This window comes from Xenopus tropicalis, chromosome 3 (assembly GCF_000004195.4).
Source record: "Xenopus tropicalis strain Nigerian chromosome 3, UCB_Xtro_10.0, whole genome shotgun sequence".
Taxonomy (NCBI): Eukaryota; Metazoa; Chordata; class Amphibia; order Anura; family Pipidae; genus Xenopus; species Xenopus tropicalis.
The window spans coordinates 19,989,765-20,061,853 of NC_030679.2; the positions used below are offsets into that span (position 1 = coordinate 19,989,765).

The 72,089-nt window shown below is 38.9% G+C and overlaps 2 protein-coding genes across 2 annotated transcripts; both read left to right on the forward strand.

The window, feature by feature from the left end:
* Nucleotides 1-1,999: 1,999 nt before the first annotated feature.
* ctnna1 (catenin alpha 1) lies at nt 2,000-27,754 on the forward strand. Its single transcript, XM_002932302.5, has 18 exons — nt 2,000-2,224; nt 8,141-8,244; nt 9,223-9,418; nt 10,365-10,531; nt 12,050-12,169; nt 13,149-13,412; nt 13,701-13,904; nt 14,339-14,419; nt 15,428-15,580; nt 17,608-17,700; nt 18,466-18,622; nt 18,885-19,085; nt 19,998-20,149; nt 20,888-20,998; nt 22,466-22,647; nt 22,894-22,999; nt 23,854-23,988; nt 25,278-27,754. Exons 2-18 carry the CDS (start codon nt 8,143-8,145, stop codon nt 25,563-25,565), a joined length of 2,712 nt encoding a protein of 903 aa, XP_002932348.2. The 5' UTR covers nt 2,000-2,224; nt 8,141-8,142; the 3' UTR covers nt 25,566-27,754.
* Nucleotides 27,755-36,134: 8,380 nt separating this feature from the next.
* On the forward strand, nt 36,135-60,495 carry hspa9 (heat shock protein family A (Hsp70) member 9). The gene is made up of 17 exons (NM_001001229.2): nt 36,135-36,302; nt 38,077-38,135; nt 38,561-38,648; nt 39,616-39,797; nt 40,910-41,034; nt 43,398-43,471; nt 45,488-45,594; nt 46,776-46,938; nt 47,368-47,460; nt 51,081-51,290; nt 52,709-52,936; nt 53,924-54,028; nt 55,192-55,309; nt 55,922-56,016; nt 57,090-57,182; nt 58,718-58,858; nt 60,224-60,495. Exons 1-17 carry the CDS (start codon nt 36,240-36,242, stop codon nt 60,290-60,292), a joined length of 2,013 nt encoding a protein of 670 aa, NP_001001229.1. The 5' UTR covers nt 36,135-36,239; the 3' UTR covers nt 60,293-60,495.
* The last annotated feature ends 11,594 nt before the right edge of the window (nt 60,496-72,089 follow it).

The window sequence follows — 72,089 nt, forward strand, 5'->3', positions numbered from 1 at the left end:
TCTGAGGAATCATGTATGCAGTGGCGTAACTTGTAAGTGCCTGACTGCCTGTCCATATTACCACCCACTGTCTGTTTCCAGTGTAGGGCAAATTAAGCCACACCACTGCTTGTATGACTGTGCAAAAAATGTATTTACATAGAAATATATATGTATTTGGGTTTATGGTGTCTCACAGGAGTCACTATTGACATTACTACATATGGCCAGAAGTAGTGGTAAGCAGTCAAGCCTTGGTTGCTGGAGTACTGCAGGGGAAGAGTTTTTTGGGTCAGCTTAATTTCTCTTAATTTAGAGCAACATGTTCCTTGTAGCACTGTAGTAGCCACGCTATTCTGATAATACTGGAAATAACCCCCTTCCAGTAAGAGTTGGAGAGATTGATTTTCATACTGAATTATCTCTATTCAGGGCTGTAACTAGGGATAGGCAGGGAGGCACATCTAGGGCGCAATCACTTTTGGTATTGAAGGAAGTTGCACTTTTCCCAAATTTTTTTCCTATAAAATTTCAATGATAGCCTATCTCCCTCCCCTACTTCGTCCAAATTAGTTCTACAAGCAAAAAACAACCAGCATTGTAATATACAGTACAAACAGTAAGTCAGTGCCAATGATAATCATGTAGCAGTTCACACTGCTGCACCAGGTTCCCACCCTTTACCCTTTAAAAATTTTATAGTGACAGTCATTTAAGCACCAGTCTCAGATCTCCTCATCACTTGAACGATTAGCAAAATTTTTAACCTGGTGGAGCAGGGCAGACACTGTCAGCTATGTTGAGGCCGGCAGTAATACTCTATAATAGAATGCTGAGGGACAAATTAATGTCTGTTTTCTGGGCTGGTAAGATGAGGCAGAACCAGAGTGATGGTTCAGGTTTAATCAGGAGCAGCTCTAAGTGCGTGATTTAGTCTAACCCACTGGCAAGGGCTGTGGTGGGGGGTTGCAGCTCACCACCCTTGCCTAAGGCATCAAACCTCCTTGGGCCGGCTATGGCTGTATTGTCCCTGTGTTTAGCCTATGAATCAAGAGCTGCTGATCTATCACTGAATAGTGTCTGCAATCAGAGTTAAGTGCTACTTCTATGTTAATACTTGCAGACTATGTGGGCTGGGGGATTGAGATACATAGAAAAAGGAGACACCAAACAGGAAAGGAAAACAACATATAGAGAAAGAGAACAACATAAGCTTAGCAAAAGGTGGAAAATGGCACCTGTAAAATGGAGATAGGAAAGAACAAGAGCAGGATAAAGTAGGGAACAAATGGCAAAAGGATAGGAGAGAATTGCTCTTAGAGAAAGGTGAAAAGGTAAAATAAAGAAAAGTGGTGGAGGAAAGAAAGCAGTAAGATGCTATTGAGCTGACACAAAAAGATCAGGGAAGGAGAAGGGATATAAGAAGAGAAAGAAATATAAAGGATAAGAAAGAGAAAAAGACCGTAAAATACAGGATTGCACCAAAAAATAAACATGTAAAAAATAGAGGTGTCCCGAGAGAATTATAGGTAAGATTCTCCTTACAGATAACATACAATTAGAAATATTAAATACAAATATTTTATTCAAATATATGTTTTCCAGGCGTTAAAACTATACAGGTATAACAGTAGCCTTAAATGGAGAGGGAGGGGTGGAATCTGCGCACCAGTTGCCATATTGCCCTGGGTGCTACAATACTTAGTTCCAGCTGAAACTATGTATCACGTTTAGTGTCATTTTACACTTTGGTGATGCATTTACTACACTGCGCCTACATCCTGAATATCTAATGTGCACGCAATCCAGGTTTTCATGACTTTTCCTCCAGTGTCTCACATAGCATTCTCTGGGGGCGAAACTACAGACCAACGCCTTTCTATGCCTGCCCTACCTGATACCGGGGTGTGGCATGCTGGGATTGCCCATCCAGGCCCCTCCCTTTTTTCATACTTTTTTGCGTTTCTTTGAGAAATAGTTAACAACTTTTAGAAAAATTCACCTCGAATTACAATCTTATAGCGAACCAAAGATAATTGACACGAAATTACTTTCGGCTCTCTGTCCCGGGTCCACTGTGGAATGAACCCTCTGGGAGGGGCTCTCAGACAGGAACTGCTCGTCTCATCCTGTTTCCTCCTACACTTTACGGAATAGGATAAAGTGGAATTCGTGAGTAAAGAATAGGCTCCTGCCATTAGCCTGAGCCTCCGCCCAAGTCGTTGTTGTGTGAACACCGACGAAGGTGAGTTACAAAAGTATTGTTTTAGAAGTTTGAACCTCGAAAAAGATATAGTTTTGTTGAAACTTTATGGCGTATTTGTAATTAAAGTATTTCAAAAATGAATATGGTTCCAGCCGAAGACCAAGTGTCCCGGGCCGCTGATTTTTTTTTTTTTTTTGTAATAGAAATGGTTAATAATTATTGGTATATGGGACGTTATTGAAACAATTCTGGAATATTTTGATGCTAAAATGATTACACTTACACGCCGCTATAGAACATATTGGTTATAGTTATTTCAATTGGTTTGAGACACTATCCGGCTGTGTATAGGGAAAGCAGGTTAGTACAGGGGAGCGGGCGTTTCAGGACTGAGAACGAAACGTTGTTTAGTTTCGCTCTGCGTTTTGTATTGGCAAAGAGAAATAAATCCGTGTTTTCGGCTTACGGGCGGTTGGGGAATTTTGTTTTGGACTGCTGCCCCCAGCCTCCCCCTACAACATGGCTGAAGCTGATAAAGCTAGCTGGAAGGCAAAAGAATTCAGATGTTTTGTTCTATGAAGTATAAGACTGTTGTATCGGAACAGATACCATGTGTAAGTGTGTTTTTTGTTACTTTTTTTGCAGTATGAGTAGAACTGTAGCAGAGTGTAGATTTTGTTAGTTTGGATGCAAACCTTTGCAGTGACAATAGTTCTGAGTGACAGCGGATTCCCAGAGCTGCTTTCTGGCCATATAAGATAAAAGGAGCTGGGAATGTCCGTGCTGTTGATAAGCTTCAAAATGCAGAGATTGACCTTGGAAACTACTTTAAAGGGGTAGTATAGCGACCTATAAAAGTTTAAAACATAAGTTAAAGGGATAATTTTTTTTTCTTTTTTTTTTTTTTATAATTAAGAGATCAGTGGTGTATGTGTGTATATAAGAGCAAACGGAGCACACCCTTAAGAGAATCAAACGCCCTGGGTGCTGGTCACATCGGATCTTATCTCTCTCTCTCTCTCTCTCTCTCTCTCTCTCTCATTCATACATATATATATATATATATATATATATATATATATATATATATATATATATATATATATATATATATATATATATATATATATATATATATATATATAATATATGCTGAGGCACACACTTATAGGGATAACAACCTGGGTGCAAATCAGATAAACAATGTAAATATATGTGTGTGTATATAGCATTCAAGTCAGAAAACTATGGTTTTTGATATTAAGTTACAACTGAAGGTAAATTAAAACTATTTCATGTTTGGTTTTTGTGCGCTTAATAAGTTTACCAGTCACAGATAATTTCTTTATATAATTGACTTCTGCTTATCTCCTCACTGGTAATCTGGTGTATCTACCTCACAAGAACAAAACATGTATTTTCAATTACAAAGCCATAGATTTTTTTTTTTTTTTTTTTTCATGGCAAAAAGTATATCCAGCAGAAGCCCTATTCATTATCTCTTTTTGAACAAGCTCGTATGTTGCCCTTTTTAAGGCTGATGTGGCATGGAGAGATTTAGTCGCCTGCGATAGATCTCTAATTAGTCTCTCCAAAATGCCTTTCCACTGGTAACAGTACGAATCACTAGTGGAAAGGCCAACGCATTGCTTTGGTTTTCCGAAGATGCCTCCGGAGGCAACTTTGCACAACTTCGGAAAACCGAAACGATTTATAGGCCTTTCCACCAGCAATTCATATTGTTGCCGGTGGAAAGGCATTTTGGAGATATTTGCTACCTGTGGCAGCAGAGATCAGTGTCGGACTGGCCCACCAGGATACCAGAAAAACTCCCAGTGGGCCCAGGTGTAAGTGGGCCCTCTTGCTCCTAACCATTTGGCCTGTTTCATGCTCATTCCCTATTTCTGAATGGGAAGAAAGAGGAGAAATAGAGGGAAGAATAGATGCTAGCATGTAAATAAAAGAGACTGGGAAAATAAAGAGGTTGGGTAAAGAAAGGAGGAAAAATAGTTTGGAAAGCGGGTCTAAGCTTTTCTGATGGGCCCCTGGGGTCCCAGTCCGACACTGGCAGAGATCTATTGCGGGCTACTAAATCTCTCCACAGGACATCAGCCTAAAGGTGTCCATACACTAGTAGATTCGCTCAGTTGCCAATTGAGCGGATCTTCTCCCAATATGCTCACCTAAAGGTGGGCGATATTGCACTAATTCAGCAACTGCGTACATAGGCGCCGCCAGATCGGGGACTGCATCAAGGAGCCGATGCTGTCCCCAATGCGACGGAAAATCAAACCTGCCCGATCAAAATCTGCCCAATTTTAGGTCAGATCTTGGTCTGGTAGGCCTGTCAGGGGTGCCCATGCATGGGCCGAAAAGCTGCTAAATCGATCTGAAGGACCTAAATCAGCAGCTAAAATCTGCCTGTGTATGGCCACCTTTATACTGCAACATGTAACAGTAAGCACTAAGTTGGCCATACACTTTTTAAGATACACTTCTTTGGCAAGGTCACCAGCTGAGAGGATCTTTGCCCAATTTGGTCACCCCTGCACCCCAGCCAAACTAGGGAGTTCCAATTGCTGGCATAGGGGCAAACAAGCGGGCCTGTGTGAAACTATTACCATTCTGATGTTTCCTGGTATCTGCATAGTAGAATTGTTATGAACAGAAGTTACAGAATGACTTGGTATAGTTACTTGGACAATGACTTGGTGACAACCTTAATGTGAATGATAGAAGACCCTGTTGCAAAAATTTAAGTAAAAGTAGATCACTGGAAAATCTTACTTCAAATAATAAAAATATGCTTAAAGGAGACATATCCTATAAAAATTATGAATGTACCAGTGAATTATACTCCTCTAGATATAGAAGGAATGTGCTTAAAAATGCTGTGTTTCTGACTGATTTATTGAGAAATTCCACAAAAACCCCACTAGCCCCGCCCATCTATTCCACTTCCTGCTGGCTGAATTCTCTGGATGAGCTGGGGAGCCGGCGGCACTGTAGGATAGGAACCAATCAGCAGCTAGGCTGACCTGATAGGGAACTGAAGCTGGTCTTTGCTTGTGTGAGTGCAGGGCTGTGATTGGCTCTCCCCCTCCTACTGTGCTTCTGGCAGGGACCGCTAGGACACGCCCACTCCATTTCACACTGGACGGAGAAATGATAGGATCTATAGGGAGCTCCAATAAAGGGGCCATTGTTACAGATAGGATTAATGTTTAGCACAAAGGGAAACCAGCACCGTATATTATTCATAATTGCCTACAAAATTAGCATTTTTCCAATTTATCCAATACGTCTCCTTTAATGTGGGGCCTTATTTTTCAGTATAATTTTGCAAAAAGTTGTGTACATCCTGACCAGTCCTCTAAAGCAGTATTCAGTTGTAAGATGCGTAATGGCTGGCTAGAAGCTGACAAGCTGCAGACAATACAATTCCTATACAGTATGTTGACGCAATGTTGTCAAATCAACCCTTTTTAGATATTTGAGAGGCAAGACTGCGTTCATTTCTCCAAACACATTATATCTATTTAAATAGAGGGTGGCACTGGTTGTAAGAGTTTAAAAACAAAACCTGTTGTGCTTCAGGTTTGCAAGGACCACATAACCAAGTCTAGCACCTATGTAAAACCCCTAGGTATATTTTCTACATTGTTACAGTGCATAGATGAGAAGTTACGAGATTCCACCATTCCAAAGCATCATAAGGCAGATGTGGTTTGAGTAAACTGATGGCAAATTGAAGCTCAGCCCCTTTGAAAACCAGGTGCATGTTTGTTGGAATTGTATTGCCTGAGGTACGGAAAGATCTGATTGGTCAGAGGTCTAGTTCTGTGTACTGTTGTAGGTGGGGACATGTTTTGTGAACAAAAAGTAGTTGTTGGCCTCCTAGATAAAAGGAGGTACTAGAGAAGATGATTTGTTTGGTTATGAATAAAGAAAAAGTCAAAATACAATGACAGCTCAATGAAAAGGCTATTATTGCAAATACATACCATCAACATATCTCATTAAATTCTCATTTCTATGTAATCAAGAATGTGAATTCAAATTATATATAAAATGTTAGAAAATCGCTTACTTCCTCGAATATAAATTGCCAGTACCTAAACTGATGATACTTCAAATCGCTTATTGCTCCGAATTGCTATGAGACCCTTTTTCGAGTGATTTTACAAAGAAAGCATTGTCATTCAAATCTATTGGAATCGCTGAAAGTAAAACCCACTGAGCACAAAGTCGCTGTGATTTCCCCATTGCCCTGAATGTCATTTCTAATTGTGGGTGGGGAATATGACACCTGGATTTGTGGGAAATAGAATCGCTCAAATAGAATCGCTCATACACCTTCAGATCCACTTGCTTGGTGATGTCCCCAAACGAGTGGATCTTCTACCGATATCCCCCGCCTACGGGTGGGCGATATCGGGAGAATCCAGGCTAATTTGATCGTTTGGACGAGTGACAGGGTTTTCAACTTGGCAAGATTGCCAACTGCTTGTTTTTGAGCAGCAATCAGTTGTGTGAAATTGAATTTGCTCCTTTTGAATTTGTTGTGTGAAATAATACAATGTGAAATGAAAATATGGAGTTAGGAAGCTTGGATCAAGTGCAAGGTACTGTATTTATTACTGTACTTATTACAGAGGAAGAAAATATTTAAAAATTAAAATTATATGCCTAAAATGTGCTGCTTGTAAGATGGTCTTCCCATAATTTGGTGCTTACTGGTTTCCTTTTTAAAGGAAATTTGCATATATATTTGAATGTGGTTCTTCCCATATTCTGTGTGTGTGCAAAATAACCAAGGAATCAATATAAAAACAACAGAATCTATTAAACTCTATTAAAATGTATTTGAGGATATTTTTGGCTCAGTTTCATAATTAAATCCTGTGAGTGTTCTTTTACATTCTTCTATATGGTTTATTTACCAGCACCCAGGCTATTGTTGCTGGATGTGCAATAGTGATGTGCGGGCTGGCCTGAAAGCCACAAGTTTGGGCCGACAGTCGCACAACATATTTGGGTCACAGGCGGGTTTGGGCCAAGCTCTTCCTGCCGCCCTCCACGCCCAATACCTAACTGTGCCCCTCTTCCGCAATTAAAGTTAGTCCCGTTTAAAACATTGCCAGCTAGTAACCTCAGTAGCTTAAAGGAACAGTAACACCAAAAAATTCAAGTGTATAAAAGAAATTCCAATATAATGTACTGCTGCTCTGCACTGGTACAACTGGGGCCTTTTCTCCTTTTTTTCCAGCTTGAATGTCTGCCCCCAGGGCTACACAGCAGCTTATTTATATAAACTATAGTAGAGTTACTGTAGCAAACATACAACTTTTCCCAGTGCAGGGCAACAGTACATTATATTTCATTTAGTTTAAAACTCTTTAATTTGTTGGTGTTACTGTTCCTTATACATTGTATAATACATTGTTTATAATTCTGTTTCTGAGAGAGAAATGAAAAGAGCCTCTTGTTTGGTGAGGTTGCCAAACTGCTATAGCCGATTTGGTCTATGCAGACAGTTGAGAGCACCTGATGTGTCTTTAGGATTTTTTGATTTTAAGTTGTATGTATGTTTAAATGTTTGTTTTATAAAACAAAAATGAACGTTCAAAAGCAGTCAAGATGAAATACATTCTAGCATGTTGTTCAAGTTAAGAGAAAAAAGAGGACCACTTTACTGGCATCACAGTATAACGGTCATATCCATTAATAATACAGGCCTGACAGGTTGGGAGAGCCACACTTTTGTCCAGTAGAAGTGTTGGATTAGCATCTAACCAAGGAGCCCATATAGTTTGAAATTTCAGCTAACAGCCTCTGGTAGAGGAACCATTTTATTAATAAGTGCTAGCCATTCTGCCAAGCATTCTACTTGAATTCAGTCTTTCCATGTCCTATCAACTGATGCAGAATTTTTTTTTTTTCCTTTCTCCCCAGACATGACGCTTAATACAGGAAACATAAATTTCAAATGGGATCCAAAAAGCTTGGAAATAAGAACACTAGCTGTTGAGAGACTTCTTGAGCCTTTAGTAACTCAGGTAAGTAAATTATCTTTTTTTTATATTAGACAGTTGTATGTTATCCTCTGTATTGTATTTGAGTACACTATGGAGGATAATATACCCCCTTATTATAATTCATAAGGCAGTTTAAACTGAAAAGGCGTTAAGTATGGGTTGGTGGAATTTCTGTAGATGGTACATTATCCTATACTGTGCTGGACCTGTTAACTTACCCAGAAGGGCTCAGAAGCTGGAGAGCACGGTGGAGACACCTCTCCTGAAGTTATTAGTCTAGGAAAGCAGTCTGTTAATGTGGACTGAATGTCTGGCTTCAGGCTACTTCCTCCTTCATGGCACCAAGGAAGAACTCTGGCCATGCATGTCTAGAATTATTATTTTGGCTGATATCAGTCATGCCTGACCATCTGGGCATATGTGGAAAGTCAGATGGATGTTCAAGCTGATAATCCTGCTGTACTCATAGATTGAGTTTTTCTGTTCTTGATGGAAACAACTTCAATGGTCGATCAAAAGGAAGTGAAGAGCTGCAGCTGTGATTTACTCCCTGCTGTTCAGTCATTTAATCAGTTGGTCTAAATGAAAGGTGCAATTAATCTGACTTTAGTCTTGTTACTTTCTATATTACCAGTTCTGCAGTGCTAATGTCATGGTTTTACAGCAGTGCTATGATTGCCAGTGTCAAGAGGGTTAACAGAATGACAAATTCTAAGCTTTTGCTATCAACAAATAGCAGAAGCATTAAAGGCAGAAATTGCAATTTTACAACAAAAGAAATGCATGCACAAATTCATATAAAGAACAAGTTATCACAGTTGTTTCAACAATACAGTCAATGAATAACATTCATTAATATGATCAATACTTCTTTACAACAAAATCTTACTGTGTATGGCCACCTTTACGTTAATTTTATCAGGGAATTTTTACTCCCAGGCACTAGGAGGCATATTAAATTTGATGTTTGCTCACAAATTGCTATTTATCTATATTAAGGTGACCACTTTGGTGAATAGTAGCAATAAAGGACCCTCCAATAAGAAGAAAGGACGTTCAAAGAAAGCTCATGTTTTGGCTGCATCAGTGGAGCAAGCAACCCAAAATTTTTTAGATAAAGGAGACAAAATAGCAAAAGAGAGCCAGTTTCTTAAAGAGGAACTCATTGCAGCAGTTGAAGATGTTCGGAAACAGGGTAAGTGTCCCTGTATTTTATAAATGGCATAGTTAATACTAAATCCTGTATGGTAAAAGTTCTTCCTGTCCCTTTTCCTTTATCCCCCAGAAAAAAACAAAAATGTTTGCGTGTCGAGTTGTTAACTGTGGCTTTACCCTGTATTCCCTTTCACATGGCCAGTTGTTCTCTCTAAGCAGCTGTTGTCATTGGACCCGCTACCCCCCTAATCTTGTGGCTTGGAAAATTGTTTTGGGATAAAAAGGCCGGGTTGCCAGACACTGTCACATTCTAGACTAATTGCTAGTGTAGTAGTGATATGGGGTTATGCTTCCTCAAGCATGTGCTTATTGAAAAAGTACTTACTTTGGATGTTTTGTTTAGGCCCGCACATCAACTGGGCAGGCTAAGATTTAACCCTTTCACTGGTCACTTGTGGTACTTTAATTGCCAGTTTTTAAACTTGTACCATGTCTTCCAAACACGCCATTGCCAAATATGTATACTTTGTAACAAATATAACAATTACATATAATAGAATCTTACACTTTGATATGATTTATGACTTCTGTAGGTCAAAAACTTCCAGCAATACACAACCAGTTTACTAACATAACGAATACATTTCACATTTTTTCTTTCAAAATTCAAATAAACTCTTTTTTTTTCCTACAACTTTTAGTGCTAAAAATACAAATCTGAAAAAAAAAATCTGACCGTAAATGGCTCCTTTAGTGAGGATCTCTGGGTTTAGTTAAAATCTACTCATAATAAGATAGAGCTAGTATATCGGGTAGTGCACTGCAGTGAGCCACAGGTATTTTTAATAGTAACGTGGAGATTATCGTCATTATGTGGTCATTTATGTGTGTTTTTATATGGGTATTAATTTGTAATTAAACGGTGTTTTCCCTGAGCTCTAGGTTTGTGACCACTTTCATAAATATTGTATGTTTTTAACTTTTAGGTGAACAGATGAGAAGTGCTTCTGGAGAGTTTGCTGATGATCCTTGCTCATCTGTTAAGCGTGGAAATATGGTTCGTGCTGCACGCGCACTGTTGTCTGCTGTAACAAGGCTGCTGATTTTGGCTGACATGGCCGATGTGTACAGGTTACTGGTTCAGCTTAAAGTGGTAAGTTAGCTTCTTGTGACAGGCAAACCAGATTTTACCATATATCTGTACATCCCTCTGACATGGAGAAGCTTAACTCGCTGTATATGTAATACAGGTATGGGACCTGTTATCCAGAATGCTTGGGACCTGGGGTTTTCTGGATAAGGGATCTTTCCGTAATTTGGATCTCTATAACTTAAGTCTGCTAAAAACCATTTAAATATTAAATAAACCCAATAGAATTGTTTTGCCTCCAATAAGGATTAATTATCCTACTTAGGATCAAGTACAAGGTACTTTATTACAGAGAAAAAGGAAATCTTTTTTTAAAAATTAGAATTATTTGCTTATAATGGAGTCTATGGGAGATGGCCTTTCCGTAATTCAGAACTTTCCTGATAATGGGTTTCCGGATAAGGGATTCCATACCTGTACTTGGTATCGATATTCTACAAATGCAAGAGTTGAAGCCTTGTTTTGTGTATTTCTGGATTTTAATGTTGGCTCATTCAGTTGGGTTTGTGAACAGGAAAAAAAAAGTGCTTAAACTTCTAAAAATTTGTTTTTTTTGCTTTACATAGACATACATAATGCCATAGATTGAAAGGAAACCATCTTTTTTTAGGTTTACAGTGTAATGCAACCCCTCTCTCTCCTTGTTTCATACTGAATTCTGGGTTTTAAAGCGGACCTGTCACTCTCACCTGAAAATTCAGCTACTGGTGCAGAAAAAGCAGCGCTTTTTTTTTTTTTTTTTTTTTCTGTGTCTTTCCTCAGATAATGCCTATTATCTTTATGCCCTGGCAATCAAAAGTATTCAACTCCGCCTCTATGTATTCTACGTCACCACTCCTTCTATTCTCCCCCTCCTTATACAGGCTATCGGTCTCGCGTAGCTTTAATGAGAACGCGCACACCTTATTATGGTAGAGACGCGCCTAACTATTGTGAGCGAGCTCTCTACATTGGGCTGATTCTATCCTGTGAGTTTTGGGGCGCACAGACTCGCAAAGGAGTGTGACAGTTTCTCAATTCAGATGCGAGGAACTATACGCGTCCCTTCATTTACAGCGCATGTGCGATTTTAATCGGAGTAGAACTGACGTGAAACATAAAGATGGCGGATCAATATGGCAGCTCGCACCCAGCAAAAATGCAGCAGCGGGTTGGGAGACAACTGCTTTGCTTACAAAGGTAGCAGAGATCTAGAAGTTCTTAAACAATATAGTTTATATTTCTAAAGTTTATTTTGGCATTGTGAAAGGTCCACTTTAAAGTTTCTCTGGTTCAGATCCCAGCTTTCCTGGAAAGCAGTGCTACTTTACACTTTACACTGCACTTTTTGTGCAAGCCTATCTGAGTTTACCACACTCACTTTTCCTTTTTTAAGTCAGTAAATTTTTATTTATTTTGGTGGTTATGCCTTTTGCTCAACCCTGTCAGTAATGTTTATGCAGGTACCTGTTAAGTACAAGTGAGAATTTTACATACCCATATTTACGCTTTTTTTTTTTTTTTTTGTCTTTCTTTAAATAGGTTGAAGAAGGTATTGTGAAATTAAGAAATGCTGGAACTGAACAAGATTTAGGAATACAATATAAGGCTTTGAAAGCTGAAGTGGATAAATTAAATGTCATGACTGCAAAGAGACAACAGGTAGAACCTCTTTTATACTATAAAGTGCGCATATAAGATGACATCCTTGACCTATTTCTTAGATTTGGATTTTCTTTAAAATGTTAATTGAACATATTGCTATAGATTAATGCAAAGAGGTTTGTTTATCTTCATCTTCTGCGCAGAGACCCAGACCAGTGTACATGCTCAGTTAGTAAGACTATGGGGCACATTTACTAATCCACGAACGTCCGAAAAGCGTCCGAATGTGTTTTTTTCATAATGATCGGTATTTTGCGATTTTTTTTCGTAAATTGTCGCAACTTTTTCGTAGCGTTACGACTTGCGCGAATTGTCGCAACTTTTTCGTAGCCGCCACGCCGAGTACGAAAGTTTCGGATTCATTCAAGCTTCAGTATCGTGACTTTCCTTGGGCCAGGTTGGAGCTGCGGAGTGCCATTGAGTCCTATGGGAGGCTTCCAAAATCATGCAAAGTCTGAAAGTTTTGCCCGCCGTTTACGAGTGCTCAATACGAAAAAGTCGCAACAATATACGAGCAAATCATAACGGCTACGAAAAAGTCGCGTCAATTTGCTCAAGTCGTAATGGTGACGAAAAAAATCTCAAAAAATACGAAAAAGTCGCAAAATGTTTGTTTCCAATCCGAATTTTTCCCATTCGGATGATGAATGCTAGTGAGTCTCAAAATTTATCTTTGCCAATAATAAGATGTTATTTTTATAAAGTCCCTTGAATGCACATTATTCATGTGTTTTAACTGTGAAGTTAACATTTTTATAGGTAGACGGGTTATAGGTATGGAAGCCCCTGCAATTTTTTACTAAAATGTATTACTGGTATGACTAGCTTATTGGTTACAGATTTCTGTGGTAACAGCGCAGTGTGGAAGTATTTTGAATAAATGTATTTAGAGTGTTACCTGTTAATGGCCATAAAGCTTTATTCTTTCTTTTAGGATTCATGCAGTTCATTTTAAACATTTATGTTTTATTTTTAGGAATTAAAGGATATTGGACACAGAGATCAGATGGCTGCTGCTCGTGGTATTCTTCAGAAGAGCATTCCTATTCTTTACACTGCTTCACAGGCATGTCTGCAGCATCCTGATGTAGCTGCATTCAAAGCTAATAGGGACTTAATATATAAACAGCTTCAACAAGCAGTCACTGGCATTTCAAATGCAGCCCAGGCTACCTCATCTGAAGAAACTGCTCATCAGCAAGGAGGTGGAGAGCTCGCCGTTGCACTCAATAATTTTGATGTAAGTAATGGCAGTAGGACTTCATTACAACTGTATTTAAAATTTCAAAATGCTTAACATAAGCCTTCAATAGGTATTCAGCAAAGTATACCTATAGACAGGGAGCTGTCCTAAAGATTGCATATGGTGTAGTTATCAAGTGTTCCTTCTGTAGTTGCACATAGGATTCTATGTGGTGTGCTGCAAGGTTCTCCATTGTGTCCATTGTGCATATTTTTAAAATATGTTTTGCCCTTTAACACTTAAACGGCGCAATAATTTTCCTTTTTCTTCTCTTTGTTAAAACAGAAACAAATTATTGTGGATCCTCTTGGCTTTAGTGAAGAAAGATTCAGGCCTTCGCTGGAGGAGCGTTTAGAAAGCATAATTAGTGGAGCAGCCCTAATGGCAGATTCTTCTTGCACACGAGATGATCGTCGGGAGCGTATTGTTGCTGAATGCAACTCAGTGAGACAAGCTTTACAAGATCTTCTTTCCGAATACATGGGAAATGTAAGTGTGTTCTTTATATTTTTAGACTCTTTGTTTTTGATACTTTTTTTGGCAGTCTTGCGCAAAGTTTTTGTTTGTTCTATGACAAAGACATTTTATCTGCCCAGCCAGAATAGCTCTCCCCCACCCCAGCCAGCAATCCAAAACTTTTTTAATGCCTACTTGAAAAATGAATTATGGTCAAATAAAGCAATTACTTTTTCTGTGTGATCTGCCAGAAATAAAACATTGCAGATTATTATTTATAAACTACTAATTTTATAGTAAACACATGTACATGTGTACCATATTTTTCTTTTGTAAACTTAATCCCTGCTTGCTAATAAAAATATGAAATGGTTCTAAACGACAAAAGAAGTTCTTGTGCAATCAGGAAGAGTATTTCAGTGACGGAGATCATTTGTGTTACCGTTGTCTTTATTTCTTCCCTGCAGACTGGCCGTAAAGAACGAAGTGATGCTCTAAATTCAGCAATCGACAAAATGACAAGGAAGACAAGAGACTTGCGCAGACAGGTAGCTTTTCAGTGATTGTAATTCACTTCATACAGTCCATAGGGACTGTTTATATAAACAAGGTTTTACTACAGGAAAAGGTGTTGTTCTATATTCTAAATATCTGTAACATTGCCAAACTCCTATTCCTCTTTTACCTGTGAAAATAGTATCTAGGTCATTATGTCAATTCCGGGGACATAAAATCCGTGTTCTACTATATATCTTGTGCTGAGCTTCCAGTAGTAGGTAAAACAGGTCTCGACATGGCTTGGTGACTCGCAGAACAGTAACCACAGTGGTAGACTTAATTTTGCCAATTGATTAAGACCGTAACTTGCTAGTAGGACTCAATATTTGGAAAGTAGAAACTTGAGACGGTGATCAACATTTTGGAGGGAGAAGGGAGAAACCATCTCTTTGTCAAAACTATTTGCTTTCTACTGTGACAACACAGCATTGCCTAGACCTGGGTGTCTATGGAATGCTGTGCCACCAGTATGCCTGTATAAATCAAACATTTTAAAAGCTTCAACTAGTCTGCTTCATCTAGTCTAGTAGAAATTGTAAAGGATTAAGTGGGATACAAGAAGCTTAATTCAGTTTATCATTGGATTTGGGCTAAATGGACCGATACTAATGTACATGGTACAGCCATTACCCAGTTGTGTAACTATAAAGCACAAGGTCCAGGGTGCTGCTTTCTCTATACAGGGGGCCCTCGAGAGGCGGTAGCAGGAGACCTGTGATGCATATAGATTTCTGAATATTTCATGGGGACATAGTCCCTCAAAGTTACGCCATTGCCATTACCATTCTATTATTTTAGTCTGTTGAACTGAAAACAGTTGAAATGCCATGGTAAAGAATTTGAAATACATTTTAATGCTTGTCAAACTTTTTTAGTATTTTTAATAATTATTGGAGTAGCAGTAGGGACCTTTGTCTGCTTGTTTGCCAGGATATATCTGACAACCCGTTTATAAACAAAATTAATACTTTTTTTTTTTTTTTTGTCCTTCTTTGTAGTTGCGAAAGGCTGTTATGGACCATGTTTCTGACTCTTTCTTGGAGACTAATGTGCCACTTCTGGTATTGATTGAGGCTGCAAAGAATGGAAATGAGAAAGAAGTAAAAGAGTATGCACAAGTATTTCGTGAACATGCCAATAAACTGATTGAGGTAAAAATGGACACACAGCTATTTAAAAACTTTTTTTTTTAAATGTTACTTTAGTTGCTTATGCAACTCAAAAGTTTTATTGGCAGAGATTCCCACTCACACCAACCTTTTTTTGTTTTGTCTTGCACACTAGAGGTTATTTAGCTATGTTTTAATGCTTGAGAAATGGTGTAAAATGTGGGAAGATATGGCACGTAAATCAGAAAAAGTAACAACTAGAATGCAGAACAATTGGTTGAACTTGCAGAACTTGTATAATGTGGGAAAACCTTTTATGGGTATGAATTTTACAATCTACTGGCAAACAAGGCAAATACTGCAGAGCAAACCCATGCAAACTTATTGTGGACACACTGCTCATGATGCGGCCCAGTACCAAACATCCTTCAACATACTTCATTCCTGAACTCCCCACAGCACCAGCCCTATTCCCAATTTCCAAAAGAAGAGTTACTCATGGCTATTACCTTCCTACCTTCCAATAAAGCCACTCCCCCCCCCCCCCCCCCCCCCATTTGTACAAGAGATATGAAAGAGAATTGGCACCATATCTTCACACATTCAGATCAATCTGGTTTTATGCCAGAAAGATCCACAGATATTAATATATGGAGGTTAAATGCCTATATGCTTGCTATGCATGAAAACACTGGAATCAGAGAGATTGTATCTTTAGATGCCACAAAGGGTGTCTGTTCAGTAGAATGAACATACCTATGGGAAATTGAAGATTTGCCTTTATTTCTTGAATTTACCCTCTGTTTCAAGCACCAAAGGCATTGTTAAGGGTAAATGGAAACCTACACATTTTTTGCTTTTCTGCACCGTCTCTTCCATATGTTTGAAATTATGACAAAACATTCTGAATATTTTAGAACAGAACCTTTTGATGTACATTATATATAGGATTACTCAAGTATGTGGAATGTAGAGACTCCGAAATGAAAACAGCAGGTACATAGCCTACATACCCCAGAAAATCATTATATATGGAAAGTATACATTCAGGTCCAAAATGGGTAAATCCCTTTATACTCAAAACTACCAAACTGCAAAGATTTAAGTTAGTATTTTTATACTAGCTCTTTTTTTTTTTTTTTCCCCCTCGCTAATGAATATACTGCATATATTTTGTGCAAAAACAAGTAATAGAGAATAGTGCAGAAAGCAATTATCATACAGAATGCAATAAAACCACAAAAATATAAGAGAAACAATCAAATGCAAGATTAATGATCAAAATGCTACTTCCAGTGGGCTTAAAGAGCCATTAACATTGTATGGGTACAAAGAAGCATGCAGCAGCAGTGAAACTGCAAATGCATGAAAAAAAACGAGAAAATCTTAATGCAAAGCCCTGTGTAACTTGTACTGTATAAATAAGGAAAAGTCTGCACTATGGCTGGCCACTACTGAAATGCCCTACCAAATGACTGAATGCAGTTAATACTATTGGTTACACTTGGTTGTGGTTTGTTGATCCATGTACACAGTGTCTTTTATTCATGTTGTAAGTAGTGTGCAAATAGAGGTAAACGTTAAAGCCAGTTTAATTAAATAAATTATCTCTCTCTCTCTCTCTATATCTATCTATATATATATATATATATCTATATATATATATATATATCTATATATATATATATATATATATTTCTATATTATATATTATATATATATATTATATATTATATATATATTATCTAAAAGTCTAAGTGAGGATGTACAAAATGAGGCTGCATTTACCTGTTTGTGGCATGCTAATTAAACTGTTTTTGAGTTTGGGTGAAAATAACAACAAAGACCCTGAAACATACCTCAATGCAAATAATGCCATGACTGGAATCGACCTAGGGCCCCAATGTTGCAAACAAATATATAACTTTTAAGCAGTGATTTTCTGTCCTGCCTTTAGCCACTCCTCTTCCCCATATTAAATCTTTCTGTTGCTGCTTCTCCATCTCCTAGTAATTTAGATATCTTGTACATAATGTTGGCATTAACACATTTACGTATTTTTGTTTTAGGTAGCCAATTTGGCATGTTCCATATCAAACAACGAGGAAGGTGTTAAACTTGTTCGTATATCTGCTGGTCATCTTGAATCCATGTGCCCACAGGTAATTTTACGAAAAATGGGTTTTTCAGTTTTGTGCCTCATGCTTTTTTTCCTGTTCCAATTACAAACATTATTTATGCATTTCTTACATTCTTACAGCCCAAAGCTGTTTTATGACAGCCATACTCCTGTGTGTGTCCTTCTCTGACTGTGGGAAGTGAGCCTGGTGAGGGGGTTGTTAGCATTTGGAAATAGTTATTATATGGTCCATAAGGGGGACTAGGGGTTGCTGTGCTATCCACAGGGGATGTCTTAATATAACTTCATGAACTTTTTTTCACATGAGCGATAAGGGATATCCTTGCAGTAAGCACTAAATATTTGTGCTCCCACCATTCTAGGGGGGGAATGGTCTAAAAAGCTCTTGTGATAACAACATGGGTGTGGTTTAAAAAGGGTAGTGGTTTTTGGAAAGCATTGCCATTATGTCAGTTGTAAGCATCCTGCAGTATGTAACAGTCATCTTGATTTGTTGCTACAAGCAATAGCAATCTGTGCAGGCAAGATAAAATGATACATTATAAATATGCCTATATGCTGGATTATATAGCTCTTTCTATATCTTGTTACAAGACAAAGAGTATACCACCTAAATAATTGAGCTTGAGTACTATTTAAGGTAGTGGTGCAAAGAATAGAAGTACAGCACTCACACCAGGCCTTTGTAGAAGGCAAAAAAATGCTTTATTGTCCAAACCCTTTGGTATCTACTGTGACTTTTTTGTCACTTTTTTTTCTCACATTTTTTTTTCCTATCTTACAAAAGGTTATAAATGCAGCTCTGGCCTTAGCAGCTAAGCCTCATAGCAAAATGGCACAAGAAACAATGGATCTTTTCAAAGAGCAATGGGAAAGACAAGTTAGAGTCCTTACAGATGCTGTTGATGATATTACATCAATCGATGACTTTTTGGCTGTTTCAGGTAAGTTTTCTTTTACTGAACATTTTTGAGTGAAAAGTATTAAGAAACCAAAGGTTTATCATATGACACAGATTCAGATAGGTGGAAGAGTACTTTAAATGTATTTTAAATGTCTCCCTAAATAGTTTGTTTTTTGATAGTTCAACACTAAGTGCATATAATGTAAAAAAAAAAATATATATATATTTACCCTGTATTTCCCTACTGTAAAACATTAATTTCTTGTGAAAATAGGAAGGTAATGTCTATCTTTTTGTTACAGAAAACCACATTCTGGAGGATGTGAATAAATGTGTCATAGCTCTCCAGGAGAAAGATGTTGATGGCTTGGATCGTACAGCTGGAGCTATTCGTGGCCGGGCAGCAAGAGTCATACATGTGGTCACCTCTGAAATGGATAATTATGAACCTGGTGTCTACACTGAAAAAGTTTTAGAAGCTACCAAGCTGCTGTCCAATACAGGTATAAAAAGAATTGAGATGCTTTGTAATGTGACTTGTTGATGTACTTTTTTTTTTTTTTTTTTTTTAATCCAAATCTGTTTCTTCCTGCATTCTGAATAGAATGTTGCCACTTATGGTCAAAAATAAGATATGCATATTGACTCCCAAAGAGCATAAAACACCCAGCATTCAACTGTATCAAACTTTATTGCAAGCTTTTCTGGGCAGGGAACTCCTATCTGCTGTATACTGAAACTCCTAAGTACTTAGGAAATAGAAATATATGTTTTTCAAACACTGTCATTCACTTCAGGCTCTCAGAATTGGCTTGTAAATACTTAGAAATAATACCGGTACAGTGATTTCCAAAAACATATTCCCACATCCTAAATATGAGAACCACGATTTTTTTTTCAAAATTGACTGTTTTCCCGTGGTCCCCTTCTACTGTACATTATACAGCGAGAGGCAGTGGGTCCTGACAACATCCCTTAAGGCTGGATATAAGAAACTTTCCAATATATGTTCAAAAAGAGTTTTAAAGTTATTTGAAAATGTAATTTACACTTTTGAACTTCTGGCTTTGACTCCTATAGACCTAGCAGAGAACAGACTTCAGTTAACGTTGTCAGCATCAGAAAACAAAAGGAAAAAAAAAAACCAACAATGCTTTTTAGTAGCAATTCTATTTAAGGATCTTTTTTTTTTTTTAATTGATATTAGCTACCATATAGCTACCCTTGCAGCAAAGTTAACTTTTACACACCAGTTCTTTTAAATAGTTATTGTCTGTTTGTTTTTTAATTTACCAAATTTTCATTTCGAAAGTACAAAAGTTTTAGGATTGTTTTATCATTAATATGATTTAAAAGGTGCTAATTTCCTTCTGTTGACTTAAGCTACTTAAGTATATCTGTAACTGTTCTTCTAGTTATGCCACGTTTCACGGAGCAAGTTGAAGCTGCAGTTGAGGCCCTTAGCGGTGACACAAATCAGACCATGGATGAAAATGAATTTATTGATGCTTCTCGACTAGTATATGATGGTATAAGGGACATCCGCAAAGCTGTGCTGATGATCAGAGTATGTAATATTTATTGCATTTAATATTCCTTCATCTAATTTGTAAGCTAATACTTATAGGCCCACTTGGAGGCAGATTTATTAATTTGAGGGTTTTTTTTTTTTTTTTTGGAAAAGGTAATCCTTTTTTTGGGGGGGGTTTACTAAAAAAATCTCAAAACTTATGTTGTGAAAAACCAACTCAAACTTAGTGCCCTTCTTTTTCAATGTCTACCAAGTTGAAAATTGATCTCAGAATTGAAATACAGCCTATTGCCTTCTACATGAGCTTGCCAGCTTTTAGATGCTGAATTTTTTTTTTTTGAGTTTTTGAAACTTTTAGTAACCTTTTGAATTGTCATGCTTAATTTGTTTTACACACAAGGCCATATTCTGTTACTGGTCTATGCTAATACTTTAGTGTCAGCTCCCTGACACCTGCATTGCTAAAAATGCTCCCATGCCCCACCTAGTGGTAGATATGAGAATAGCACTTAATAGTAAAAATCCAAGACCGGCTCAGCCAAATTATGATTCCTTCAGATACGAGGAGTAGGAGAAACAGTAGCTTATTTAGAGCAGTTTTAATGTGTTATTGGTTCAAAAATAAAGTTTAAAATGGTAAACATTTGCTATGTGAACAGAGTAATATAATAAAAAATTATACCATAAAAATCATGACAGAATCTCTAACATGCAAAAAGAGCTGGGATTTTGCAGATTGATTTCTCAAGTGGATTTGTTAACTTTGCTTTACAGACTCCAGAAGAACTTGATGATTCTGATTTTGAAACTGAAGACTTTGATGTGCGAAGCAGAACAAGTGTCCAGACTGAAGATGACCAGCTCATTGCTGGACAGAGTGCAAGAGTAAGTATCCATTCTACAAAACACAAAGTCACAGAAGATAAAGTCCATATGAAGGTGTCTGTGAAATCTTGTGTAACTATATTCTTTTCTGATAGAGTAACATAACATTTTATTTACAGAGCGCTTGACATGTAAAAACTAAGAGAACAGGTTATTCCCCACCAGGACTTAAAATCTAATGCAACTGGGGATGAATTGGGCATGTAGTACAACTTTATAGCAAGTTGTAGGATGTAGAAACAGTGTGAACAGCGTTGTAGTTAAAGCTTAGTTTTTACCTTTCCTTATTCTTTATCTAAAAGGCCTATGTAAATATAGCCATAAACACTTACAGACCTGCTGGTAAGTTTTCAGTGAAAAGTAACCCCACATTTCTTTCCATCTATTCTGTATACATGATCTTCAGTATCAGACTTCCTTTACTTAGAAAAAACCTTCAGGGTACAGCACAAGCCTGCTCATTTTGCCACTATCTCCCCCCTCCCCTCTCTCTATTGAAAGCTGTTCCCTGCCTGCATGCTGCTTGCCTGTAAGTGAAGTCAGACCAAGCTAAAATGGCTGCTGCTATCTTGCCGAATAAATATATCATTCTAGATTGCACTATTGTGACTTCTCTATTGGCAATCAAATGCCTGAGTAGCTTTCCTTCCTCTTTAAGATTAAAACCATTCTACAAAGAGGCCGCATATGACATGAAATTTAGTTTTGCACAGTTTAGTATCAGCAAAAATAGACACTACTTACAGTGCCCAATTCTAGGTTATCAATAAACAAGTTAAAAAGCAAAGGACAAATGACACCCCTGTCCACGAGTAACATTGGTACAATTAAAAGTGATACCATTTACCAACTTTTTTTGGCCAGTTCTCTATCCAAGAACAAATTTGTGATACTGTATCAAATGCTCTCCTCCTCATAAGGCTGGTGGCAGATGGGGAGATTAGTTGCCTGCGATCAATCTTTGATACTGCGGACTACTAATCTCCCCAAAATGCCTGCCCACCAACAAGAATGTGGGAAGGCATTTCAGGGAGATTAGTTGTCAGTGGTAGTAAAGATTTACCAAGGGCAACTAAGTGCCCTGTGTGCCACCAGCTGAAAAGGCAGTTAATAGAATTTCATACCCCTGATGTCAAACTAACAAGCCTATATTTTTAAGGCTGGGAACAGGATCCCTTTTTGAATAGAGATTGGCAAAAGTAAGGAAGAGGTTGGTAATCACAGAGCTAAGCTCTCTTAGTACCCTGAAATGATTACTATCTGGTCTTAGACCTTTATCTTCACATGTTCTAGTATCTCTTGAATTTTCTTCTGAGTCACCCATGCATCGATAGTTATTTATATATTTGAATTGGTTCTTTTTAAAAGAAAGCCCTTCATTAGCCAATGAAAACTGTAGTATTCGGGTATTACTCTTTGTTCTGGCTGTTTTAGAGAAATGTTTCCTTCTTTCACATCTCCTTTTAGGCAATCATGGCTCAGCTCCCTCAGGAACAAAAGGCCAAAATTGCAGAACAAGTGGCTAGCTTCCAGGAGGAAAAGAGTAAATTGGATGCTGAGGTGTCGAAATGGGATGACAATGGAAACGACATCATTGTTTTGGCCAAACAGATGTGCATGATTATGATGGAAATGACTGACTTTACTAGGTGAGTTTTCAAGCTGCAATAAATCCGTATGTTGTACATAATGATGGAATGATAGAATATTTTAATGACATTTTGCCAGTGGATAGCTTTTTTGTTAGGAGTCCCTTCCAGATCTTGCATTATTGAATTTCTGAACCTAACAAGAACTAATTCATCTCGAATAACATTGCCTTTAAGGCAATAAGACACTTGCATAATCTGTGACATAAATTGTATTCAGGCTCTGGCAATATTTTATTTTCACAGAGGGAAGGGGCCACTAAAAAACACTTCAGATGTAATTAGTGCAGCTAAGAAAATTGCAGAAGCGGGATCCCGAATGGATAAATTAGGACGAACTATCGCTGATCACGTAAGTATGGTGCTTGCTACTGAATGGTGTGTATAATGGTGAGCATGTAGATAGTGGCTCACTGATAAGGACTGCTGCCTTATAGAACTGGGGGTCCATAATTTTGTTCTGGCCTGTGCACCCCCTGAAGTATTCCCCTCTAGACTTAGTGCCCCAGGTACACACAACGATAGTGGCACACACAGAGGAGATTTTACGCGTGTGGGAAATTTGAAGTACTGCCACCGACATATCTCCTGAAAATGCCTTTCCGCTTGATATGTAGATTGCCACATGTAACATGAATTATCGCTGAAAAATGCATTTTTGTGTGTTGTAGTCTGTGGCAGCTATTGCAATTTTGATACTTATTACATTGTTTTGTCACATTTTGCCATGTGTCTACTGTGGAGGATTGCTGTGACTTCTAGTACAGCAGGAGCTGGAGAGTCCCAGTAAGGCTGGGAGGTAAATAGCTGCAAAAATTAGAAGGGGTGTATTGATTGCAATTGAGCCGTCAAAACGATTAGAGCATAAATGTAGTTCCAAATTATTTTATAAGGTGGGTTTGCCTCCTACATTTGCTTAAAAGGCAATTAGTAACTTAAAAGCTGTTTAGAACAAAATGTGGTAAAGTGGGATTTAGTTATGTTTCTGTAAAATATATTTTTTCTGAGGCATATACAGAAATGCAGAGTATGTGTACAGGTATGGGATCCATTTGGATTACCTAGGAATGCTTGGAACTTGGTTTTCACTAGAAGGTGTCTTGGCAAAAGGAAAAAAATAAATTTGAAAAAAAAATTTACCCTGTTTATCCAACATAGCTTCCCCACCCTGGGCTTCATCTATCTTTTAATTCTATTTTCTTTTAGTGCCCTGATTCAGCTTGCAAGCAAGATCTTTTGGCGTATCTTCAGAGAATTGCCTTGTACTGCCATCAGTTAAATATCTGTAGTAAGGTAAAGGCGGAAGTGCAGAATCTTGGTGGTGAGCTTGTTGTTTCTGGGGTAAGTACATTTTGTTTTAGCATTGCCATACAACTCATCAGATTTTAGCAATTAATGTACTGCTTCAAATAGCATATAACTGTAAATCTAAAATTATAACATTTGGGAAGATAAAGATGCATAAAAATAAGTTTTTTTTTTTTTTTTTTAAATATCAGTTGATGTACTTGTCATTTGTTAAAGGGTAAATAAGCCTTATCCCCCTAAAATTACTCTTTACAGTCCCCAGAATAACAGACCTTTCTCCCTACATGCAGATTTATTAAATTTCTCAATTACAAGAAGCTTAACTGCATTTTTTACTGACTTCCTTGTCTAGCATGAAGTTCTGTGCCCTCTTGTTTCCTTAGCACTTCTCTCTCTGGCTATGAAGGTCTTAGTTGCCTACTCTGCATGCTCTCACTGCCTTGGGGTGTGCAGTAGGCACCTCTTTAAGGTCTTCATAGTCGGAGAGAGGAGTGCTTTGAAAGCTTAGGAACTTTATGCTAGACAAGGAAGAGCTGTATTTAAACTGGCTGTAGTAGAGAAACAAAATAAATATGGATGCAGGGAGAAAGGTATGTTATTCTGGGGGCTGTATAGAGTTATTTTAGAGTTTTAAAGTAATAAGTAAAATATATTTTTTTTAATTAAAGACTAATTTAAACCTAACTTAACTCTTAGGTTAATGTGGAACAAATGTGGCAGTGTGACAGTGCAGTGCCACTGCGTCCCAGTATCTTTTGGGGTCTCTCTGGGTCTAAGAATAGGGGTGGTTATTGCAGTTTATAATAAAATGAGAAGCTAGAACTGGAGCCCCCTTTGCAAGTTGCTTTGCCAATGAATTCACAAAGTGCTTAGGGAAAGTCAGTTTGTGACTATCGTGCAAGTCATCATACCTCATCAAGGTAAAACTCCATTGTATTGTTTTCGTTGTTACACCCCTACCTACTTGACTGCATTTCTTGGGAAAGGTTTCTCCAAACCAAGACCCTGGGCAAAGAGCAGCAACCAATGATAGGCTCTTTTTTTCAGCCAGTTGCAGGCTGAACGATGAAAGAAAATGTATAATTGGTTGTCATGGATTACTGCCCAGGTCCAAAATTGAGTCCCAGCGACTGTAAAACAGCTACAGAGCTAAAAGCCTTTTTACTTAACTATTTTTTTTTATATTCCCTTTAAGTCTAGGGTGTCACTCAATTTCATTTAAAAAAAAAAAAAAAAAAAAAAAAGGGGTGGCAGTATCTTGAACGCGGCTCTTTTGTGTCAGTGCATATATTAACTTTATTAAACTTTTGAAAATATCTTAGGTTGACAGTGCCATGTCCCTGATACAAGCTGCGAAAAATCTGATGAATGCCGTCGTTCAGACAGTGAAAGCTTCCTATGTAGCTTCTACAAAATACCAGAAGTCACAAGGAATGGCGTCTCTGAACCTCCCTGCAGTGTCATGGAAAATGAAGGCTCCAGAAAAGAAACCCCTTGTGAAAAGAGAGAAGCAGGATGAGACCCAAACTAAGATCAAGCGTGCGTCTCAGAAGAAACATGTCAACCCAGTGCAGGCTTTGAGTGAATTTAAAGCAATGGAAAGCATTTAAATCTATAGATTAAGTTGTTCTTTTCATAAACTTTAGAATATACTAACCACTTTCTTGCTCACTTTTTGTAGTAGAATGGTTGGAAAAGTTTTTTTGTTTTTTTTTGTACAGGTAATACTTTTGTGTTTTGTTTTTTGGTCTCACAACCACTTATATAAATGGATGGCAGGGGTTGCTGAAATAATCAAGTCAGAAAGAAATCTTATTAAAATCATACTAAATATAGATACTGTGGTCCCAGTTGACCCAGGGATTAGACTATTAAAGGGACAGTATACACCTTTTTTAACATGGGCTTGTACTGAACATACTTTTTTCCTATTGTTTTAATTAAGACAAATCATTTTTGTGATTTCTAACGGTAAAGAATAAAATCAAAGCCGTTTTTCTTTGGCACTTCCTATTCTGGCAAGAAGAACAGATGCTGATAACACTAATTACCAGTACATTGAGAAGCCCTTCGATAATGATTTGCTTTAAAGGCTGTAGCTTGAGAGGGGGGGGTATGTTTGATTAAAGGCATATAAGGAGCTCTGAACAAATTGCTTTATAATGGAAGAGGAACGAAGTACAGTGAAAGAGTTTGATTATGATAGCAAAAGCATAGGAAGATTTTATTCATTAAAAGAATAGGCAGAATGCATTTTCAACACAAGATCTCTTTATTATGCTCAATTAGGTATATACTGCCCCTTTAAAATCTATTTGTGCACAATGTGGCCTTTTTGTTATTTTGCTTCATTTTAGACTTAATTGTTTTATAAACTAAGTTAACTGGCTACATGACTTCACTTTTTAATTTGCTGCTTTTTTATTAAACACTAAATTGCTGGAAAACTAGCTATCAACTGCTTTAAGTAATCTGCAGTGTAAGCATGAACATCTAAGAATTGTAATAAAGTTAAACTCTTTTTTGCTTGATTAGCAATTTTCTTTTCTTTTTTTCACTAATTTCCTTATCCTTTGCCTTCACGTACTCATTAAAAGTCTTTATTTTTAAATATCTCAAACAGTTTTGTTATGTGCTAATGCAGATATGGGCAGACCACTTTAGTTTTCCTGTTAGTGCTGAGTGCACTGGTGTTGGTTATATAGGCAGATTAATACAGGGCTTTCATCATGCTGCATGACTGGGCATGTATTTCAGTGTTGATCATTCCAAATGGAAAATGTTATCTGCTTAATAAATCAGTTGATGCACTATGCAACTATCTAGAAAGTAAATAGAAGCTCAGCCTATTGTGGCCAATATCCACTTGTATGGCCAATTAAGAGGGGCGGGTGTAGATTAGTATAGCTCCTCCTTTCTGCTTGTATGTGAGGCTTATCAGGGGTCCCACAGTGACAGGCCCTTGGTACAGTTACAATACCCTGGCAGTGAGCAGTAATACTGTGGTGCTCTAAAGCTAGCCATACACTGGTAGATTTAAGCTTATAGTTCAGAGGCTTATCTGTCCATTTATGGGCCCTCCCATGCAGATTTGTCATGTCTGAAAATCCCATCCCGATAAAGACCACATCAGTGCATTAATGCAGTCCTCTCAACCATGGGACTTGTGATCTGGACACTGGGCCGGGTGCCAAGATTTTGTCTCAGTTTGGCACAGCACATAGGTGCCCATATCTGTTTAATAACCTCACCAGGTTGAACGAGTGGAAACATATGACCAACTTTACACACTCCAATCTGTTATTAATCGGGAACAATGCATACTCAAATACCTTCTCTCTCTTTCTACACATTCCCAAACTGTCCATTAACAGTTCAAAATCACATTTTAGTGCTAGGAATTTGCAAAAGTATATGAATTTTTTAGTGTTGTATACTATGTATATAACAAAATAAAAATATTAAACATTCTTTGTACACACCGACTGGAAACCTCATGGGATTCAAGGGCCATATTCGCAAATTTCCTCTTAAGTATGGTGTACACCCCCCCCCCCCCCCATATAAATCCATATCCTACATGTAGACAGAGTGAAAAATGATTTTACCTTTTAAAAATATTTTCTTTAGGGGCATTTCCTGGAGGGAAAGTTGCTTAGATATTTCTAAACCTTTCCATGCTTTTGTGTGATTGCATTTTTTTTTTTTTTTTTTTTTTTATTTGTATGATTGTTCCAAATGAAAAGAAATACAGACATTATGTTAATGCTATAAAGTCAATAAAATAACATATATCAAAGTTCCTTTGATTGTCTTGTCTTATTTAAAGAAGAACTATGGATTCATATAACCCACTCCCCCCCCCCCCCCCTCCCAACTTAACCACTAATCACTAATATCATTACTTGAACTGGATTAATTACTATTTTATGATTGCATAATGTGTCTATAAGATCTCAGGAGCACACCTGCATGTTAGTTTATTTGGGCAGAAGATGTAGTGGTGATGAACAAGGACTTACTTTGCACATTGCTAGCTGTAGACACATTATAAAACACAGACTTGAGTTTAGTACCTGTACTAATGCTGAGCTACAGTAGTAAATTCTCGTATTTATTCAAAGCCTAGAGTGCTGCATGTGTCTCATTGCCCAGCCATTTGCCTGACCCAGATCAGCTAACTCACCAGGGAACTGTGAAATCAGGAGTGACTTCACTCTAGAGGTAGATCCACCAGGTCAGCGGAAAAAAAAAATATCTTTTTGATTGAGGAGGTGGTGGGGAAATGGAGACTGCACTCTACATGGATGCCCAGACAGGGTACCAGTAAAACACCCCAACATGGTCAGGCAATCAGGGATATTTTCCTGACCGCTTTGTGGGTACCTGTACCCATGCAGGACTCAAGAAAGCAGAGAGCTATTCCACTAATGCTTAACAGGGCAGCAATAGCCAGCACACTGAATTCGGTAATATGCAGAAACCAAACTGACCAATTAGTAACCAAAGGAGTAACCCCGAAACAGTAAAAAGGGTCAAAAACCAATTTCTCAATCAGAGAAAAGTAGTCAAAAATTAGTTCAAAACAAATTTTTTTTTTTTAAATTTAGAGAAGAAAATGACCATGCTAATTACACTGGTTTTAGAGCTGCCATGTAATGGTAATCTAAAGTCATTACTTCAATAATTAATCACAACCTTGCATTGTGACATTTATATTCTATATACACAGTATACGGTAAGTCAGTCCCTAAGCTCAGTAACTGACAGCAGCAAAGAGCATGTGCTGTGGATCAGGAGGAAAAAATTAGGGAGCTACTGGGGGGGTGTCTAACATTTGGCACACTCCAATTTTGCCCAGTGTTTATAATTGACCCCCCACTGTGTATTCTTCCTATTTCAGGCATTTTTATAGTTAGTCCAGATATGTTTCTAAATTAATCTAGAATGGGGATTAAAGGGATCATGGGGTAACACTTTTTTTTTTAAAAAAACCCATAACTTAATAATGGCCCGTAAGCAGAAACCCGTTTTTTAAACAGAGCAAATAAAGTTTGTTATATTTAATTTCAAAATTTAACATGAAGCAATTTAATTTCTTCTTCTTATTTACATCCCCAAATTCCTTAATTTTTGTGAATTGTTCTCCAATAACATTCAGGGGCACATTCATGAAATTACGAGTTCGAATCCCGAAATGGGAAAAATTCAGATTAGATTCGATAATTTCTGATGATCGCAAATATCACAAAAATGCTTAAAAAAAATCACAATACTTAGATTGTAAGCTCTACGGGACAGGGACCTCCTTCCTACTGTGTCTCACATGGCACTTGTCTCCCATAGGGCTCAATGGCACTCTGCAGCTCCAACCTGGCCCAAGGAAAGTCTCCCATAGGGCTCAATGGCACTCTGCAGCTCCAACCTGGCCCAAGGAAAGTCTCCCATAGGGCTCAATGGCACTCTGCAGCTCCAACCTGGCCCAAGGAAAGTCTCCCATAGGGCTCAATGGCACTCTGCAGCTCCAACCTGGCCCAAGGAAAGTCTCCCATAGGGCTCAATGGCACTCTGCAGCTCCAACCTGGCCCAAGGAAAGTCTCCCATAGGGCTCAATGGCACTCTGCAGCTCCAACCCGGCCCAAGGAAAGTCTCTCATAGGGCTCAATGGCACTCTGCAGCTCCAACCCGGCCCAAGGAAAGTCTCACATAGGGCTCAATGGCACTCTGCAGCTCCAACCCGACCCAAGGAAAGCCTCCCATAGGGCTCAATGGCACTCTGCAGCTCCAACCTGGCCCAAGGAAAGTCTCCCACAGGGCTCAATGGCACTCTGCAGCTCCAACCTGGCCCAAGGAAAGTCTCCCATATGGCTCAATGGCACTCTGCAGCTCCAACCCGGCCCAAGGAAAGTCTCCCATAGGGCTCAATGGCACTCTGCAGCTCCAACCCGGCCCAAGGAAAGTCTCCCATAGGGCTCAATGGCACTCTGCAGCTCCAACCCGGCCCAAGGAAAGTCTCCCATAGGGCTCAATGGCACTCTGCAGCTCCAACCCGGCCCAAGGAAAGTCTCCCATAGGGCTCAATGGCACTCTGCAGCTCCAACCCGGCCCAAGGAAAGTCTCCCATAGGGCTCAATGGCACTCTGCAGCTCCAACCCGGCCCAAGGAAAGTCTCCCATAGGGCTCAATGGCACTCTGCAGCTCCAACCTGGCCCAAGGAAAGTCTCCCATAGGGCTCAATGGCACTCTGCAGCTCCAACCTGGCCCAAGGAAAGTCTCCCATAGGGCTCAATGGCACTCTGCAGCTCCAACCTGGCCCAAGGAAAGTCATGATACCGAAGCTTGAATGAATCCGAAACTTTCATATTTGGCGCGACTATACGATTTTCTCACACAAATTTGTCGCATAGTACAAAAAAGTCATGCAAAGCTACAAAAATGTCACAGAAAATACGCACAGTTCAACCAAATAAGAAATTTTTGTATTTCGTACCTGACGTACTTTAATAAATGTGCCCCTTAGTCTCTCTTTACTACTATACTGCAAATTGGAGTTATATCAAAGCACTCCTTCTAGCCTCAGCAGTTATTATTATTATCATCCATTATTTATATAGCACTAGCACATTCTTCAGCAATTCTGCACCTGGGGAAACTATGATTTTATCAGGAGCCTATTATCTGACCTTTATGTTCTGGGATATCTTCGAAACAGGCAAACCTTGTCAGTCTAGAAACAGAAGAAAGGCAAATAATAAGATTACAGCTCTTCCTAACATGTCTGTGACACACGGAGAGATTAGTCGTGCTGCCACAAATCTGTGTTAGAATGTAAATTGCCGGTGAGATGGCATGCGCGGCACAGCGATTTACAGAAGTCGCTGATGTTTCCTCTCAAGGTTTCTATTCTGTTGCTTTGCTTTGGGATAATAGCATGTACTTCTGGAGAAGCCACCTCACATTTAATTGAGAACCGTGTCTTTGCGTGAAAATGCATTTTGCACAATTAAATCATTAAATGAAACAGGTAAGGTACCATGTAAAGGTACTTCCAGGTGTTTTGTCACCTGCAGAGAGAGTGACTTTGCACTGGTGACAAAGTGCCCCTTTCTACCTGTTTATAGCTGATAATAATAAATGAAGAAGGGCTTTGGCAGGGGGCAACACTGGGTGGGCAGTGAGGTATGGCACCTGGAGAGGTGAAGGTTCATCAGCAGGCAGAGAAGAGCAGCAGCGCTGGCAGAGGTTGGTGGGGTTTGGCATAACAAAAGCAAAAAGGAGGTAGTATGGGTTGTGAGAGGGAACCTACTTCCCCACAAACGACTGCTTTCTAAACTAAGGTCTATTGGTCTTAAGGTGGCCATACACGAGCAGATCCGCTCGCTTGGCGATGTCGCCAAGCGAGCGGATCTTCCCCCGATATCCCCACCTACGGGTGGGCGATATCGGGGAGCATTTAGGTAAAAAAAAAAATAATCCGATCGTTTGGCCCTGCGGCCAAACGATCGGATTATGTGGGCGGCAATGGGGCAGTCGGATCGGGGACCGCATCAACGAGCCGATGCGGTCCCCTATCCGACCGGATTTTCTAACCTGGCCGTTCGAGATCTGGCCAATTTCAGGCCAGATATCGGTCGGCCAGGCCGCTCTGCTCTCCCCATACACGGGCCGATTAGCTGCCGAATCGGTCCAAGGGACCGATGTCGGCAACTATAGTTGGCCCGTGTATGGGGACCTTAAGTGAAGTCGTTTGCACATGGATAGAAAACTGGCTACAGGATCGGGTACAGAGGGTGGTTGTTAATGGTACATTCTCTACTTGGAATAAGGTTCTCAGTGGGGTCCCTCAGGGTTCTGTATTGGGTCCACTTTTGTTTAATTTGTTCATAAATGACTTGGGGGAGGGTATTATAAGTAATGTACCATTAACAACCACCCTCTGTACATGCACTGGTAACCCCTATTCTGAAAAAACCCTCCCTTGATCCTTCCAATCCTACTAACCTCCGACCTATCTCTCTGCTCCCATTCATCTCCAAACTGCTTGAGCGCCTAGTATTCCTCTGACGCTATTCCTCTCTGACAATAACCTCCTGGATCCCCTACAATCTGGTTTTAGACAACAACACTCCACCGAAACTGCTCTAACCCGACTAACAAATGACCTCCTTTCGGCTAAAGCCAAAAAACACTACTCGCTACTAATACTTCTCGATCTCTCTGCTGCTTTTGACACTGTGGATCACCCTCTTCTCCTCCAGACTCTCCGCTCTCTTGGCCTTCGTGACACTGCCTTATCCTGGTTTTCATCTTATCTCTCAGATTGATCCTTCAGTGTCTCTTACAATGGGGAATCATCTTCTCCCCTGCCTCTTTCTGTCGGGGTTCCTCAAGGCTCTGTCCTGGGCCCCTTACTATTTTCTCTCTATACCTCCTCACTTGGCAAATTAATCAGTTCTTTTGGCTTTCAGTACCACCTCTATGCTGACGATACTCAGATCTATCTTTCCTCTCCTGATCTCAACCCAGAGCTTCTAACTCGCGTCGCTTCCTGCCTGTCCGCTATCTCCACTTGGATGTCCCAATGTTACCTCAAATTAAACCTCTCTAAAACTGAACTGGTTCTCTTTCCCCCATCCAACGCCCACACTGTTCCCGAGGTATCTATAACGGTTAACAATTCTACCATCACCCCATCTTCCCAGGCCCGGTGCCTTGGGGTTATCCTTGATTCTGCCCTGTCCTTCACTCCTCATATCCAATCACTTATCAAATCATGTCACTTTCACCTAAGAAATATCTCCAAAGTCCGATCATTTATCACCCAAGATGCTGCCAAAATTCTTATTCACTCTCTTATAATATCTCGCCTGGACTACTGTAACTCCCTATTAATTGGCCTTCCCCTCCAAAGACTGTCCCCTCTCCAGTCCATAATGAATACTGCTGCCAGGCTCATACACCTCTCCAACCGCTCCTCCTCTGCCATGCCACTCTGCCAATCCCTGCACTGGCTTCCCCTACCATCCAGGATAAAATTCAAACTATTGACCCTCACATTCAAAGCAGTTCATAACTCTGCCCCACCCTACATCTCTGAACTCATCTCTAGGTACCATCCAACCCGCTTGTTACGCTCCTCTACTGACCTGCTCCTCAACTCCTCTCTCATTCCCTCCTCACACGCTCGCATTCAAGACTTTGCAAGGGCTGCCCCCCTTCTCTGGAATTCGCTCCCACAAACTGTCAGACTTTCTCCCAATCTCTCTGCCTTCAAGAGATCTCTAAAAACACATTTATTTAGAGAGGCTTACCCTAATCTAGCTTAGCAATACCCTGTGCCACACCTCTCACAACTCTGGTCATGCCCATTCCCACACCTTGTGTCTCAACCCTTTCTCCTTGTAGATTGTAAGCTCTTTTGGGCAGGGCCCTCTTCACCTCTTGTATCGGTTACTGATTGCTTTATATGTTACTCTGTATGTCCAATGTATGTAACCCACATATTGTACAGCGCTGCGGAATATGTTGGCGCTTTATAAATAAATGTTAATGTAATGTAATGTATCAGTGTTTGCAGATGACACAAAACTATGCAGACCAGTCAATTCTATCCAGGATGTGGCATCCTTGCAGCAGGATCTTGACCAACTGGCAATCTGGGCAGCTAAGTGGCAGATGAGATTTAATGTGGATAAATATAAGGTCATGCACCTGGGATGTAAAAATATGCAAGCCACTTACACCCTCAATGGGACTGCACTAGGCAAATCCATAATGGAGAAGGACCTTGGAGTCTTTGTAGATAATAAACTTGGCTGTAGCAAGCAATGCCAGGCAGCAGCTGCAAGGGCAAACAAGGTTTTGAACTGTATTAAAAGGGGTATAGATTCACGGGAGGAGGGGGTTATTCTTCCACTTTACAGAGCACTGGTAAGGCCCCATCTAGAATATGCTGTCCAGTTCTGGTCTCCAGTGCTCAAACGGGACATGATTGAGTTAGAGAGGGTCCAGAGAAGGGCAACTAAGTTGGTAAAGGGTATGGAAAGTCTCAGTTATGAAGAAAGACTGGCCAAGTTGTGTCTGTTTACACTGGAGAAGAGGCGCTTAAGGGGGGACATGATAACTATGTATAAATATATAAGGGGATCATATAATAACCTTTCTAATGTTTTATTTACCAGTAGGTCCTTCCAACGGACACGAGGGCACCCACTCCTTTTAGAAGAAGGGAGGTTCCGTTTAAATATTCGGAAAGGATTTTTTACAGTGAGAGCTGTGAAGTTGTGGAATTCCCTCCCCGAATCAGTCGTACTGGCTGATACATTATATAGCTTTAAGAAGGGGCTGGATGGATTCTTAGCAAGTGAGGGAATACATGGTTATGGGAGATAGCTCTCAGTACAAGTGAGGGAATACAGGGTTATGGGGGATAGCTCTCAGTACAAGTGAGGGAATACAGGGGTAGGGGAGATAGCTCTCAGTACAAGTGAAGGAATACAGGGGTAGGGGGGATAGCTCTCAGTACAAGTGAAGGAATACAGGGGTAGGGGGGATAGCTCTCAGTACAAGTGAGGGAATACAGGGGTAGGGGAGGAGATAGCTCTCAGTACAAGTGAGGGAATACAGGGGTAGGGGAGATAGCTCTCAGTACAAGTGAGGGAATACAGGGGTAGGGGAGGTAGCTCTCAGTACAAGAGAGGGAATACAGGGGTATGGGAGATAGCTCTCAGAACAAGTGAGGGAATACAGGGTTATGGGAGATAGCTCTTAGTACAAGTTGATCCAGGGACTGGTCCGATTGCCATCTTGGAGTCAGGAAGGAATTTTTTCCCCACTGCGGCAAATTAGAGAGGCTTCAGATGGGGTTTTTTGCCTTCCTCTGGATCAACTAGTAGTTAGGCAGGTTATATATAGGCATTATGGTTGAACATGATGGACGTATGTCTTTTTTCAACCCAACTTACTATGTTACTATGTAAAAGAGACACCTGAATAGAGTATGTGCCTCTTTAAGTTATAAATGCCATGTCACAGTTTGCCCCATAATGAAATGTTCAAACTATAGATTATATAATAAAATACCCTTTATTGTAAAATACAAGGATAAGTTGCTGAGGCGTTCCATGACCCTATTAAGGACCAAGGCCAAAGGTTGAATGCTTTTTTACAGGTCAAGTGACAGAAAATACATCACTAAGCACCCTTTATAAGGATATAATTTACAGAATATTCACGGCTCTTGTGCTTGATACCAACAGGTCTGGACTGGAACTCCAAATAGGCCCTGGCATTTCAAGTAAACAGAGGCCCAAACAGCCCCCCACCAGCCCAACAAATAGTGACTATGGCATCTTACAGCAGCCCATGCAAAGTTTGCCAGTGCAGGCTGGGATATCAACATAAATAATTTTTTTTTAAAAAAAATCTGAACATTTGGATAACACAAATTACAAGATCCAACAAACTCTGGATATCAATGCAACTACAAACTTTTTTTACAATAAATTGCAATGGTGCCTTATAAGCACTTGCTGATTTAAACACTATGTGGCCTAAAAATAACCTCAAGAAACTTTTTTTTTTTTGGTCGCAGCTTCTATTTCATGGCTGCAGAGCACAATGTCGCAAGTCATTCATTTATGGTTACACTATGCCCAATAAGCTACGTGGATGTGGAAGATCTAGGACAATGTTTAGTAATATTCTATACGACACAAACGTCCATAAACCTTCCACTCGGCTCGTTGAGGGAAAAAAAATGGGTTTCTGGTGGCAGCACCGTGTATGTCCCGTTAATTCTGTAAATGGGAAAAATTCCAGCAAACTCACAATTGCGCATCAAATGATGTAACTGGGCTGTAACACACTGTGCACTTCCTACCCCTGCTGACCTTGAGAGGAAGGACCCCATGCCGCTGCAGCTTAGCTGCCCTAAACAGTGCCTGTAAAAACACAACTACGCTACGCACCGTTTCTATCAACTTCCTAACAATTCTGTTTTCATACCCTATATCTTAGTAGTAGCGCTAAACAGGTAAAACATTATGGTTTAAACGCGCGATTTAGCGTTTAGCTTCACTGCATTACGAGCAGGCGTTTACTTTATAGCACAAAGGAGGGGAAAATGTGAGAGGAAATCGGGTTTTTACCTTGCTTTTAACCTTTCTGTCACACCCACGTGGTTAAGAGGCTTCTAGAAGTGCTGAAGGGTTTCTTTCCTGCTGGTACTGACCTAGTGAAGGTTCCCCAAGTCTCCCTGTGTGACTGTATCTATCGGTCTCATCATGCTGACTGCCAGCGGGTCCGTAGCCTCGTCCCTCTCACATGTGTCACGGATACTTCGCAAGGTAATCGTTTTATTTTATAAATATATAAATACAATATAAAAATATATATTTATCAGCCTGCCATATTCAGTTAAGCCATGCAATGGTGTAAGTGCGTAATTAATTTGAAATGAATACAGTGGAGAATTTAGGCGAATTAACCTCATTATAATTTCGTAATGCAGTGACATTGACAGTTTACTGTGTGCTGGGCTGCCGATCTAATGGTCAGTCATGTAAGCCGATTAAGTTTTATTCTTTTATACTTCTACATGGAAAGTAATAAAATCCTATAAAAATGTATCCATAAATACAGGTATAGGACCCGTTATCCAGAATCCTCGGGACCAAGGGTATTCTGGATAAGGGGTCTTTCTGTAATTTGGATCTCCATGCCTTAAGTCAATTAAAAAATCAATAAAACATTAATCAAACCAAATAGGTTTGTTTTGCATCCAATAAGAATTATTTATATTTTAACTGGGATTAGTTACAAGGTACTGTTTTATTATTACAGAGAAAAAGAAAATCAGTTTTACTATTCTGAAATATTTGATTAAAATGGAGTCTATGGGAGACAGGCTTTCCGTAATTCAGAGCATTTTGGATAACAGGTTTCCAGATAAGGGATCCCATACCTGTACTAGTAAACACATGTAAGTTTGTTAGGCAGCGTCCAAGCTGAAGCATTTTCTTACTTATTTCATAAACATTTTTCAAGAGTAAATGAAAAAGAATCAGAAAGCTCTGATTAACAGGTAAGATGTGAGTGGTGGTCATTGATCCAAGGGCAAGTTATCAGGCTCATTTATAAACAAATAATTGTGTTAAAATGCCACTACAGCTTGCAAACTTTTACTTGTCACAGACTATATTGCAATATGTTTTAATGCTATGTTTGTGCACAAATTTTACATCAAGGGCTTTATAGATGTGTTTGAATAATGTTGTGTGTATCTCTGCTTTCCCATCACTTCCAGGTTGTTTGAGGTGACTGGAGCAGGAGATCTGGGAACTGTAATGTCTGTGTAACAATTCAGGGCTGTACATTCTGTTTTGTTACAAAAGACACAAAGACAAACTTCACTACTATTATACTTGTTTGTAGGGGGAGTTCTGGAGTAGTATTAATATAAATGTAACATAATTAGCTGACCCCCCCCCCCCCAATAAATATTAAGGTTTATATTTCTCCTAAGACCTTTCTGACTTTCATCTTACTCTCCTACCACCGGTGAGCCAATTCAAAGTAATTGTATTTATATGCTGTCCTTATGCAGAGACCAGTGGTGGAGACAGTAAACTTTTTTTATTACAGCCATTCTTTGGTGCATTTGCTGGAATGTTTAGAGTCAGTGTCAAATTACAAGGTCTAATTACAGTTGGCCATTACTCTTTAGACAGATGGACAAATTATGCTTAAGCACCATTTAATTCTATGCACTCCCTAACACTATGCTTTACAGTTGGTATCAGGTTCTTGTGATGAAATGTTGTCTTTGGTTTTCATCACATACATCTTCTTGTGCTGAAGCCAAATAATTTCATTTTTTCTTCATTTTTCCCGGGAACCTTTTTGTTCCAGAAGTCCCAGAAGTCTTTGCAAACAGAGAAAAAGGAAATCCTATTTTTAAAATTAGAATTATTTGCTTCTAGTAACGTGTGTGGAAGATGGCCTTCCCATACTTTGGGGCTTTCTGGAAAACAGATCCCATATCTGTATACTGATTTTGCCCCTTTTAAGACCTTCTGTGCGTACAGTATCTTAAATTAAAAATGTTTTCGTTTATTTTAGGGCTGTTTTAATGGTCTCAGCCAAGATGTTCTGCAATCAGTGTTTAAACGGGACTATGCGTAAGTATATTTCACATTTTGCAGTGTCTGGGTTTTGTTCAGGTTGGTTAATTCTCCAATGTCTGACTATTTTGCTAGCACATCAAATAGATGCACACCATACGACTGACCTAAATGATCAGAACAGTAAAAATCTGTGGCTTCCCATAACTTTGCTTATGCTCAATATGGTTAAAGGGATTCTGTTATGATTTTATGGTGTACTTTTTTATTTAGCAAATTAATCATCATTAAGCACCAATTATAACAAAATCACTAAGCATTGTTTATAGCGATATAAGTTACAGGATATTTATAGCTTTTGTGTATTATACAAATATACAAAAATAAATATGCATGTTTACAGCCACTGTTTCTGTGTAATTTCATTCAGCTCTTAGGAATATATTATTTTTTCATTTTTCTTTTTTTTTCCTTCAATTTAGATCTGAATCAATTAAAGGTGCTGTCATTGGTATTGATCTAGGAACAACAAATTCTTGTGTTGCCATAATGGAGGGAAAGCAAGCAAAGGTATCCTGTTTCTTTTTTTTTTTTTTTTCTTTCCTGTCTTAACCTTCTATCTGTAAATAAATATTTACTACCAAAATATTAATTGAATTAATTCATTATTCATTGTATAATTGTATTTCAGTTATTTGCTTAATCATAGTGACCGTATACTTTCAGTAGCACTGTAACACCCAAAATGTTACTGGGTCATATTTCATGAGCCATAGGAATGGATTCCTACAGTAAAACAAAGCAATAATAACCTTTTACAAGGTTTTCAGGGGTAGCGGCAGAATAGATGGAAGAGGATCCTGCCTCCCTGGTTGTTGTCAGCGATGGCATTAATGTCTTGGGATTTTTTTTTTTTGCTAACTTGGCATTCATTTTTGCTGGACTGCCAAAAGCATTATATCCTCCTGTTTGTTTACAGTATAATATTGGCAAGAAAAAATTGCACTGTAATCTCAATATCTTGGATAACCAGATCACTTATGTGGTAGCAGGAGGGATAATCCCTACCTTGGAACACTAGAGGTCACTAAAGGAAGTTTTTTTTTTTTTTTTTTTATGGAAAGCATATATCCTCTTCAAAAGAAATTTTAAAACCCTCAATAATTGCTCAGTGCTTTTACAATTTTCCTGACAAGATAGAAGACAGTTTAGACTTAATATATATAGTCTAAGATAATGAGAATGAAACACCACCTGCATTTTCTGGCTGCTACAAAATGCCAGAAAATAATCTTGCCACAGGGGATACTGAGAGTTGTCTCTGCCAAAACACTTAGATTGTGTAACTGCTTTAAAAATACCTTTGTACACATTTGTAATCAAATCGCAAAGGGCAATTCTCAGTATTCTGTTAAACAAAGCACAAAATAATTGACTTTTATTTAACAGCAATTACAGAGTTGTGTGTGTATAATCTATTGCTAAATTCGTTTTATAATCCTTGATTTTAATATTATCTGTTTAATTTAAATTCTAGGTCCTTGAAAATTCTGAAGGGGCTAGAACCACACCTTCAGTAGTAGCGTTTTCATCAGATGCTGAACGTTTAGTGGGAATGCCAGCTAAACGACAGGCAGTCACTAACCCCAACAACACATTCTACGCAACAAAGCGCCTCATTGGCCGACGTTTTGATGACCCTGAAGTTCAAAAAGACATGTAAGTTAATTCTTTGAGAAGGGTTTTGCAATTTAACAGATATTACTTATGGTAAAAAAAAAATCTGCATCCTGTATAGGTGAAGTAAGACATAACTTCACAGATAAAGCAAGTAAAGTGCATGTTTTATTGAAACTTCTGACACACAACTTTTCACATTTGAAATAGAACGATGTCCTGTAATTAGATGGTGCAGTAAAGAGTTTTACCACTTGGTTTATCCTGCATTAGGAAATCTCCAGTAAATGATACTTGAAAGAAAGGGTAATGGCACCACCGCCATATTATCAAATGAAAATAATGGACCATGCTCCCCAAGAAATGTAAATGTGTAAATGTGTGTATGCATGTATTTCTATAATTGTATATATAATAAGAATTTAGTTGACTGCACCTCTGTCAGGAACCAGTGTGCTTTTTTTGTGCCATCAGGATAGGCCTGGTCCTACTTTCATGAGCCACTGACCACTGAAGTGAAACAGCCAGGCAGGTATCTGTATAAAACAGAAAGAAGCTTTATTTCAGCTCTGGCAGATAAAAAGGCAAATAAAAAGTTAGGTGCTGAAACAGGCAGGCAGGCAGGCAGGCAATCAATCACAGGTAAAACTCCAAGCAGACAGGGGTCTCAGAATCGAGGTACTGGTAGTGTACAACAGCAAAAAAAAAAAAAAATGAGGTCAGTACCAGAGATCAGGAAAACTGTACACTGCCAGCACCATCAGTGGTGCATATATAATATATATATATATATATATATATATATATATATATATATATATTATATAAATTTTGCCACATTTGCTCTGGCCCCCTCCATGCTTAGATTTAATCTGCCTTCTCTTTTACTTCTCTACCTTTACATTCATTTTTCTGCCATCTCCCCCCCCCCCCGTAGTGTCCTGTATCATATTTGGAAAACGATGACATTTCACAGTTACCTATCTCTTTCTCATTCTCTCTCTCTCTCTTTCTTGGCACCTAAAAACTTGATTAAACGTGCAATTATACTTGTCCGTTATTTGTTGGGTATAAACTCTAAATTGTATTATAATGATTTATTCTTACCACTGCTATGTTTTAATGCCATACCTCAATTATACTTTTTATTGTAGTAAAAATGTACCTTTCAAAATTGTGAAAGCCTCAAATGGCGATGCCTGGTTGGAATCCCATGGAAAACTGTATTCCCCAAGTCAGATTGGCGCATTTGTTTTAATGAAAATGAAAGAGACTGCTGGTAAGTGACATACATGAATAATTAGCTGTTTATCTTTTGGTTAATAGTGCATAACCTTTAATGGACTGGTGTGTACTGAATACAGCATTTTTAGGTTTAGACGTATGCAATGATTAAATGCTTAATCCTTGTAAACATTTTCTTCCATTCTGTCTAGTACACCCTGTACCCTGTACTTTCTGATAAATAGTACTATAAATTTTATTTGGATATTTTTATTCATATGTTTACATATATTTTTGCTCTTTCTCCCACACATGTGGTATTTCTCTATTCCGTTCTTGCTTTCTGTCCTCTGTTGTCACAAGTGACAAAGAGGCTGACTTTTAAAATATGGAAAAAGGCCAAAGGCAGTGACTTGCTGGGTAATAATCACCCAGGAGATTACACTTGCTGAGTGGTTACTAAAAGAATACAGCAGGAGTTTGGGAGATTATTGCAATGATGGGCTGCACCTCATTGATAATGGAGTAACGGCTTGGGAACAGAAGATTTTATTGTGTGTGCTTGGGGTGGGAGCAAGAAATACTGGTAATAAAGGGTTTACATAAGGACCTTGGCATAATATGGGGAAATTAAAAATACAGTGGCAGAAAGTATAAGCAAATATACAGAAGACCTAAATTCAGACCCTAAAACTGGCCAAATAAGCAGCGATATCTAATGTCTTGAGATAGCCAGCCAGCTCTTAAAGCAGTATGTTTATTTACAAAATTAGAAAGTCACAGGACAGCCCCAACTAAAGGACAGCCTCAGCCAATCGGCTCAGCATTAGATAATTTGGGTTTATCCTTCTCTCCTCAGTAATGTAAGATAGTTAATCAAGGTAGATTGCCCTGCAGATCAAATTCCAATTGCTCCAGTATCTGGGTACATAATATAAAAAGTATTTAAAAAAAAAACATTCAACCCAGAGTTAAGGATTAAAGATAATCTGCATCCGCAGGTAAATGAGGTTTGTTGCTACACTATTGACCAACTACTGCCTTTAAAGACACTAAAGCCTATCAGGCAGGGAAAAGTATTCTAGGCTATTCCCACAATAGTCCTTTTACTCCAGTTAAAGAGAATGTCTGGCAAGTCTAAATCCTTATTAAGGTTCGAGACCCCAGCAGCTTCAAGTGGGAGCAAGTTTCAGACTGTTAGGGCTCATACAACATTAGATTGTGGGTAAAGAAAACGATAACAAAGGAATATTGTTTAAGATTTAAAATTACCCCTCAACTAATACATAATAGGAGAATTCCTATTGCACAAGAATCTAAATAAACTGAACTGGTATCTAAAGTCTTAATTATCACTCATTAGCATTAAATCCTCTGGCAAAAGGAAACCTGAAAATGATCTTCATGTACTGATTTTCCAAAATTACATAGTTTCTTAAACCAATATTAAGGGTACAGAGCCATTCCTGTCTGACCAGCTACATCTCCCTCAGACTTCAGGGAATCAAAGTTTGCTTACTTAGACAACCTCTTAGCTAAATCTCCAGTCATTCTTAAAGCCTTGTACAAGTTCATGGCTGGATTATGAAATTTGAGAAAACTGTACTGGTCTATGACTTAATAAATGAGGTTCCATGGTGTGATTCAACACTGGAAAAGCACAGGAACTTTGGCACTTAGTCAAGAAATGCACAGAATTCCCAGCCTCTCCTGCTCTTTCTTGTCAGGACTTGATAGACATTGTTAGGTACTAAAAGAAGCAGTGAACTAGGCTGAGTATAGGACAAAAACGTAAAGAATCGAGATCAGATTTTATATACAGGTATGGGACCTGGGGTATTCTGGATAAGGGGTCTTTCTGTAATTTGGATCTCTCAGTCTACTAAAAAAAATATTTAAACAGTAATTAAATTCAATAGGATTGTTTTGCCTCCAATAAGGAATAATTATACTTTAGTTGGGATCAAGTATAAGGTACTGTTTTATTATTACAGAGAAAAAGGAAACTATTTTAAAAATGTAAATTATTTCATTAAAATTGAGTCTATGGGAGATGGCCTTTCCATAATTCGGAACTTTCTGGATAATGGGTTCCTGGATAAGGGGTTCAATACCTGTATAACAGTCAAGAGTTTGATTTTGTGGGCACTTTAAATTCTTCGTATTTTTTTAGTTTTGTTGCATGTCTTTGCATCTTAATATTTAAGGGGATCAAGTAATCTCATAAGCTAAAATAAGTGGCTGTTTATTTATGTAGTTGTGCTGCTTCAACTAAATTTCGCTCCCTAATCTTGGGAACATATATCACCAGGTCGGTCTCTGCAGACATCAGAGCTGTATACACACCTTTACTATATTATGATGAATTCTTTGGTTTGTACCATTTTTTTTTTTTTTTATTTTGTTCACTTTTTCCAGAAAACTATTTGGGTCACGCTGCCAAAAATGCTGTTATCACTGTGCCTGCATACTTCAATGACTCTCAGCGACAGGTCAGTAAACAATTTTACTGTTTAGCCATTTCAACCAAAAGCAGTTTTAGTTGAATCATTAAACAGGCAAGAATTTTTATTACATACACGGCGCACCCACAAAACCAAAAACATTTGGAATCGCAAACCTACAAAGGGTTCGCTAACAGGTTTTGTTTTTTTTTGCAGCGCAAATGCTAAATTTACGATTATTTTTTCCATTAGTGATATAGTACATTCCCTGACAACTTTGCCCCCACCCAATACAAATTAACATTTTTATATGGTCAAACACTATGCCAGCAAATGGCATTAAATGTTGTCTATATATTCATTTAAAGGGCAAGTCAACCCAAAAATGTAATTTTGCCTGATAAAAGAAAACAATTCTAAGCAACTTTGCAATATACATTCATTAAAAATGTATAATGGTTACTTTTGTATACAGTGAAACCTCAATTGTACATCCCCTGATTTTAAGTTTTCCTGCATTTTACGCCATTGTTTTATGGTCCCACTAATATATAACACAATAAACTTCTCTGATTTTACATTTTCCCAGATTTTGCACCATTTTATTCTAGTCCCCTGAAAAACTTAAAATGTACTGTATATAATTGCTATCAAAAGCAGTGTTTGTCTGGCCTTTATTCTCAGCTCTAGTGGCTCTGACTTTTAAGACAATGTAACATAAGCCAGGGGAATGACAGCCCTGTCTTAACCAGAAGTCATAACCAGGAGTTAAGCAAATGCTGCTTTCAATAGCAATTACATTTACAAATAACTATTAAAGTGCTAAAATCCCCATATCGCACACACTTTGTTTTAAGTAGAGTTTTTGTGATTTTGTTGCATTCTTGCATTGTTAATGTTTTTGCCTGTTCAGATAGTTCAAGTGTGTGCAATATGGGTCTCTGCATGCAAAGCAATTAAGTGTTTGGTTGGTGTTGAAATTAAAATTTGGGAAGAATTGAATTCATGCTTTTTGGATTCAGGGGAATCTAAACCCCAAATTTTAGAAAATAAGAAACAAAAAAAAAGCTTGTCATATACACAGGGTACTAACCAATGATCTGTGGTATAGCAGTTGCCATTGTAGATTCTATGGTTTTTGGCACTTAAGGGGCTGATGTGCTTATAGATCAACACTTTTATCAGCTTTGGCATATCTTGTGTGTAACAATTTTTAAAAGCACAACAAAAACGTCATGTGAAAGCTAATGATGTGAAAATGAGCTTTACTTAGAGGATGTATTGTGAAGATAAAGATTTAGTACAAGCTTCAAATTCTCTAAACTCATTATGTGCCCCAAATGTTACAGATTTCTGTATCTCGCACAGTTATTTATTTTGACCTGATGAAATATTTGTTCACTTCATGAGGCCATGGGTTTATTTTTTGGTCAGCTCGTCTTCATGCCCAAAGCATGTGATCCACTTGTCAGCTAAAGACCTTTAACTCACGTGGGCTAATTGGGCACAGATCTGCTTGATCTGCAGTTAACTTTCTCGTTAGCCAAGGTAGTAAATCCTTTTCCATCTGTTGAGAACTACAGCTTCCAGCTTTCCTAACATGTTAGGCCCATGCAGAGTCTTGGCAAGTAGAAAAACACTTGCAGAGAATCAGCCCCTCTATTCTAAAAAGCTTTAAGTTGTGCCTGCACCCGGAAGCATTGAATCAGCCCAGACGCACGGAATCTGCAGACGCAATGGATATTGGCTAGAAGTGCAAAAATGTTTTTTGGTTGATATCCACCGTGGTTTTTTTTTTTTTGTATGAGGGTTAAGATAAGAAAGCTTATATATCTCTGATTTTAGCAATATGTCGAGCCTTCTCTGCACTGTTCTCTGAATTTAGAATCTCTGCTAACGGGTGTCACTTTTTTGTTCCTGCTGTTAAAATGGAGAAGCTATTTATATATAAACTGGGCTTTTGCATGAGTACAACTAAAGTTAAAATTCATTGATCCAAATGAGGAACTTCTTACGCCATTTTTTTCTGTCAGTTCACAAAGTTTTCGCTAAATGTCATTTTAGGCGACAAAGGATGCTGGGCAAATTTCTGGGCTGAATGTCTTGAGAGTTATTAATGAACCTACTGCCGCTGCCCTTGCCTATGGACTAGATAAATCTGATGACAAAATGTGAGTATTAATTACTAAAAGGATATATTTGTTTAACTAAAGCTGGTAGCGCCACGGGTCACTAGGTCTCTCAGTGTGGCCCTATCTGCGACCCCTTGCTTGGTGTGGGCAGAGAAGCATCTCACTTTATATGATTGCTAAAGTTGTCAAAAGACTTACACTGACTACACCTTTAAGTGTATTTGTGCAGGAATAGGGTAGTCACTGGTATATAAAAATAATCCTAATTAGTTATGAATCTGTCCTGTTTCATTTCGCTGAAAAATTTGCAAAACTGCAAAAAGTCAAGAAATACCATTTTTTCCCTTTTTTTTTATGCAACACTTTTTTCACCCATCTCTGCGGTGAATCTTGGTGAAAAATTTGCTCATCGCCAGTGATAATCACATGCTATTCGAAGATCTTGATGTGCTGTGGGCTATATCAATTTACAAAATATAAATGTCTTAAATATTAATACTCCCTTCTAAATACAAATGCCTTATACACTGATTAGTATTTATATGTAACTCTTGATATTACTACGTATAATATCTGTTTAAACACTACTTTCTTTAGTAAAGAAAATAGAAAAATGAAGTGTGCATACCTCCCAACTGTCCCGATTTTTTTGGGACAGTCCCTCTTTTACCAGCTCAGCCCGCAGATTCTTATTAAAAAATGTCCCTCATTTCTCTTTGATCTCCTGCACTGAACGCTAAAAAAGATGCAATGTTTTAATAGGTAGCTTTTGGCAGAGAGCCCCGAAATCATAACAGGCTACACCTGCACTTAGATACAATAGTAACTAATAAGCTATAGAGTAGTGATGTGTAACTTGAGAAATCCTGGACCCACACATGACCCAGCTTTTTCCCTCTATTTTTTTAAACCTGTGCCTGCCCCGCAATGATTTCACAAAAGGGGTGGGCCGTGTTGGGGGCACACCTATAAATTAGAGAGCCAGAAGAGGATGCCGGCAGTGTTATTTTGCTGCTACGCACAGCATTTCTTTTTGTCCCTCTTTACTATGCATTCCTTATGTACTTGTTAGGCAAGTGTTATACTGTTTATAAAATGTTATCCTTTCGTGGGAGCATTTACTAGAGATATACTGGATATAATAAAGCCCCTTGATTAAAAACATTCTATAAAAGAATAAACTTGTATGACTTTTTTTTTTTTTTTCCTCCTGTTTTTAGTATTGCGGTCTATGATCTTGGGGGAGGAACATTTGATATTTCGATTCTAGAAATTCAGAAGGGGGTTTTTGAAGTAAAATCCACAAATGGAGACACATTCCTTGGAGGTGAAGATTTTGATCAAGCTTTGCTGCAGCATATTGTAAAGCAGTTCAAAAGAGAGGTTAGTGTACAAGATAAATACAATTAAAATCTTATTTTTATGAACCCCCATATGTAATAAAAAGCACAAAATGTGTCCAGGTGTGGTAACACATAGCAACCAATAAGAAGGCGTTTGCTTGAAATCGCACAAAAAATTTGTATCAGCCAGAAGGTATGATATCAGTCATAAGGTATGAAGATCTAAATTATGGAAATATCCCTTATCAGGTCCCAATCATTCTGTACTTTAACTAATGTGAGGTTTAATTCTCTTACTTGCACCTTCAACAGCGTCTCTTTAACACCAATGTTGACCTTTTCTGTGCTTTACGTTCATCTCCTTCCATAGCAAACTGATGTGCATGTTAAAAACTGTAGGCATGATGGTAATGTGTAATGCATTAAAGTAAAGAAGGTCTACCCCCCCCCCCCCCCATTTATTTAACAGTCTGGTGTGGACCTTACCAAAGACAATATGGCACTTCAGAGAGTCCGAGAAGCTGCTGAAAAAGCAAAATGTGAGCTGTCTTCCGCTTTGCAGGTGAGTTTGTATTTCCTCCCCAACATTAATATTCAGAAAGCACTAATTATACAAAATGTGGGAAATTGTTACTGAGCTGCATTTATTAAACAGTTCAATAGCCTCAAATAAAAGGAAAGGTTCACCCATATAATGAAAGAACTGTTTTTGCATAATAAAAAAAAATACAATTAAAAATAAGTGATTTTACAATTATATTAAAATTGCAATTCAGTTTGCTATTCCCTTGGTTGGCCTGACTACAGAACAGAATTCAGCACTCCTCCAGCCAAAGCCTTGCATACTTTTGTTGTTCTCCTCTCAAGACTGTTGATCACAGAAAATACAACGCATTGTAATTCTTGGCTGGTGGAGAGCTGACTACAAATAAATGGGGCAGATTTATCAAAATGTGAGTTTAGAGCTTAATATATAAAATGTAACCCACATTCTATTCATTCCTATTGGATTTTTAGTAGGATATTTATCAATGGTGAGTGTGTAACTTTAAAATAATTGTCGAATTTGTATTGGGGTAAAAAAAAAAATGAAAAAAGAAACATTGCCATTACGATTTGCCATTGGCCGTTTGCATTTGAGAAAGAAAATCTGCATGTTATAGTGGTAGTTGACTAATTATCAATTGATTATTTTGTACTCATTATTAAGTTTTACGACATGAAAAACATGTCAGCTTTAAGTGCGCTACAACATTTTTTAACCTGACTGCAATTGAACAGAAACTATTCTAAGAATTTCATGTGTTGAGCCTTTCTACATTATCCCAACAGGATTACAAATATTTTTAGGGGTGGAATGTTGGGTGGGACCTTTTTATTAGGGATGCACCAAAACCAAGATTCAGTTCGGGATTCGGCATTTTAAGCAGAATTCAGATTCAGACTAATCTATGTGCCTTGCTGAACTGAATCCTTAAAGTCATGTGACTTTTCGTCACATAAATACGAAAGTTTACATTTTTTTTTGCTGCACACACTGTTCTCTTTAACCCTTCCATGGCCCAATTTACCTATGAAAATTAGGATTCGGTTCTGTACTTGCCCAATCTTTCACCAAGAATTCGGGGTTTATCTATTTTTATCCCAAAATAGTGGGTTTTGGAAAATTGCTGATTTACTGGGACATTGCTTTAAATTATGGTTTCTTTTTTACATTATATAAAAATAGTTTTTGGGGTGGAGATCATGTAATAGAATATTTAGGTTCTTCTTCTTAGTTCTCAGTTTCTGAGCCATGGCTCAATAGCAGAAATTCTGGATACAAATAGAGGAACAAAGTGGTTGGGATTTACTGCAAAAATTGAAACTAGATCAATCAAAATCGGTTGGTTTGTAAATGCACATGTCCAGTTAGGTTGGGTTGAAAAAGACCATGTCTAGCAAAATGGTTGTTGTATAGGGCCGTGAGTACATGGCAGTATGGCCAATATCAGCCTTACTACTTCTCCATCTTTCCATGTACAACCACCTTTGACAGGAGTTAAGAAATAATGTTGCAATTGGTCTGGTTTTTTTTGGTTATTTTTTTAGGGATAAAGCTTTCTCTCCAGGAGCTCTTCAGTTTGGTATTTCAGCAGCTATATGTTTTCTAGGGTCTTATATACCCTTGCGGCCAGGCAGTGGTTTAAATGAGAGGCTGAAATATGCAAAGGAGAGGGACTGAATAAGAAATTAAGTAATAAAAAGTAAAAATAAATAATAAAATTGTAAGCTCAGAGAAATAGTTTTCGGCTGCCAGGGTCCGTGACCCCCATTTGAAAGCATAAAAGAGATGGAGTTAATGTGCCTACTCATTTAGATTCTACTGAATTTATAGGCTACAGATATTTAGACATCCATATGAATGGTCAAATAAGAAAGTTTACAACTATTCTACAGAATAGTAGTTGACAGAAAAACAGACAGATTGTCTGTGGAAAATGACTATTGTGATTCATCCCTCCCTCTAGAATTAGCAGGGGGTGAGAATAGGGCACACTATCTCTATTGTCTGCCCCTTTGCAGGTCATTAAATACCTTCTTGTCCTCTCAGAACTCAGTACAGCAAATATCATAACCTATAGCAGTGCTGTCCAACTGGCGGCCCGCGACCCCCCCTCTGTGTGGCCCCCCCACCTGTCTGGCTGCTTTGATGGCTTACTCATGTGTAAGCTTTAAATGGTATCAGTCAGTACTGTGATTAACTGCCCCCCTGCATTGCTCACACCTCAGATTCAGGCTGTATTGTTTAAAAATGTAATCCCCTGTGTTGTTCACACCTTTTAATCTCTGCATTGTCCGCCCCCTGCAGTGTTCACACCTCAGGCTCAGGCTGTAATCACCCACATTGTTCCCCTGTTCACACCTCAGACAAGACTGTAGGAGCAGTAGAAACCCACAAATAATCCCTGCACACTACAAAAAGAACATATACTGTGGTGGTACTGCAATTAAAAAGTTTTTTAATATATAGTTATTGTACTGACTGTAGGAGCAGTGCCAGCATTGTGTCACTATATGCTGCCTGTGTGTGCCAGGGCAAGCAGAGTATGGCACACACAGGCAGCATAGGGCAGGCAGAGTATGGCACACACAGGCAGGGTAGGGCAGGCAAGAGTATGGCACACACAGGCAGGGTAGGGCAGGCAAGAGTATGGCACACACAGGCACTCAGGCAGGGTAGGGAAGGCAGAGTATGGCACACACAGGCACTCAGGCATGGTAGGGAAGGCAGAGTATGGCACACACAGGCAGGGTAGGGAAGGCAGAGTATGGTACACACAGGCAGGGTTGGGCAGGCAGAGTATGGCACACACAGGCAGGGTAGGGCAGGCAGAGTATGGCACTCAGGCAGGGTAGGGAAGGCAGAGTATGGCACACACAGGCACTCAGGCATGGTAGGGAAGGCAGAGTATGGCACACACAGGCAGGGTAGGGAAGGCAGAGTATGGTACACACAGGCAGGGTTGGGCAGGCAGAGTATGGCACACACAGGCAGGGTAGGGCAGGCAGAGTATGGCACACACAGGCCAAGTATGGCACAAACTAGCCAAGAATGGCACACACAGTCAAAGTATGGCACATTCAGGCAGGGTAGGGAAGGCAGAGTATGGCACACACAGGCAGGGTGGGGAGGCAGAGTATGGCACACACAGGCAGGGTAGGGAAGGCAGAGTATGGCACACACAGGCACTCAGGCAGGGTAGGGAAGGCAGAGTATGGCACGCAGGCAGGGTAGGGAAGGCAGAGTATGGCACACACAGGCAGGGTAGGGAAGGCAGAGTATGGCACACGCAGGCAGAGAATGGCAGGTTTTTGCTGTACTACAACCATTAATATGGGTATGGTCATGTGATAACATGGGTGTGGTTTCAAGTGGGTGTGGTTTCAAAAAAGGGGAGTGGTCAAAACTGGCTTCCATTATCGGCCCTCCACCACGTAGGTCGGAAAAATTCCGGTCCTCGGTACCACAGAAGTTGGACAGCACTGACCTATAGAATACAAAGACAACACAGGGAAATAATTTACTGGTATCTTTTTTAATTATATTTTTTGTATGTAATTAAAACTTCTGTCCAACTTTTTTTGTTTTGTAAAAAAGGATTATTGCTTTCTAGAATAAAATATATGTTTCCATTTTAGACTGACATCAATCTGCCATACCTCACCATGGATGCTTCTGGACCAAAACACTTAAATATGAAATTGACACGTGCTCAGTTTGAGGGAATTGTTGCTGATTTAATAAAGAGGACAGTTGCACCTAGCCAAAAAGCTATGCAAGACGCAGAAGTTGGCAAAAGTGACATTGGTGAAGTTTTGTTGGTCGGTGGAATGACAAGAATGCCAAAGGTAACATTTTTAAATTAAGCATGTTGATGCTAAAATAACACAAAAATTGAATTGTGTTTGTGTATATGTATGCAGAATGTTGATAGAAGCGCATGTAAAATAAAAGCGAAATATAGTGCAAACGAGTAAAACAAAAAATATCAATGAATCGGGTGAGAGCTTTAGTTGAACACCACCTTAAATGTGACCCAAGCTCTATATATGTGCAAACTGCTCACCAGAATAACGTATCAGATATGCATATAAACAAAACCCCACTGGGCTTTTGATTGTAGTAAGGTCCAGTTCAGCGTTGTATATAGAATAGAAAATGAGGCAAAATATAGTGTAAAACTATTTAATAAATATAAAAGGCCCTGCGCTCTGCAGGCTACTTACAGTACAGCAGTAGTATATGGATAAAAACAATAGGAGTGTCCTCCAAAGCTCAACGCGTTTCACGTGTTCTACTACACGCTTCCTCAGGAGCAGTAAATCAAATGTGCGCACGTTACGTTATTCTGGTGAGCAGTTTGCACATATATAGAGCTTGGGTCACATTTAAGGTGGTGTTCAACTAAAGCTCTCACCCGATTCATTGATATTTTTTGTTTTACTCGTTTGCACTATATTTCGCTTTTATTTTACATGCGCTTCTATCAACATTCTGCATACATATTTTGAGGCTCATCTGAAGGGGAGCTTTTCATCAAGAGGAAGCAGCACAAATTCACACTTTTTCACCGCATTGGAGACTTTACAATTGACTATTACCAACAAGCGCTGAGTTTATGAGTGATATTTCACTCTTTAAGGACGATTGTTTGTGTATAGATAGATAGATTGACTATCTGTCTGTTACATATGTGGTGCACTCAAAGGAAAAATGGTATATGCCAGGGTGCCGTTTTAGGAACATTAGAAATCATATAATGCATAACAGACGCACTCTGGGGCTTCATAATATGATGAAAAAAAATATTTATTTGACATGTTACATACATGTCTTGAGAAAGGCCCCAACAGGGACCGAATATCCTTTAATATCCTTGTTTGTCACTGTGGCTGTCAATGGACAGTGTAATGCTTATACTTATATGCATGATACTTGAGCTGGGCCCTCGTAATAGAATAGACTAATAACATACACCAGGGCTGTTCAACTGGAGGCTGGATGTGGCCCTTGAAAAGATTTTCAAGTCTGCTCAGAGGCTTCATAGACCTCACTATATCATAATATTAATTTAATCTGGCCCTTTACTCCTTTATAGTAATAAATTGGGACAACACTGACATAGACAATGATTTAGTACATCACAGTGGTGCTTTTCTGTTCTCTTGGGGTTACCAGAGGTGTTGAAAAACCTAAAACTGGAATTTGTTCAGATATATAAGTGTTTCTAATAATTTTTGACCGTGCTTTTGCTTTGTTTCTAAAGGTTCAGCAAACCGTGCAAGATTTGTTTGGACGAGCACCAAGCAAAGCCGTAAATCCGGATGAAGCAGTTGCCATTGGAGCTGCCATTCAAGGTGGCGTGTTAGCAGGAGATGTTACAGATGTCTTGTTGTTGGATGTCACACCATTATCTCTTGGCATTGAAACACTTGGAGGAGTCTTTACCAAGCTGATTGGAAGAAACACTACTATACCAACCAAAAAAAGCCAGGTACAATGAAAGTCTATTTATACACATTGAAATATGTGTCATGAAATATCTACATTATTACGCCCTTTTGAAATGTACACTAAGGGGCACATTTACAAAGGCACGAATGCACGAGCATATTTTCTCCAATTTTTTCGGGCGTCCGGACGACTTTTTCGTACGCCGCACGACTTTTTCGGACGTTTCCACGAAAAAATCAGAAAGATTTTACCACTGTTTACAATTGTTCGGTACGAAAATTTCGTGACTTTCGGATCGCCAATACGATATTTTCGTGACTAATACGATTTTTTCGTAAGCATTTTCGTGATATTTGCGATCTTCAGAAATTTTCGTTTCCAATCCGTTTTTTTCCCATTCGTGATTCAGATTCGTGGATTAGTAAATGTGCCCCTAAATAAGGGGCATATTGATTATAGTGTGTAAGCCAACATCACCGGTGATGTTGCCTATTGCAACCAATCATATATTTGTGTTTGTTTTCTAACTTGAAGGTGACTATTCAAATTTAATTGAGGTTTGGTTGCTATAGGCAACATCACCAGTGATGTTGGCTTACACACTATAATAAATGTGCCCCTAAAGGTAATGACAGGATGCAAGAGAAGGCATTTTCCAGCACTTGAGCAAATCATGTGTTTTACCAGTGGGGATTTACACACACACACTAATGCAAAGGTATTTTCATGCGTTTTATCGCCTGAAGATATAGTTCAGGGGACTAAACGTCCTACCGGCCATTCTCCTAAACAAAGTATGCAATATTCTTTTTCTTTAGATGACCTTTTGTATTAATTTACAGAATTGGGGGATTATGAGGCAAGGGACAGACATCTATTTATTTAACCCTAATACACACGTTTATGTGTGTTTAAATGTGCTTGAAATATTTTTTCTTTATGACATCAGAAGAAAATGTTAAGGTGCACAAAGTTTGTTGGTAACAAGACTTTGGATAAGCTGACATTTTAAAATCTTTATTTTAAGGTCTTCTCTACTGCTGCGGATGGCCAAACACAGGTAGAAATTAAAGTTCATCAAGGAGAGAGAGAAATGGCCAGTGACAATAAACTTCTTGGTCAGTTTACATTGGTGAGTAATGAGATTTCATTAACTGTATTTTGCTGTTGGCTGTTTTTAGAAAATAATGTCAAATGTATACAAAACACTTGATCCCCTTAAGGTGGTCGTACACTTGAAGATCTGCTTGTTTGGTGACCTCACCAAACAAGTGGATCTTTCAGTGATATGCCCACCTTGAGGAGGGAGATATTGGATTGATGCAGTCGTTTGGCCCAGTCACATTGATGGGATGCAGGCCGTCAGGACAAGGAACCCATCAACACGCCAAAGCGCTCCTAGTCACAACAGGATTTTTAAACCTGCCTGACATTTTTGGCCACATGTTGATCGGGAAGTGCCCCGTACCTGAGCTGAAAACTAACAATTTTATTGGCCCATGTATGTCCACCTTTGCTCTTTGCTGTTGTTCCCTGTGCCCCAGGTCCACTCAGTGTAATGTGAGTTAAACATACCACAGATAAAATACTGGCAAAGAAAAGCAAACACCAGTTTGCATTTATGCGTTATTAAAGGAACAATTTACTGTAGAGATGAAACTGGGTAAAATGGACAGACTGCACAAAATTAAATATTTATAATATAGTTAGGCAAAAATGTAATCTATAAGGCTGGATTGGACACATGTCTAACATAATAGCCAGAAAACTACTTCCGGCTTTCAGCTCTCTAACCTCTTAGTCAGTCAGTGACTTTGGGGGTGGGCACATGGGACGTAACTGTTCAGTTAGTTTGTGACCACGCAGGTCAGATTCAAAAGCAAACTAACTGAACAATATTGTCCAATATGCCCCCCCCCCCTCAAGTCACTGAGAGAGTTGCAAAGGAGGAAGTAGTGTTCTGACTATTGTTAGACATCTGCCCACTCCTGCCTTTGTAGATAACATTTATATTGAAAACATTATTTATTTTGCCCAGTTTCATTTTTACAATGAACTGCTCTTTTAAAGCCAAGATCAAGTCAAGAGGTCAAACATATATTTATTTTTTCACCTGAAGAAATGAAAATTGTTATATAATGGTATAATACATTTTTTTTAAAGTTTTCCCTAAATTGATTAAAAGTGTGATTAACAAGTATTAAATGCCACTGTGTCATTGGTGCAGTACAGATTTGTTCAAAATATCATCTTTATATTAGGTCTAAATTCTTTTTTTTTTTTTTTCCTCCATAGGTTGGAATCCCCCCTGCGCCTCGTGGAGTGCCTCAGATTGAAGTCACTTTTGACATTGATGCAAATGGAATTGTTCATGTATCTGCAAAAGACAAAGGGACAGGCCGTGAACAACAAAGTAGGCATGCATATTAGTTTACACATGCACCTTATTTTTATTTGCTGTTATAGATTTCCTATATAGTCAGTGGCAAGTGATCAGCAAAAATGTCTAGGGTTTTGACTTGGTACCTAAAAGTCAAGCCATTAAGATGTGGCTTAAAAAAAATCTTTCCTTTCCGCAGTCACAATGCACACAGTGGCTAAACCTAAGCCCCAGGCATAATTACATCAATCCCAATACATTTTATGCCAGCCTAAGAAAAATGCTACTGTAAACCCTAAACAGATTATGCTGCGACTGTACACAGATCTTTATACCAGTTCCTTACTATTTGGTATATTTGCCTTCATATGCCAAGCTACTGCCCTGCTCTGTGCCCAGAATTTCCTTCCTGCCCTTTTCATGTTTGGGAAACGGTAAGGCAAAGTTAAGAATAGTAGCTTTTAGTGTATTATATATAATACTTCCACACTTTTTTTATTAATTAAAATAAAAAAAAATTGGCACTTTGTTTTTGCTTGCTATACACAAAGTTTTTAGCTTTTTATAAAAAAAAAATTAATGTTCAATAATTTTTAATGACTACTGCTGTCTGAGTTTTGAAATGTTCCTCTTTATTTTTTTAAGTTGTTATTCAGTCTTCTGGTGGACTTAGCAAAGATGACATTGAGAATATGGTAAAGAATGCAGAAAAGTATGCAGAGGAGGATAGAAGGAGAAAGGTATGTTGCTTTTGCAGATGTGAATATCCAGGTTTGCTGGCAAGATATTTCTCAGCATATAAATTGATAAAAAGAGTATGGTACACTGAACCAAATATCAATAATAAAGAATTAGGGGAATAAAGTAAAAATTATTGCCGCCCACTTTGACACCAGGATTTATGGTAAATTAAATGGGAGGGATCCCATGTAGGCTCTTCTCCCAAGTGCTGCATCATCACTAACTTACCTCTACTTCCATAGGTACCTCTGGCGCAACAACAGCTAACATGCCATTTATATCATGTCATTCGACATCAGGTCCTGAAAGCCTATAAAAACCCTTCTCTTATGTTTGCCCAGAAGAATCTGCTGCAAGTGCATAGATCAGTGTTTTTCAACCTTTTTTGGGCAAAGGCACACTTGTTTCATGAAAAAAATCACGAGGCACACCACCATTAGAAAATGTTAAAAAATTTAACTCTGTGCCCAGCAGCAGTGCCCCCCTAATACATTGGTGCCCAGCAGCAGTGCCCCCCTAGTACATTGGTGCCAAGAGCAGTGCCCCCCTAGTACATTGGTGCCCAGCAGCAGTGCCCCCCTAGTACATTGGTGCCAAGAGCAGTGCCCCCCTAGTACATTGGTGCCCTGCCTACGGCACACCAGGCAACATCTCGCGGCACACTAGTGTGCCGCGGAACAGTGGTTGAAAAACGCTGGCATAGATGCTACATTTATAGATTCTATTGTTCATAGCATTGCTAGGTAGCACATTTCCCTGCAGTGTAAGCTTAAACCCGGTAGCATAATGCTATATCATTGACAGTATGTCACTTCCCCTCCTGATGACCTAGCACCTACATTGTTGGCAGGAAATGGTTAAAGGGTTAAATTAAATGCTAGTCCATTTTAAACAGCACTTTTGTTGTTGGCTTACAGTAGACTGGTGGCCCTGTGACAAAGCCAGAGCTCAAAAACAGCACTTTTAATGACATTAAGGGCATAACCGTATCAGGCTATAAATATTACATTGCAATCATTTGTAAAATTTATTATCAGTAAATGTAATCTGTACATATAATTTTATTTTTTAGGAACGTGTGGAGGCGGTTAACAATGCTGAAGGTATTATTCATGACACAGAGTCAAAAATGGAGGAATTTAAGGATCAGCTGCCAGCTGATGAGGTTTGATATTACTTTTTGATTTCAGTTAAGAAAAAAGGTTAAATGACTTTAACATAGTCTTACCATAGCCTAAAAGATACATCTTAATACATAAGTGGGTAGTTGGTTAGTCCAATACTTCATACCGGAGTCTAAGGTGACCGTACATAGGCCGTTTTTAGCTGCCGATATCGGCCCCTTAGACCGATTCGGCAGTTTATCGACGGGCCTGCCCGACCAAAATCCGGCATGAAATTGCCCAGATCTCGATAGGGCAGGTTTGAAAATTAGTCTGATCAGGGACCACATCGGCTCATTGATTTGGTCCCCGAACCGGCTGATGCCTAAACCCGTTCTAATTCGAATTAGCCTGATATGGGGAGAAGATCGGCTCTCTTGGGGACCTCGCCAAGCAAACTGATCTTAGCGCGTATGGTCACCTTAATACATAAGCCCTTAATTAGTAATAATTAGTTCATAATTACTTATGCTCAATTTTTTAAAATGTTTATTGATTTATAAATTCTTTAGTCCAATACTTAACAAGTTGGTTAGTCCATTTTTGATTGTGGTTTTACTTTAATACATGGATGAGTTTTAATTAGGCGATACATTGCCCTTGTATGTTTTTTCGGCAAACATTCATCAATTTGGATACACATGTTGTATTATTTTATATTTGATGTTTTGTTTTTAAAGAGCTGGTTTATTTATATACATATTATATACGGGAGTAAGAAATAAAACCTACCCTTTATTAGCTATTGTACAGCAGTAGTTTAAACTGCTCCTGCAGACCTTAGTCAGTAAGGTATACCTTTACTGAAACTGTGCAATGAAAGTTTTATTGTCACCAACAAGCAAATCATTAGCAATACAGAATAGAAAACGCAAAAAGAAACACCAAAATAAAATAGAAAAGTAGTTGCACAGTGTGATTAATGTTCACATTAATTGACAAATAACTTTTTTTTTATTGAATAAAATATTCTGTATATGTGTGTGTGCTGCAAGTGTGCAACACCGCTCCCCCACAACTCTCCAAAAAACTATATATGTAAACTCATCTGTGGAACTTGTCATTTGTTTTAAACGAAATGTGTTTGGTAAAAAAAATGGTGGCATTACCTACCATTTAAAAGGGTATATCATCCTTTCAATCTTTGCTATCAGTTTCATTCAGCTGACATGCTTTGATATGAGTGAGTTATGTTTTAATGATTTGCTAGTACAGGTATGAGATTTCTTATCTGGAAACTCATCATCCAGAAGGCTCCAAATTACAGGGAGGCCATCTCCCATAGAGTCCATTATAACCAATAATTCTTATTTTAAAAAACAATTTTTTTCTTTTTCTCTGAAATAATAAAACCATATTGGTATACCAATCCTATTGGCTTTATTTAATGTTGGAATTATTTTTGTAGGCTTAAAGTATTTTCATCCATTGTGATCTATTTATTATCTGAAGCATTTCGGATAGTAGATCCTTTACCTCATATACTTAATGTGGTGTTGTGTCATTGCATTCATTACATGTCTCCCATTGTCTGCAGTGCAACAAACTTAAAGAAGAGATAAGCAAGGTAAAAGAACTCCTGACACGAAAAGACGAAGAAACTGGGGAGACCATCAGAAATGCTTCATCAACTCTCCAACAGGCTTCACTTAAATTATTTGAAATGGCTTACAAAAAGGTATTTATCGGTTTATTTCCTAGTGTTACCAGCCGTCACATTTTGGTGTTTTTTTTGCTAAAACCTAAAATAGATTTTAAAACAGACGACATCAAATGACTTCCAACTTGGAGAGTGAAACAAGGTTAAACCATAACTGGCACTTAAGAATGAATGATAATGTAATGTTCAGGGTTGATAGGCTTAAACCGGTGATCCCCAACTGGTGGCTTGTGAGCAACATTTTGCTCTCCAACCCCTTGTATATTGATCTGCCCCCAAACCAGGTAGTTATTTTTGAATTCCTGACTTGGAGGCAAGTTTTGGTTGAATAAAAACCAGTTGTATTGCCAAACAGAGCCTCATTTAGGCTTCCAATCCACATAGGAGCTACCAAAGAGTCAATCACAGCCCTTACTTGGCACCCTAATGAACATTTTTCATGCTTTTGTTGCTCCCCAACTATTTTTACATTTGAGTGTGGCTCATGGGTTATAAAAAAAAAAAAAAAAAGGTTGGGGATCCCTGGCAGTCAAACCAAATTAGAATTTATAGAAAACTATGTGGGTAAGTAAATAACAGTTTATATTATGTTAAGTGACCTATTAAAGAATCTCGCCAACTGGAATATCTATCTATCTATATAATATATATATAATCTCAGTAAACATTGCCCTTTTACATCCTTTCACTTTATCCACCATTTATCAACGGGCTGTGTGCTCCCTCAGAGATCACATGACCAGAAATAATGCAGCTCTACCTGTAACAGGAAGTAGGCTGGTGTGTCTTTGCCCTTAGAGGTGATCTGTATTAAGTCTGAAATGCTGCCATGGATAGGCAAAAGTTAAACTTCAGAAGGTTGTTCATTTAAATTAACTCTTAGTATAATGTAGAGAGTGATACTCTGAGACAATTTGCAATTGGTCTTCATTTCTTATTTGGTTCTGTGGTTTAAATAGGGACACTGAAATATGAAAAGGAGAGGGGCTGAATAGAAATATAAGTGACAAAGGTTACAACAATAATATAATTATAGCCTCACAGAGCTGCCAGTGTCGGTGATCAAAGCTGGAAAGAGACAGAAGGCAAATAATTAAAAAAAAAAAAAACTGTACAAAAATGCAGACCAACTGAAAAGTTGCTAAGAATTGGCCATTCTATAACATACTAAAAGTAAACTTAAGTCTGAAGTACCCCTTCAATAACTTGTCTTCCTGTCACAGCAGGGGGCATTGTCCTGGAAAGCAAATGCTGGCGTGCGTTTTTGTGTGGGGTATGGGGGAGCTTTTTTCCACAAGTATTTTTAAGCTTTATTTAAATATCATTTTGCATAATAAAAATGAAAACTAATTTGTTACATCTTGCCTTTTTTTTTGTTACCAGATGGCATCTGAAAGAAGCAGCACTGAAAGTGGACAACAAAAAGAGGACCAGAAGGAAGAAAAACAATAAAGTGCGTTGGTGCAAAAGGCGCTTGGGAGTTAACTATTCAGAACTGAGAATTCACCATAGTCCTGAGCAAAAATTACCATAAATCTTTTACTGTATTTTTGCAGTACTCTTTATCGTTTGTTGCTGTTGTTTTAGTTGGATATTCGTTTTTTCTTTTTTTCTACAAATAATAATTAAAAAAAATCCACTGTCCATTCCTGTGATTATTTGTATTCGTATTTTTTTTTTCCTTTCTTGAATTTTCTTTACATACACTGTAATATAAGTCCAGACAAATATAAGCGTAAATCAGAAGCTAAGTTACTTGGACTTCATTTTTCACATTTGTGCATTTTACCTCTTTAGTCTTGTATAGTTCTGATAATCCCCCTCTCATGATTCCAGTGTCAGACTGAGATGGCAGGGGCCCACCAGATAACCCTGGACCATGGACCCACTCAAAACGTTAATTTCTCCACTCCTCCTTCAAACTTTCTTGCTCCCATACAGAAATAGGGAATGACCATAAAATATGCTAAATCAGTGATCCCCAACCAGTAGTTTGTGAGCAACATGTTTCTCCCCAACCCCTTGGATGTTGCTCCCAGCGGCCTCATAGCAGGTGCTTATTTTTGAATTCCTGGATTGGAGGCAAGTTTTGGTTGCATAAGAACCAGGTGTACTGCCAAACAGAGCCTCCTGTAGGCAGACAGTCCACATAAGGGCGACCAGATAGCCAATCACAGCCCTTATTTGGTACCTCCAGGACATTTTTCATACTTGTGTTGCTCCCCAACTTTTTTAATATTTGAGTGTGGCTGATGGGTAAAAAGGTTGGGGATTCCCGGGCTATATAGTTTCAAGAGAGAGGGCACACTGACACCTGGGCCCACCTGGGAGTTTTCCAGGTATCCTGGTGGTTCAGTCCAACAATGATTATTTCTCTTATTTATACAAAAATCTAATAAGAGTCATTTAAAGTTGGGACATTTTTTCGGTTTAATGACACAATTGATAGTTAACCCTTTCACTGCCAGCCGTTTTGGTCAAAGCGGAACTTCTACTGCCAGACAGTTTTTGAACATTTTGCACTGTTTCACTTTAGGGGCCTTTCTTCGGGGGGACTTTTAGTTTACCCAGGAAAACAATATATAGTTTTTTTTCAGGACAACAACCTAAGCTTTCAAAATATGGTAGAATTTTTGTGTAATTCTAATTCTAATATAGGCTTCTAAAAAATGAAAAAAAAAAAATTCTATAATATAAACACATACACCAGAAACAAAAATTATTTTATGCATGAAAATACAACTGATTTGGAAAGTCCCATGTCTCTTGAACGTGTCAAGTACACTCACCCCACCTCATATTTTTGGAAAGTACAATTTCCCTAAACCTAAAATGGGTACCCATGTCTTTCTACTCCAAAGTACCAAGCCACAAAGCTTTCCTAAGTTTGCCAATTTTTATGACATTTCCAAAAATCACTTGAAAACTTCCAATATGAAGCATCTTATTTTCTACAGGTCATTAGGTAGCTATATAAAACACCCTAAATATGAACCCCAGAGGTCTACTGAACAGTTTGATGCCCACTGTACATAGGTTTATCAAAGCACACTAATTTCATGGCTTACCTTTACCTAATTCATAAACACATGGCAGTTTTATGTGGGATAGAAATTGCAGAAATTTAGGGTGACCCCTGAAAACCATATATTTTTGGAAAGTACACATTCTGACAAATCCAACATGGGTAAAGAGTCCTTTCTACACCAAAGTACCAATCAGCAAAGCTTTCCTAAAGTTAGTGGTTTCTATGACATTTCAGAAAATTGCCTAAAAATGTAGCAATTTGCCGCATTTATCTCATACAAAGGCAATTCACCCCAAATAGGAACACCAGAGGTCTACTGAATAGTTTGATGCCCTATATGCATAGATTTAACCAACTATGTGGCGTACAGGGGCACCCAAATAAAAATAGTTCATATAAATTTTCACATATGATGCTCCGGCTCGTGCAGTTTTTGCACCCGGTATTTGTATTATGTGCCATACGACCCCCTAACAGTATGGAGACCCTAGAAAACCATACATTTTCCGAAAGTACACATTCTGACAAAACAAAAATTGGTAAATACATCTTTCTACTGCAAACTACCAAAATACAAAGCTATGCTAAACAGAACGGTTTTTATAACATTTCTGAAAATCGTCACAAAGCTTGCATTTTGCCCCATTATGTACCCCACATTTCGTAAAGTACCAACAAAAAAACACTCTAAATTTGAACGCCAGAGGTCTACTGAACAGTTTGATGCCTAATATGCATAGATTTACCAAACTATGCGGTGTACAGAGGAAGCCAAATTGAAATACAGCAGAGAAAATGTCCATGTGCAAAGACAAGTAACAAAGAACAATGTGAAATGCAATAAAATTGCTAAAATCCAAAACAAAAATCACTAAAATCAATGTTTTTTTTTTTCCTAGTGATATCTGCAGTCAGAATCACAGTTTGAGTATTTTGGCTAGGGCAAATTAGTTTTACAGACAAAGTCAAGCGAACAACAACTATGCATAACTAAAAATGCAATAAAATGACTAAAAATGCACCAAAATCATAGAAAATGTAATAAAAACACCAAAACAATACACAAAAGGTATTGCACAGGGCGGTTAGTTACCCTGTGCTCGTTGTTTACCTTGCACTCGTTCTCTGCATTCGGATTAAGCGCCAAATGCAGAGAACGAGCGCAAGATAAAGAACTTAGCTTCTACGTGCTTGGCGCCTAACGTCTTTTTATGCCAGCACATAGGAGCTACATCGTTGGCAGGGAAAGAGTTAAGTGCAATGTTCAAGTTTCACTAAACAGTATAACAGTACCTTTTATACAGGCATGGGATCCATAATTTGGAACTTGTTATCCAGAAAGTTTCGAATTACGGGAAGGCCATCTCACATAGACTCAATTTTAAGCAAATAATTCTTATAAAAAACAATTTTCTGTTAAACTACAATAGTGCCTAACTAAGATATAATTAATTCTTTTTGGAGGCAAACTCATCTGATTGAGTTAAATTAATATTTAAATTTGTTTTCAGTAGGCTTAAGATCATAGGCGGATTTTCAATAAGGCTAGGGGAGGCTATGCCATTAAAAAAAACAAAAAAAAACCCCTCACTCCGTTTCTGCACTGTCCTGGAAATCTTCTGTTCCTGCAAGCCCGTTCTGCTGTGATCTTGACAGACAGTAAAATTGACCAATAAAAGCACAGATGCAGCCAGGGCTCGGGAGATATTACAAACTGAAGGCAGTGGAGAAATGAAGACTGTAAACTTTACCTAAGAACCAACTCTCAATTTTTGCTGCAGATTTCATCCCACTCCCACAGGTGCTATACAGTTCTAAAGGCTGAATCACTAGCTTGACATTAAATAGTTTTTTGCCTAATAATATATAATCTATCACCTGTCCTAACAGATGGATGGTAAGTTAACTCTTTCCCCCTGAAAAAGCTCATTGTGCTTTTATATATTTGTTGTTTTTTGCACTATTATTTTTTTTATTTTTGTCATTGTTTTGTTCATTTCTAGTTAGTTACAGTGGGGTCAATATTGTGTATCCGTGCCAGTGTTATAGTGCCATCAGTACCCACTGCTTCTCACTGTATATAATGTGCTGGTTTTGTAAATACAGACTGTGTCTCACTGTATATAATGTGCTGGTTTTGTATATACAGACTGTGTCTCACTGTATATAATGTGCTGGGTTTGTATATACAGACTGTGTCTCACTGTATATAATGTGTTGGTTTTGTAAATACAGACTGTGTCTCACTGTATATAATGTGCTGGGTTTGTATATACAGTCTGCGTCTCACTGTAGATAATGTGCTGGTTTTGTATATACAGACTGCGTCTCACTGTATATAATGTGCCTGGGGTGTCAGTACCCACTGCCTTTCTTGCTATCAAACTAACGTAAACACATCTAAAGGGGTGGTTCACTTTTACGTTAACTTTTAGTATGTTATAAAATGGCCTATTCCTAACAACTTTGCAATTGGTCTTCCTAATTAATTTTTTTTATAGTTCTTGAATAATTTGCGAAGCAATAATTTTTCCATGCAGGCCCCTTAACTATTCATATTCCCGTCTCTTGTTTAAACCACTACCTGGTTGCTATGGTAAATTAGACCCTAGCAACCAGATAGTTGCTCAATTACCAAATGGAGAGCTGCTGAAGAAAAAGCTAAATAACTGAAAAACCATTAAAAATAAAAGAGGACCAATTGTAAATTGTCTCAGAATATCAGTCTATATTATATTAAAAGTGAATTTAAAGGCGAACTACCCCTTTAAGCTAACTGATCACAAATGTTTGCAGATCCCCTCACAGAAGTGCACGTATGAATGCTTTTACATCCTAAGTATTTTAGGGTAAAAAAAAAAAGCACCCCCACCCGCACTTTTGTACAGAATCCTTGGAAGTCAGTGGAAACGGCAAGAGGTAGTTGGGAGGTTAATTTTTTACATCAGCAGTGAATCCACTAAGTCTCACATTAGCTGAAGTTCAGTCTGTGTATGGCCCATCTTTAGCCTCCCCAAACAAAAAAGTCACCCTCCGCCTATGCTTAAGATATAGATATCCAATTTACGGAAAGACCCTTTATTCAGAAAAACCACAAGTCTCAGCCTTGATTTAACAATGCATAGATACATGCCACTCAGTGGCCCTTCCAAGGGAAATCAACTTGGTTCTCCTTATTGTAATATACATTACTATAAGTAAGGGGTTTACCTTGACGTGGTATGATGCCGTGACAATTTTATGGCCTCAGAGTGCTCTCACTACCCCCCTTTTTGTAAACAATATTAAAGAGACTGGATTTGTATATTGTGAACACCACTCACTTGCTGAAAACGTTAGATAAGTTGTACATAGATTCCAACTGTATTTTGGTTGGTCTGGATGTGGAGCCTCTTTATATGAGCATTCCACACAGGCTTGCTTTGGAAAGTGTGAAGATAACATGCATGACCAACATTACTCCCCAAAACAACAGCAGCTTATTCTAGACTTGTTAATGTTTGTACTGACACATATTATGTTCTTGTTCAGTGGCACCTAGGGGTATAGGAAAAGTGTCTTTTAGGGAATGGGCAGTACTCTCCAAAGCCAAATGTGATGAATGTGGCTTCTGTATTGGAGAGAGATGCAGTTGCGCCACATTTTGAGTTAGCACAGATACATTGATGACAAATTTCTAATTTGTGGAAAAGAAATAAATAAAAATAACTTTTATTAGCAACAGCTGTCAGTTGATAGACAGGTTCCCAAGGATCTTATACAGAAAAAAGCACAGTTTAAAAAGATAGGTTAGTAAACAGCCAATGTAACAGGACAAATGGGGAGTGCTGTAGGAGGTCGGAGTCCATTAATTGTAGGAGCAGAGATCAATGCAAGTAAATTTTGAATTCCAGCAGTTTCAAAAACGGGCAGAATATGGGATACGAAATATTTAGTAAATTGCAATTCAGCTCATGTAGCATAATTCTCTACTTGTGAGTGCAGCTTGCAATATATTCCAAGGTATTGATCACATATGTTGCGGCGAGTTGGCAGGGACATGCTCCTTCGTTGTTGCCCAACGTTGGTCTATCCTGTATAGTTCCTGGGTGCGCTTCTCGTCTGCTCTAGTGTTCCTGACCCTTGCCTGTCCATTGACAATTGCTGTTTCGCCGCCTGTACGACCCATTGCCTGGTGTTGACCACGCTCCTGAATTCTGATTCTGTATTGCGATTAAAGTTTGGTTACCGACCTCAGCCTGTTTACTCGACTAGGCTCTGCTCTTTCCTGTTACACACTCCACTTCCCCTGCTTGCCCAAAACTCTTGATTTGGTTCTCTCACTTTAAGTCACGGCATCCAAGAAGCGGATTGAAGGCGGAAGAAGGTGGTTGTTATAGGCAGAAGTGTGGGCTCCAATCGGGACCTTGGCATTAGTTCTCGGTACTGGGATACAGAGTGTGACAGCATACGGATGGATGGACGAGGGTGGCTCCTTGCATAGGGCCCAATTATACATTGCACCTGGCCAATAAACCACCTTAAAGTGGTTGGCAGCCTGCGGATTTAGCAAAATGTGAGATTAGAGCTCACCACAGAAAAACTCACTTTCTCACTTACCCACCTTCTATTTATTCCTATGGGATTTTTAGAAGCATATTTATGAAATGGTGAACTCTAATTTCCACCCATTAATAAAAACACTTCTAAAAATCTCACAGGAATGTATAGAAAGTGGGTAAATTTCTATGTGGTAGACTCTAACCTTGCATTTTGATAAATCTGCCCTAACTGTGACTGTTACTTGATAAAAAGGGGGGCCACCAGACATGTTGCGACTTTGTCAATAATCAGGGCCACCATCAGGGGGGCACAGTTGTCCCGGGCCCGGGCGTTTTTAACTTTAAAGGGGGCCCGGCCGTGCTAGAGTTTTCCTAGCTCGGGCACCCTCTACATCAGCACTTATATAAGGTTGCACCCCGTGCGTAGTGACATCACACGTACGGGGCGCAACCATATATAAGCGCAGATGGAGCGGGTAGCAGCAGGACATAGCGGAGGACGTCACCGAAGTCGGAGCACGCAGGGGAGAGGAACTGGAGGATGCTTCGGGGGCTCTGGAGGATGCTGGGGGGAGCTGAAGGATGTCTGCTTTGCATCTGATTTTCTAACTAAGATATATGGAATCAGTCTCTAGAAATGCAAGGTCCATTCATTTTCTATTCTGCACCATAAGAAGGGCAGACATACACTTACTGTACCATCCAAACCCTAGGCTTACATACAGGCAAGACAATACCATTATGAAACATTACTATGCTCTCATATCAGCACGCAAAAAAAACAAAATTTTGTGTATATCAGGTACATATAACACTTCCTGATTTGATCAACTCGTATTTAGTATGTATTTTGCACATAGATACAGTGGAGGAAATAATTATTTGACCCCTCACTGATTTTGTAAGTTTGTCCAATGACAAAGAAATGAAAAGTCTCAGAACAGTATCATTTCAATGGTAGGTTTATTTTAACAGTGGCAGATAGCACATCAAAAGGAAAATCGAAAAAATAACTTTAAATAAAAGATAGCAACTGATTTGCATTTCATTGAGTGAAATAAGTTTTTGAACCCTCTAACAAAAAAAGACTTAATACTTAGTGGAAAAACCCTTGTTTGCAAGCACAGAGGTCAAACGTTTCTTGTAATTGATGACCAAGTTTGCGCACATTTTAGGAGGAATGTTGGTCCACTCCTCTTTGCAGATCATCTCTAAATCCCTAAGGTTTCGAGGCTGTCTCTGTGCAACTCTGAGCTTGAGCTCCCTCCATAGGTTTTCTATTGGATTAAGGTCCGGAGACTGACTAGGCCACTCCATGACCTTAATGTGCTTCTTCTTGAGCCACTCCTTTGTTGCCTTTGCTGTATGTTTTGGGTCATTGTCGTGCTGGAACACCCATCCACGACCCATTTTCAGTTTCCTGGCAGAGGGAAGGAGGTTGTCGTTCAGGATTTCACGATACATGGCTCCGTCCATTTTCCCGTTAATGCGAATAAGTTGTCCTGTGCCCTTAGCAGAAAAACACCCCCAAAGCAAAATGTTTCCACCCCCATGCTTGACGGTGGGGACGGTGTTTTGGGGGTCATAGGCAGCATTTTTCTTCCTCCAAACACAGCGAGTTGAGTTAATGCCAAAGAGCTCTATTTTGGTCTCATCAGACCACAGCACCTTCTCCCAGTCACTCACAGAATCATTCAGGTGTTCATTGGCAAACTTCAGACGGGCCTGCACATGTGCCTTCTTGAGCAGGGGGACCTTGCGAGCCCTGCAGGATTTTAATCCATTGCGGTGTAATGTGTTTCCAATGGTTTTCTTGGTGACTGTGGTCCCTGCTAATTTGAGGTTATTAACTAACTCCTCCCATGTAGTTCTAGGATGCTTTTTCACCTTTCTCAGAATCATTGACACCCCACGAGGTGAGATCTTGCGTGGAGCCCCAGAGCGAGGTCGATTGATGGTCATTTTGTGCTCCTTCCATTTTCGAACAATCGCACCAACAGTTGTCACCTTCTCTCCCAGCTTCTTGCTAATGGTTTTGTAGCCCATTCCAGCCTTATGCAGGTCTACAATTTTGTCTCTGACATCCTTGGACAGCTCTTTGGTCTTTCCCATGTTGGAGAGTTTGGAGTCTGCTTGATTGATTGATTCTGTGGACAGGTGTCTTTTATACAGGTGACTAGTTAAGACAGGTGTCCTTAATGAGGTTGACTAATTGAGTAGAAGTGTCTAACCACTCTGTGGGAGCCAGAACTCTTAATGGTTGGTAGGGGTTCAAAAACTTATTTCACTCAATGAAATGCAAATCAGTTGCTATCTTTTATTTAAAGTTATTTTTTCGATTTTCTGCTAAGGGCACAGGACAACTTATTCGCATTAACGGGAAAATGGACGGAGCCATGTATCGTGAAATCCTGAACGACAACCTCCTTCCCTCTGCCAGGAAACTGAAAATGGGTCGTGGATGGGTGTTCCAGCACGACAATGACCCAAAACATACAGCAAAGGCAACAAAGGAGTGGCTCAAGAAGAAGCACATTAAGGTCATGGAGTGGCCTAGTCAGTCTCCGGACCTTAATCCAATAGAAAACCTATGGAGGGAGCTCAAGCTCAGAGTTGCACAGAGACAGCCTCGAAACCTTAAGGTGGCCATACACGTGGCGATCCGACGATGTTTCGTACGACCATCGGTCGCACGAAACATCGTAAGATCCGCCACACACCATTCAGGGCTGAATCGGCAGGTAAGGAGGTAGAAACAATAGGATTTCTACCTCCTTCTGCCGATTCAGCTCTGAAGGGAGAATTTTGGTCAGGCGCCTTCTATGGCGCCCGATCAAAATTTTCAAACTTGTCCGATCGGCGAGTCGTCCGATATCGGCAGCTTCCTGCGATATCGGTCGACTCGCCGACATGCCATACACGCACCGATTATCGTACGAAACGAGGTTTCGTACGATAATATCGGTGCGTGTATGGCCACCTTTAGGGATTTAGAGATGATCTGCAAAGAGGAGTGGACCAACATTCCTCCTAAAATGTGCGCAAACTTGGTCATCAATTACAAGAAACGTTTGACCTCTGTGCTTGCAAACAAGGGTTTTTCCACTAAGTATTAAGTCTTTTTTTGTTAGAGGGTTCAAAAACTTATTTCACTCAATGAAATGCAAATCAGTTGCTATCTTTTATTTAAAGTTATTTTTTCGATTTTCCTTTTGATGTGCTATCTGCCACTGTTAAAATAAACCTACCATTGAAATGATACTGTTCTGAGACTTTTCATTTCTTTGTCATTGGACAAACTTACAAAATCAGTGAGGGGTCAAATAATTATTTCCTCCACTGTAATTGTTTTTAATATTAGGACTGCATCATTGATATAAATCTCCAGCCAAAGCCTGTGAGGCTATTGTTTGTCATTCTACCAAGGTAAAATGTAATATAATTTACAGGTAAATCCATTGCAATGAAATTATGCTTACATGGACTTTTCTGCCAATAACTATTGAACCAAGTACTAGGATGCTTGGGGGGGGAGCTGAAGGATGCATGGGGGGGGGGGGGGGAGCTGGAGGATGCTTTGGGGGGGCCCTGGAGAAAGCAGCAGGATGCTGGGGGAGCTGGAGGATGCTTGGGGGGCCCTGGAGGAAGCAGGAGGATACTGGGGGGGAGCCGGAGGATAGTGACAGGGGAGATGAAGGATGCGGGGGGGGGGAAAGCGGGAGGAAGCAGCGGGAGCGGGCTATAGTATTTGGAGGAGGACCACCAATGTTTTAGGGGGCCCTGAGCTGGCTAGCAATGTTTTAAGGGGCACCTGTTCTGGCACCAATGCAAAATGTAACCCCTGGCCACAAATGTTTTAGGGGGGCCCTGGCTACCAAAGTGTGTCGTTTGTATTGATGGGAGGGGTCAATGGGGGTGTGGGAGGAGGGGGGCCCAGATAATTTTGTTGTGAGGGGCCTCGTGATTTTTGATGGCGGCCCTGTCAATAATCACGCTAGACTTGGGCTTTACATTACAACTCGATAAATATATGTGCTTGGGATTACGGCGGAGCCTCCACTTTAGTTTGCAATTGCACATACTATAACAACTAAGAATCTGAATCACACAGGCTTTGGATATATTTGCACTGGAGTTCTGGATGTTTGAAGTACTCTTATTATTTCTAACATACAACAGACATTGGCAGTGGGTTCAAGTGTTCTGCAGCGCCTAAACTATTACAAAGGGGTGATTCTGTGCCCCTGCTGCTCTAAGATAGGCCTTCCAATGCCGCCCCCCTCACCTGCCATTCAGACCTTCAGCGAGGGTTGAGGGTTGTTACATTGCCAATGTAGGGAGTGCAATTACGTTCTCTGCACTAGATGAGCCAATATTTCAATTAAAAAACAACGTGGGCTTTTAATGTTACCAGGAGCCATCCCTGGTAACTTGTGGGGTGCTGCCAACTTAGGTGAGTTTCTTACACCTTAGATTACAAATAGCTTATTGATTCTAGGGTTGCAATTAAGACTTTGTGGCTACAACTTATAGTTCTGAGCTGTAGAAATTATTTCTTCCCATTCCCATTAGGAGAAAGGAGGTTCCAACTAATTATTCATTAATAAATATTTACTGTGAGAGCTGTGAAGCTGTGGAATTCCCTCCCTGAACCAGTTGTACTGACTGATACATTTTATAGCTTCAAGAAGGGGTTGGGTGGCTTTTTGGCAAGTGAGGGAATACAGGGTTATGGGAGATAGCTGTAGCACAAGTTGATCCAGGGACTGGTCCGATTGCCATCTTGGAGGCAGGATGAATTTTTTCCCCTCTGCGGCAAATTAGAGAGGCTTCAGATGGGGGTTTTTTTTGCCTTCCTCTGGATCAACTAGCAGTTAGACAGGTAATATATAGGCCTTAAGGTTGAACTTAATGGATGTGTGTATTTTTTCAACCTAACTTACTATGTTATTGAATTTGATTTAGTAGGCTTTAAGCGAATTAAGGTTTCATTGCAAGGGAGTGTTCCCTTCTATTACCCACTAGTAATTTTAAGGGGGAAACTACTTTTCAGCCTGCTTAATAAATATATTTGTTGATATTGAAGTACAGTGGGTACATATTGACTACATATAGTTTTGAGACATAAAGTCAGTACATGTTTTGAGAATATAGAAAGGCAATCTGTGTTGTAGGTGCTCTTTTTGTGAGAAAAAGTCCAAGCAGGTGATTAAATTGTTTGTAGCGCCCTTCTTTTCACCCCTCTGATTCAGTTGATAATACAAAATAGCAGCTATGAGGAAGAGCGTGACTTTGACATTAGCGGTAGAAAAACCTTTAGAAGAGTTAGCAAGCGATAAGATACTTGAATACATTGAAAATCACAATGCATGAACTTGAGAAAGGGTCCTTTGTGGCCCGAAAAATGTTGTGGTTAATAAACAGTTGTTTGCAGCAAAGTACTGCGGTGGCTTGTGCTCGTCTCACTTCAGTAAAGATTCCACAATACTGTAATTTGTGCCACTATGGCTTTATGAGCAATAGATCTTGGCAGACTAATTTAACTTTCTTCTATGAGGAACCTAGACTCTCGGATGGCAGTAGATTTACTTAGACTTTGCTAAAGCATTTTATACAGTACTACACAGAAGGATACTCCTTAAATTAAGGAATATTGACCTAGAACATAAAATTTGCATTT

Coding starts and splice junctions, on each gene's coding strand:
- hspa9 (NM_001001229.2), top strand. CDS start 36,240: ATGCTGACTGCCAGCGGGTCCGTAGCCTCGTCCCTCTCACATGTGTCA. Junction 54,029..55,191: donor TTCTTGGTCAGTTTACATTG/GTGAGTAATGAG, acceptor TTTCCTCCATAG/GTTGGAATCCCCCCTGCGCC. Junction 55,310..55,921: donor GACAGGCCGTGAACAACAAA/GTAGGCATGCAT, acceptor TATTTTTTTAAG/TTGTTATTCAGTCTTCTGGT.
- ctnna1 (XM_002932302.5), top strand. CDS start 8,143: ATGACGCTTAATACAGGAAACATAAATTTCAAATGGGATCCAAAAAGC. Junction 10,532..12,049: donor TACTGGTTCAGCTTAAAGTG/GTAAGTTAGCTT, acceptor TTCTTTAAATAG/GTTGAAGAAGGTATTGTGAA. Junction 13,413..13,700: donor TTGCACTCAATAATTTTGAT/GTAAGTAATGGC, acceptor TTGTTAAAACAG/AAACAAATTATTGTGGATCC.